At 41.9% G+C, this 71,527-nt stretch overlaps 2 protein-coding genes, 2 non-coding genes and 1 pseudogene across 6 annotated transcripts; 2 read left to right on the top strand and 3 right to left on the bottom strand.

The window, feature by feature from the left end:
- The first annotated feature begins 21,471 nt into the window (after positions 1–21,471).
- On the top strand, positions 21,472–42,672 carry LOC133919083 (rRNA biogenesis protein RRP5). Of its 2 annotated transcripts, none has more exons than XM_062363330.1 (40): positions 21,472–21,860; positions 21,953–22,164; positions 25,354–25,494; positions 25,587–25,763; positions 26,690–26,786; positions 27,444–27,556; positions 27,658–27,780; positions 27,888–27,959; positions 28,514–28,606; positions 28,747–28,857; positions 28,964–29,086; positions 29,486–29,674; positions 29,775–29,849; positions 30,054–30,190; positions 30,480–30,614; positions 32,024–32,163; positions 32,289–32,354; positions 32,906–33,015; positions 33,092–33,172; positions 33,246–33,320; positions 33,414–33,515; positions 34,614–34,767; positions 34,850–34,977; positions 35,330–35,413; positions 35,506–35,606; positions 37,161–37,314; positions 37,412–37,486; positions 37,564–37,714; positions 37,927–38,542; positions 38,897–38,957; positions 39,449–39,594; positions 39,671–39,854; positions 39,934–40,032; positions 40,105–40,433; positions 40,517–40,693; positions 40,986–41,082; positions 41,165–41,320; positions 41,385–41,621; positions 41,720–41,803; positions 42,256–42,672. In XM_062363330.1, exons 1-40 carry the CDS (start codon positions 21,662–21,664, stop codon positions 42,361–42,363), a joined length of 5,712 nt encoding a protein of 1,903 aa, XP_062219314.1. In that variant the 5' UTR covers positions 21,472–21,661; the 3' UTR covers positions 42,364–42,672. The 2 variants fall into 2 exon arrangements, with proteins under 2 accessions (XP_062219314.1, XP_062219315.1); XM_062363331.1 differs by having other exon boundaries at positions 32,909–33,015.
- An 831-nt stretch (positions 42,673–43,503) lies between these two features.
- Positions 43,504–48,347, bottom strand: LOC133919084 (putative UDP-glucuronate:xylan alpha-glucuronosyltransferase 3). 2 transcript variants are annotated; one of them, XM_062363334.1, is made up of 4 exons: positions 47,642–48,347; positions 46,064–46,264; positions 45,315–45,973; positions 43,504–45,215 (listed from the first exon to the last, which is right to left on the bottom strand). In XM_062363334.1, the coding sequence occupies exons 1-4, from the start codon at positions 47,695–47,697 to the stop codon at positions 44,197–44,199; spliced, it is 1,935 nt and encodes a 644-aa protein (XP_062219318.1). In that variant the 5' UTR covers positions 47,698–48,347; the 3' UTR covers positions 43,504–44,196. The 2 variants fall into 2 exon arrangements, with proteins under 2 accessions (XP_062219318.1, XP_062219317.1); XM_062363333.1 differs by having other exon boundaries at positions 46,064–46,267.
- A 3,562-nt stretch (positions 48,348–51,909) lies between these two features.
- On the top strand, positions 51,910–52,010 carry LOC133920259 (small nucleolar RNA Z221/R21b). The gene has a single exon (XR_009910073.1). It is a non-coding gene; the product is annotated as a small nucleolar RNA Z221/R21b (small nucleolar RNA).
- A 922-nt stretch (positions 52,011–52,932) lies between these two features.
- Positions 52,933–56,776, bottom strand: LOC133919085 (uncharacterized; annotated as a pseudogene).
- A 277-nt stretch (positions 56,777–57,053) lies between these two features.
- Positions 57,054–57,126, bottom strand: TRNAA-UGC (transfer RNA alanine (anticodon UGC)). Its single transcript has one exon. It is a non-coding gene; the product is annotated as a tRNA-Ala (tRNA).
- Between the last annotated feature and the right edge of the window lie 14,401 nt (positions 57,127–71,527).

A 71,527-nucleotide genomic window follows, 5' to 3' on the forward strand; every position in this document is an offset into this window, starting at 1 on the left:
TAATTTTCTTGCTATGCAATTAATGTTACTAACATAGAAACATCTCCAAGCAGTTTTTTCCCTACTCAATGTGCCTTTTGTGCCACTTCTTATTTGTTTCTAATTTCTATACAGTTCATAGCTTACTAAAAGAGGCATAAATGGTGAGTAAGAGATGAAGATGCAAGAATTGTACCTTTGCATCATATGACTTTGTTGTAATGGATCAAGCAAATGATTCAGTCTTGCAGAGCAGATAATAAAAAGCACAATTCCTAATTTAAATAGTTCAAGCAGATGTGTAATGGATCAAAGAAAGCACATTCTTCCACTGGGTAATTCCGTCGAGCACCTAGCATGTATCTACAAAGATGTACCTGACAACATGCAGTTTGCCGCCGCCGGCAGTAACATGCCCACCACCCGCCTACAAGGTCCGGTCGTTCAGGCGTCAATGGGCTCAATACTGCGGCAGCGACATGGCAGCGATCAACCATGTCGCAATCTGTCCTAGCAGCAATGAAGATAGTTGGATTACGGACCAAAAACTAAAATTAAACTCCATTGTTGCATATGATGCATGTCCAAAACCAAGCAAGCAATGGGCTAATAATGATCGGATCTGATAGTGTGCCGAGAATGCCAAGACCAAGCAGGCTTATGGCCAGCGTACAGCTTATGATATGGCATTGTAATATGCGGCCTAAATTTGACATCTTTCATCACTAAAACCCAAAATTAACTAACAACGAAAACAAATCACCGAACACACATTTACTCACGAAGTCGCATTGAAGCACATAAAAAGATTGAACCGAGCCATTCAGGCACACGAAGGTGATTGGGGAAAAGAGAACAAGAAGAAACAATCAAAATCAATTGAAGAGGTAGAAGGGACGAATACAAGGGTATCATCTAGGAGTGGTTGAGGATGGTGGACGGCTCGTGGCGCGCGGAAGGCGCGGCGTTGAGGACGGCGTGGTATTCGAGCAGTATCCAGGGGGGCGGTGGGGAGCCAGCGGACGACAGTCTAGAGCCCCAAGTCGCGCGTTATTGACCGGACAATTAACTATTTGTCAACTATTTGTGATGTTCTTAAATACCATCATATTGAAAAACTTTGATAAATTATCATCTTGGCCTATTGGATTATTGATACTTCACCATTTTTAGCTGATGTAGAGGACTCTTTGAGGAATATTCCTCCTTGTGACGTGATGATGATAGTAAAATGTCTTTTATGCCCTTTCTTCATCTTCATGTGTTGGCTCCAAGTTTCGGCTCGATCGGTCCTGGACCCAGACCGAGTTGGGTCAAGCTAGCAAAGGAACAGCACCACCGGCGGTGATCTTCACGGCAACAACACGGCAAACCAGCAATGAGCATGCATCAACTCCATTCCCGCTCACCAAGCAAGCCATAACTCCCTCTCCCTGCACTTCCCCTCACTCAGATATGCCGCCCATCCTCCGTCCCAGGTTGTGGAGGTTGCTCCCGAGGCTCTTCTTCCCTAACTCCGACTGTGGGGTGAGATCAACCGCCACCGTCGAATCTATCGCCACCGGTGAGTGTCACTTCGATTCCCTGCGTGCTCCTCCTTCCTCCGCATCAGAGTCCAAGCTGCCACAACACCACACACACCGATAGGCTCCCTCTAGTGGCGAGCGCGTCCTCACGCGCCTCCCGCCGGCCAGCTTCTTTCGACGGTCGCGTCCCCGACTTTCCTCGACGTCTGCGCTGGCGTCCCCTCCCACGACCCGTGGTTCCTCATGCTCTTCGAGTCTGACCGGCCCCGCTTGGTCATCGCCTTCGACGTCACCGAACGTAGCTGGAACCACGGTCGCGCCACACCAGGTCCCATGCCCGTGGCTGCGTCTCCGGCAACCACGGCGTTGAGCAGCGGAATCAGCAGCGAACATCAAAAAGCATCGGCCCTCAGGAACATCATCTGCCCAGGCACCTGCAACAAGTTGGCAGGGAACGACAATAGAGCACGTGCCCTGGCGGCCAATGGAGAAGGGCAACTAGAGAGCTAGCGCAGTGGACGACAATGGCAGGCGGCCTCTCCATTGATGGCGGTAGTGACGATTCGTGACGAGGGCGACAAATCTTTGGCGTGACGGAGCTTCAATGCGACAGATCTTCAGCCAGATCCCCGCTTCCTCATCTTCCCGGTGAATGGCAGCGACTGGAACTTGGCGGTGGCAGGGGCTCACATAGCAGCTCGACCCAGCATCAACGCCACCGCACTCTGTGTTGCACCGGTCAGAAGAAGGGGAAGGGAGAAGAAGAAGAAGGGCATTTCAGTCAATTTGCCCTCGTGACTAGAGGAATATTCTTCTAAGATGCCACCACGTTAGCGAAAGTGGCAAAGTATCAATAGTCCAGTGTGTCCAGATGGCAATTTGTCGAAGTTTTTTGATAGGATGGTATTTGAGAACATGTCACTAGTAACGATGGCAAATAGTTAAATGCCCCACTATTGACATCAAGGACGCCAGGTGGCAGCAGTGGGAGCGGGGAGCGCGGTGCCATTGGCTCCCCGAGGCTGGTGGATGGGGCGGGACTTGCTCTCATGGCCGGCTGCGCTGCAATGAGGTTGTGGTGCTAGGCGGCGCTAGGATGGGGCGACTGCTTCGGTTGTGGTGCTAGGAAGCTGAGATACATAGAGGCCGGCTATGAGGTCCTTCAGATCTGCGGGACGTGATCCACTGGAACAAAAGGAAGGGGTGTGCTGGTGCGATGTGGTCATCGACGGCGGCCCGGCTAGTCATTCCTCCTCCCGCCCATCCTCCTGGTCATCATCGGCACCGAACAAGGAGAGGTATCACCGACGGTGGCTCCCCGGAGGAGGCGCATGAATCCCCCAGTGGCGACGGGCACACACTCCTCCACTTGAAGCATTCAGCCGCTGGTGCAGTAGAACGAAGAAGTCGGCCGCTGGTGATCCGTTTCCGCTTGTTGGTCGGGCGTCGGGTAGCACTTGAAGCCGCCATGGCAGGGGACCAAAACAACCGGCCGTGGGTGAGTGGTAGGTGGGAGTGGGCCATGAGAGTGAGCGGGAGGTGCGAGAGGGAGAAGGCGCAGAGGAGGGTGAGGAAAGGGGGCTAAAGGCGGCGGCGGAAGGGAAAAGGGCACACGAGTGGGAGAGGAGGGAGGCAGCTAGCGGGAGGAGAAATTGCGCCCACAACGCAAATCCTGCCCGAATATCTCACCCCCCGCGTGCTCCTCGATTTTTTTTGCTGGTGTGCATGTGGACAGGGGAGCGGAACTCAGGATGGAGCGGAACTAGAGTGGATGAAGTGTGCGTCAAAGCGGGCGATGGATGGCCCACCAATCGGCGTTAGCTCATAGAGCGGGACGCCAAGGAAGCAGGGGCGAACTAAGGTCCTATTTGTTTTAGTTCGAGATTATAATATGCAAATTATAAATAGTGGATTATAATAAGTTGGATTGTGATAAGCTCGATTGTGATAAGCTGTGAGCTGTTTGGCAACCTGGATTATTGGAATCTGGATTGTTGGAATCTGGATTGTTGTTTTTAGATGGCAAAAGTCTGTAATTAGGGGACTCGGGATTCAGGTGTGCGGGAGTAGCCTTGGCGGGTAATTTCCCCCAAATTCGATAGGTAGTATAGTAAAAGGCTGAAATGAACTGAAATAAGCTCCTTTCCACAGCTTATGAGATTGTTATAATCTGAGCTTCAGCATATAATAATCTGGACAAATAAGCTAGTTGTTTGTTTTAGCTCAGGACGAATAAGCTAGCATATTATAATCCTGAGTTGAAACAAACACTGCCTAAGGGCAAAACAAAGCTAACAATACATGGATTACGTCTTCTTTAAGTAGGAAAGATGTTTTCTTTCTCTTTTGCCCATTTTAGTCACATTTTTGCCCTTCCCGATTTTGCACAGAACCCTGAGGGAGTCTAAGCTGCCGCTGCTTTACTTTTAAAATTTTGTATGGAATATTTTTTTTTAGCAAACTCAATTTGCCCTCGGTTATATCGTTTCTAGAAATATGTATTAGGTTCTATATAGTACTCCCTCCGGTCATAAATACTTGTTGCTTTGATCGAGATTCGGTCAAACTTTTAAAACTTTAACCGTCAATAGCATCCACAATATAGTTTGGAAAGATAAAAATCACACGTGTAGATTTGTCTGAAAAAATATTTTTATAATATTATATTTTTATTAGATATTACAACTATATTCTAATAGAAAATAATGGTCAAAGTTGCAAGTCGAAGACAGTAGAAAGTCAAAAGTGTAATGTATTTTTAACCGTAGAGAGTATGATTCAAGCCTTACGGCGTTTTGGATATTCTTATTCATGCATTTCTGTTGATTGGAACTGTTTTTCCAACTTGGCTCATGCTTTTTTCCGCTGACTTTTGTCATTTAGCTAGCATTAAAAAAGAATTGGATTATAACTAGTTAAATGCCTGTGTGTTGTAACATGAGTAAAAAAAACACAATATAATATAGTTGACAAGGCAAAACTAATGCAAAATAACACCACACGACCAATCAACAAGAAGTTCAACTCCATCACGAATGGTGTATGCTTCAGTAAAAAACAATGCATTATGCAATTTTTATAGCTCAACATAATCTCATTATATAATAACCGTGAAGTCGAAGCAAACACAAACTACATGTCAAACACACTCCTCACTAAGCTGGAACATGCATCAGCTTATAGGAAAAGTTAACAAAAGCGCTGACTTCAGTTAAAATTCTGGTATAAAACACGAGGAGCCTAACACCAGAAACACATGCATATCAAGTCTTTGTAACATTGTACCAAAAACACATGCATATCAAGTTTCCGTTCATTTTTGTCCGTCTTAGGGTCGATTTCTGATCGGCTTCGAGAGAACTCTGGTTGTATCTCTGTCTTGGGTTTCTACCTTAGCTATGAGGGATTATGGTGATAAGGGGAGGCATTGGGTCCTCTACACACTTGAAATATCTTGTTTTCAAGCGAAATGCAGAGCATATCAAACATGAGAGTTGGTTTCGGTGAGAGCAATGACACATGAAGCATCAACAAAAGATCCATGAGGGTTGACGGTGAGGATGCAGGACCCGGCAGCGAAGGTGGCGGTGCTTGATGGTAACTAACTTGTACCAGCACTAGGGGTAATGGTTGGTGGCGGTTCAACGACGTTAGACATGGACTACCAACCTAACATGGTAATAGGGAGATCTATTGGAGGTGACATGGTGGCGGCTACCGGTGGTATCTAATCCATGCCAGCAGTGGGGGAAAGGGAGAAGGATGGCTTGGTAGTGGAAATTGATGGCGATTTTCATGCCGGGGCTTGTAGTGTGAAACGAATGGTTGGTGTTGGATCAGCCTCCTCAGGATGTCGTTTGCTCCTAGAAGGCCAGTGCAGGTCTGATGTGGCAATGGAACAGGAGGAGGAAGATGATGAATGTCTAGCTGAGGAAGGTGATGTAGAAGATGAGGAGGAGGACATCATGGAGTTCGACCTCGATGCGACAGAGAAGCAATCTTCCAAACAATGGCTAGCCCTAGCCTGGTATTATTCTATCCAGAGATTTAACATTAACGACCTATTTGCTGCATGACAACCTGTTCTTGCTAGAATTTCATGGTGAAGGAGATTATAAATGTGTCATGAATGGGTTGGAAGCATAAAGGAGATGCACTTATCATAGTGCCATATGATGACTAGACCAGACCATTGGAAATCGCGCTTAACTCCATCCCGATATGGGCACAAATTTATGGATTATCAGGTCTCATGATGACTAAAGAGGTCTATCAGATTCTTGGTGACAAGATAGTAAGAACATTGAAGGTGCACAAGGAGAACAAGAAAATTTGCCACTAGACAAGTTATTGCATGTTAAATTGGATCTTCTAGCGAATAAACCAATTATGCCCTAGGTGAAGTTTCAGCTTAATGGGAAGCCAGAAAAGTTTAATGTTAAGTATGAACAGGTGCCACGCTTCTGTTTCCTGTGTAGCTGCATGGGGAATGCAGAATGTGAATGCCAAAATGAGAGGCATCACTTCAAGGGTTTTCGCTATAATGGGGGACTACGTGCCTCACCTTATTAAAAGGTGAAACATAGACGCATAACCATGGAGGCAATGGATAATCCTTCTGTTATGCGTGGCCTTAAGTTGATAACCCCCTACAATATGGAAGACACTTAGGAACGCCAAGAATGAACAAAGAAAAGGAGAGGAAGACAAGCTCTCAAGGTCAGGAAAGCAAGGGATCCCAAGATGGTGATGATGACAAGGTCATTTTAGTAGATCCAAAAATTAGCAATGTCCTAGCTACGAATATGGGCAACATGCAGGTGGATTCTCCTTGTCAACGATTTGTGAACCTCAGTTCTAACGAATTTGTTGAAGAATTGGGGGATGCTTTAAGTAGATGAATCATAAGGGAAACACACATGGGCTCTTAGACAGGTTCGGGCCTCCCTGAGAATAATAACCTTATGTAATGTTTGTTTTGTATTGATATGAGCCTATTATAAGGGGATGTAGCTAACCAAGATGGATCTAAACTTAGTCGGCGACTTACTCCTTGGCTTCTAATGACTTTATGTTGCTTGTCTTGACTTGTTTCGGCTTTGTTCTCTGTATGGCACCTTGGCTCCGTATATATATGAGGGTCTCGTATGTCCTATACACTCCTCTTTCCTAATCTTGGAGATAAACCTTCCCAGTTATGGGACACATTGGGTATCTAAGAGTAGTTTTCTTTCTTATAAAAATCCCCTTCCCGAAGATAAAGATATACCTTAAGAATTATAGGAAACCCTGGAATGCCCGGATATGGTAACTATTTATTATTCACCATCAAGCCCCCATCAGTACGTGAAATAAGGCTTTGACGGATCATATGGTCAGTAAAGCTTTTTGTTCGACCAGGTAGGGATGGCAGCTAGACACGTGGGTTCGAGTCCCCACGGGTTTTGCACCGGTGGGTGCGGGTTCGGGTGCGAAATCCCACCCACAGGTCTGGCGGGTCGGGTACCCGACACTGTAACGGGGTAGGTTCAGGTTTCTTCCTGACCTCGTGGGTGACCCGTGGGCACCCGGCCCATCTCCCTCTCTTCTTTCTCTCACCTGGCCTCCCTCACCTCCTTTCTTTCTCTCTCACCCGGCCTCCCTCACTCTCTCGCCTCTCTTCTCTCCTCTCTGAGCGCTCTCTCTCTACCAAAGGCGACGACGGGCGGCTCGGTCTGCCTCCCCGTTGTTGCCCCTCCCTGGCCTCCCCACCCGGCCTCGCCTTCACGGCCTCTTAGCTCGGCCGTCGCCCCTCCCTGGCCTCCCGCCGCCCCACCTCTTCGCCACGGATGCCAACACCCCTCCTCGGCCTCCCTGCCACTGCCTCGTCTCCCCACCGTCGCCCCCCCTCCCTAGCCTCCCTGCCTAGCCCGCCTCCTCGGCCTCCCCGTCGTTGCCTCTCCTCCCCGTTGTCGCCCCTCCTCCCGGCCACCGGCCCTCCTCACCCACGCCCGGTGTCGTCCCTTTGCGTCAGGTCTCCGACCCCTCCGCGCTCGCACCCGACCCTTCAGGGCCTGGGCCCAACCTTCACCCCTCGGTGTCGCCCCTCCGCGTGCTCTATGTTGATAAGACCCGATGGGTCCCCGTCGGGTTCGAGTGCGGGGGCACGTTTCAACCCGATTAGCACTTCGGGTGCTGGACCCGTTGCCATCCCTACGACCAGGTCATCGAGTAGGACTCAGGTCCTCGATTTGGGTAAAGCATCTAACTGAATTTTTTGATTTTATACTCGGGATTCTGAACGACTTTGAGTCCCCAAGGGAGTCATCGAGAAGGTGTTTCATCTTGGTAGATTTATTATTAGCTTTGCCCTTTGGAAGGAAAAAAGTTTGTTGCTGGTGAACTTTGGAAATTGAAACGTCGCAGCAGAGATTTCGGGTAGTGGTGAGAATCTTTTCCTGCCATGGTACCATGATTATGGTAGCAACAGGGGGAGCCGAACTCCTAGGGGTACGACGCCAAGTGCCCCATGTGCGTCGGACATTAAATGCAACATGACGATAAAGAGGGAGATCATGACCTCGAGTCATGTCACGTCGTTAGCCAAACCGCCGTTTCCGGGAGCCCCCACTCTATATAAAGGCAAAAGGAGACTTGCTTCAACGTCCATTCTTACGTCATCGACTACTTTCCGTCACACTTATCATTCTCCTTGCCCCATACTCCAGAAACCCCCAAAAAACCCTCTTCCCACAATCTCTCCGCCGCCATAGGCAAGAAGAAGATCGAGAAAGAGAGCTCATCTGCCAACGAGATGGCGAGCGCGATCCCAGAGTTGTAGGAATCCGAGATCACGGAGGAGGCTTTGGAGAAGGCTGAGAGTGAGGTGATTCCTCCCTAGGTTTTGATCCCTTGCACGCCAGCGGCTGGGCAGACAATCCCGAGCCCAGACACCCACAACTTGGTGGCCTTCCTTGACTTCTTCCACTGCGACTTCAGCTTCTCTCCTTCTAGCTTCTTCCTCGAGGTACTGGCTTTCTATGGCCTGGAGTTCATCCACCTTAATTCCAACTCCATTATCATGCTAAACATCTTTGTGCATCTGTGTGAGGCATTTCTTAGCTTCTGCCCATCTCTCGACCTCTTCCGGTACTTCTATGTCCTGAAGAGGTTACAAAACAAGGTTACCGACGGCGTCAGATTTTAGCTGTGAAAAGGCAAGTCAGCGGAGTATATTGACTTCACCGCCAAATCCTCCTGGTCGGGTTGGAACAAGAAGTGGTTCTACTACCAACCTGGCCTGAAGGGGCTACCTTACTGGGGCTTGCCAGTGTTGTTAAGGCCCGCCTAGACATATGAGCTGGTGATGGCCACCCTTCTCCGGAACCTTGTCGAGGAGATCCTACACCTAAAGGAGAGGAACATGTCTGCTTATGGCATTTCCAGGGACTTCATAAAGTGTCACCTTAGTACTCTGAAGTCAAGGATTACCAGGGCTTGCCAGTTCCCAGCTGGATTGGATCCGACCCAAAATGGTGAGATAGGTACTTCCCAATCCTGGGTAGACATATTTAAGGGATCTGTAAGATCTATTATCATTATCTATTGCTTCTTCTTGTAGTGTATTCACTCGAGGCTGTCGACAAGAGGGTCAGGCTTCTTTTTTTAATCCATCCCATCTTCTAGCCGCAAGAATGTCCCAACTCCTATTGTAGAGATGGACTCCGAAGCTTGGGCAAGAATCATGTTGGTAAGTGCCACAAACCTTCTTGATTAATGTTTTCTTTTCGAGTATTCGTACTTGTAGTGAATGCTATCGCTGACTTGGACAACTTCCCAGGCGTGGAGGACCCGATCCAGAGGCCGAGAACATGGGAGCCCTGGCTGCAGACCCGGACGATGTTCTTATCATGGGGAGCATGGGTCCGAGTGAAAGTTGAAGCGTCACGTTGCAAATCACATCCTTCGACAGCGGCATGGTGTTGGAGGGTGATGACTTCGGGGGTGTAGATTCGACGGCGGGTGGCATTAGGCTACCAACGCCAACTTCTGCTGCTCCTTCTGCTTCCGCCAACCTAATGCCGACTTCGACAACGGCCTCGACCTTGGTAAGTTAAGCATTTACCCATATCTTTTGAAGTCGTTCCTGTTCTTTAGTTTATCGAGTATGCTTTAGCCTTCGGCCAGGAACACGGGAAGGCAATAATCCTAGTGAGCATCGGAGAGCAAGAGACTAACGCCCCTCCTAGTCCCAGTGAAGCCTTCGCTGACCAGGAAACGACTTATGTATGCTGAGAATCATTTTCAATGCTTGATGAAATGCATGGTTTGAATTCGTCTTTCCCGTAGACTAACAGGAATACCGCCAATAGTACCCGAGGCCTGATTGTCACGTCCTAATTCCATAATCATGTCATTATGCAAAATCATGCATCATGAGCATCATGCCTGTTAAGCATGTGATGAGTGTTTGTTATTCTAAATGATGGTTTAACTTTTGTTTAGAGTTATGAAAATACCCGATGTTAGAGCTTTCATCTAGTTTAAGTCGTGCATAGGCATGGCAAGTGAATCCATTTAAAATGGGTTCATCTTGTTTGTAATCGCTGCACATGTTTTCTTAAAACATTTCGCAGCTGAAAATGGTTGTCTCTATAACGTGTGGGAACCACTTGGCTGGCCCCACACCTCACCCCTCTCCTTTTCTTTCAGCCACAGCAGCACCCCACCCCATCTCCCTCTCTCTCACATGCTCACTCTCTCCCTCTCACTGAAAGTACATCTAACCCTTATGTGTGGTTTTAGTAAACAATGATAATACCTATGGACTATTAATGTTGTTGAGTTTGTTAGTAAGTTGTTCTATATGTGATGCATGGAAGAGACATATGCATCAAGATGAATGAGCTCTTAGTAACGCTCATAAGAACAAAGAAAAGCTTATATAAGATTGGCGATCAGCGTGAATGCTAAGTTACTTGCGCAGATCAAGTAACTAAAGGTATGCCATTGTCAATAGAGTTTTATGGATTAACCATGTGCTTTGTACTTGAGAGTGAGTTAGGGTTATGATCCATAAGAAGGCATAAGCTAAACTGAAATCATATATGCCAAGAGTGAAGAACAAGATTAGACTCCATATATGATAAAGTGAATTTATTGAAGATGTCGGATACAAAATAGTTTTCTATAGCAAGATGGTGAAGGGCAAGCAAGACTCGGCTGCGATAGACTATCAGGTGGTGAAGGATAAGCAAATGACTTGGCGTCGAAGGACCAAAGCGATGGTGAAGAGCGAGTGAAGGCTTTGCGCCAGTGGACCGTGTGAGGCCATAGGATGCTATGGGTGATTCGCATCAATCATATGAAGAATCAAGAAAAGATGAAGTGAAGATTATATGGAAGTTGGCAACCCTCAAGGTTTGAAAGAAAGAAGCAGTACTTGAAAGTATTCAAAGGCTCAAATTAGTTTAAACGAGTTTTATATTTGAATTTAAGTATAAATATGTCGTACTATTAAGAGGGATGCAACGAAGAGCTAATTATCGTGTCTCAGTACTCAAGAGTTTTTTAACCAATCCAAATGAGAGTTAGCTTAATGTGCCTGGTGCGGAAAATGTGAAAGTGGCTGAATTGGGTTTCAGAGTATTCCTAGTTTTATCTTATGTGTTTGAGGTCATGAATTGAGTTGAGATGTGTAGCCCACTGAATAAACTTTTCGTAGAGTCTAAATCGTCAAAATCGGAGTTTAGGATCAAAAGTTATCACCGTTAGAGGGTCTGTTGTGCTGAACTCAGATACTACGGGCTGACCCAGATACTACGGGTTGCCAGAGAGTTCAGATTTATCTCCGAGCCAAGTGGTCTGTTAGGGCCTAAGTGTTTTACCCGGATACTCCGAGTTCTGGTGTTCTATCCAAAGTTTCCGGGATGAGCTTCCGCTCTTGGTTATGTGTTCTAGTGCCAACCTAGAGACTCCCGGTTGACCCAGATACTCTGGGTCAGTACAAAAAGCTGTGTAACGGTTAGTTTTTTGGAAGGGTATAAATACCCCCTCACTCCCATCCTTTGTTTGATGCTGCTTGGGCAGGAAAGAAAAATATTCTAGAGCCAAAAGAACTCCTCCCCACTCTAATCTAGTGTGTGATTTGAGAAGAAAAGTGAGTAGGGTTGAGAGATTGCAAGTTTGAGTGCAAGTGAGCATATCTCCCATCTCGAGCACTCGAGTTCATCGGCAAGAAGTTCATCGTCGCGTTTGTTAGTCTTGGAGCTTTGAGTTCCTAGGCGGCTAGACGTCACCGGTGAGCACCCAAGGTTGTGGTGTGCCGCAGGAAGTTTGTAAAGGCCTCGATTTCGCCTCCAGAAGGGAAAAAAATCAAGAGTGTAAACTCAAGCTCAAGTGTGACCAAGCTTGGTGAGGAAAAGGGTTGAGAGAGATCCAGCTCAAGTGTGACTGAGCCCCTCAACAGAAACATAGAATCTCTAGAGGAAGTGTCCAAACTTCGGGAAACAAATCGTGTGTCTCCTCTCTTGTTTTCATATTCTTGTGTTCTTGCTTAATATTTGTGCATTTCGCTCGATCTACTTGTTCATGTGCATTTGATTGTAGGTTCTCCATGGATCTACTTGGAATCATCACTTGGAACACACGATTTTACTTGGTTTGAGCTATAACCCTTTAGGCGCTGTTTAATTTCAATTTCAAGTTCATTCTCTTTTGAATCTGGAGGTTCCGGATTTAACCTGGAAACTCCAGATATTGTACAATCAGCTTTGAACCCGGAGTACCCGGAGTCTCCGGAGAACAGTGTTTTCAGGATTTTTTAATTAATATTTTCTTCCATATTTTTTGCTAGATTTGAGTAATTTTTGTCAACCTAGGATTGTAACCTCCACACTTATTTAGGGTGATTATGCACTAGTTGAGTCTGGCATATTTAGGATTTTTACTTGTGAAAATTCTGTTAGTTTATTTTTCGCTAAAAGTTTAGGTTTATGGTAAAAGATGATGAATTTTTGTAAAAACATATATTCACCCCCTATAGGCTACATCATTGTCCTTTCACTCACCCCCAGGCTGAGCAGCACAAGTGAGCTGATGCTCTTCTCCTCGCTCAAGCACTCCCTCCACTCTCCACCCAAAATCCCACCTCAAGTGGCAAAAGCAAGGTATGTATGTGTTACCCTTGCATTCCCCACCTCTCTAGCTCTCCATCCATTCAAGATTTTTGTGCATGCATGAAGATTTAGAGGTTTTGCAAATCATTTTTGTCACCTCTCTCTTTTATGAAATTTTAGCACTTTGGTGTCTCTTCTCCAAGCCATTTCCTCCGATTCTTCCCCAACCAATGGTTACCAACCTTGGTAAGAATGTGGGGGTAAGTCTCCTAGGATCTTATGGTAGCAATGCACGTTTTAAGTTTGGTTTTGGATGAGTTTGGGAGCTACGATCGAGAAATGGGAGCACCGGTGTTCTTGAGGTTATGGAGCTAGTATGAGATGTTTGGATGAGCAAGGGCTAGTGTTCGTGCTTGTGGAACGAGTAAAATAGGTGTAGAAGCTTTGCTTTAGTGCCTTTACATGCTTTGTGGGTTAGATTTCAACATGCAAGATGAATCGATCGACGAATCGACGCAAACACATGTTCTGCAGGAACTAGGAAGTTCCGAGTTACAATCTGGAAGTTCCAGGTAATCCTAGTTAGAACTACCTAGGAACCCCCACCTGGAAATTCTAGGTATAGCCTGGAAGTTCCGAGTTAAACTGAGCAAAGCCAAATCGAGAGCCCTTACTCAGAGCCACACCTGGAGGTTCTGACCATCCAGAAGTTCCGGCCTTAACTCGAAAGTTCTGGATTAACCCGAGTTACCTTTAACCGAGAGAGCCCCTACCTGGAAGACAGACCGGATGTTCCGGCCTAACCCAAAAGTTCCGACCTTAACCCAAAACTTCCGAGTTTATCAAAAGTTGCAATCCGAGGACCCCTGTCCGGAGGTTAACCCGAAAGTTCCGAAACCCGAATGTTCCAAGTTTAACCCAGAACTTTCGACTTCCAGTCAGAAGTTCTGATGTTGTTTAGACCGTAGACTTCGTCGTTCGTTCGCATATCTTTGTACTTTTAGCTTGTAGTTATGCTACATACTAAATTGTCATGCATCATGTAGCATTCATCTTTGCACCTCATTCATGCTCAACACATTGCATGCACTCTTCCTTAAAGATCGAAGGACCGAAGCGTGATGTGGGCGTGAGCGAGGGTGATCCGGACTTTGTGGGTGTTAATTGTGAAGCTGAGCAACAAGGCAGACATCTAAGCATACTCTACATATTACTTTGGATCATATGATGCCTAATTTGATAATTTATGCTTTATGTATGTTATGCACGTTAGCTAGTCGATGTCGGGTTTTTATGGGTAGATCCTAATTGTTGCATCGCCTTACCTTGGGTTTGGTTATCTCTTGATCCTTTGTAACTCGAGTTGCCTTTATGTAATTGCCAAACGTAAAATGAACACAACGTGCTTAGCAATCTATGTCATCGGTAGAAGTGAAGCGGTGGTTCAACCATCGTTTGCGAGCTTATGGCTTATTTTTGTTCACAAGGATAATGATGATGTTGGGATTTATGAGTTGTGAGAATGAGGCGAGATGTGGGTGGTGCTAGGGTAGGTCGGGAGAGGAACTTGAATGCTATAAACCGCTTGTATCGTTTAAGCATTGTCCGTTGTTGCAGTTTGCTCTAGCATTTTTCGTACTTACCACAAATCGATAGAATGTTAATATAATATGAATACCTTTTGTAGTTGTGACCTTTTGACTTGTTGGACTATGGTGTCGTTGGCATAATAGGCTTGTTGAGGTAATGTCTAAAGGTGTTGTGAGTATAATAGGCTTATAGAGGTATCTAGTTTGCTCGAGAAGTAGTTCTAGCTACCTCCGCATCATTATGTGTATCTAGGGTACTCCGGGAGTAACCTTAGTGGACCTCCGCATCTATAGGTGCATGTTCAAACAGTCGGGGCTTAATTGGAAAAGGTTGCATGAGTACCCCCATGTGTGTACTTTAACAGGTAGCACAAGCTGAATGCTTCTCGTGTTATGTGGATAAAGATGTACCCCTATAGGGGTGTAAGAACAATTCAAATTACCGCGCTCTCGGTTATAAGTATGCTTTTATCCATTTGCATTAATCGTAGAGTTTCCGATATGGGATGATGTCATGGTATGTTGGGAATGGATGGTAATGTTGATGACAAGTTAAGATGGTTCCAGTGATAAATGTGTTATGTGAATGATCTCAGGATAGAATGTTGTTTATTGGTTAGGTGTAGATGCTCACACCATGAGTCAAAGTCTGCTTTGCATATGAAATTCATTTAACCTTTATGGTCGATTTCTTTATACGCATCCTTAAATGTATTCTCCTTGGAGTAGGATTATTATAAGTACCCATTATGGATTAAGTCTTGCGAGTACCTTCGTACTCACGATGCTTTGTTTCTTAGATGAGGAAGATTTAATGTTCGACTACTTCACGTCCGTCGATGTTGGCGACAGGCAAGAGTAGTGTTACCTACTCAGGAGATGTTTTTTGGGGTGGTGCTCATGGGCACATAGCACTACCTATCTTTTGTCGTTTATGTGTTATTTCCACTGCGTAGTGACTCTATCTCACTAGCAGATGAAACTGTCTTTTATCCTCCTAGTGTTCGTTTATGTAAATTATTGTGAAACTGTAATCACTTAAATACTTATAATATAATTTTATTACTCGCTCTTTATTTTGTCTTGATATGATAAATCATGTTGTAAAGGTATGTGTTCTGATCTTGGGCATAAAACACATACCGGGACTACTAGGATTGGATTCTGGTTAATCATTATGGTCATGATCGTGTAAATGATCGACCTAATGATTAATTAGAATACAATTTGGACGGTTCCTCACACCGACTTCCCCAACCTTCAACCCCTCCCTCCTTTGAAGAAGATGGCAGCAAGCCTGGTGAGCCCCCAACATCAGTGGCTGCTAGTCAAGACTGGAGGTAGCCAACGCTAAAGTCGTCGCTGCCCTTCCACCGAAGGGGTACGAGATTCCACTAGATGCATCCTGGGGGGAAATGCTTGAAGGGAGGGTAGGCCATCTACAGGACTCGATGTTCAACACCTTCTTAATCTTAGCGGTAAGATTCTACCTGAAGGTTAGAAATCTAATTAGCGAAATGACTGGTACTAACCTTATCATTCTTTGAAGTTTGCCTTGCATCGCTTGAATAAGACCCATTGCGATGCCGATAAGGCCACCGTTCGAGTAGTTGAGCTTGAGAAGGAGGCTACCGAGCTATGTCAGCAGCTCTCTCAAGTGATGGCCGAGAAGGAGAAGAAGGATGCTGTGCTAGAGGACCAGATGAAGGGTGATCTTCTAGTATCCCGACAAGCTTCTCATTCATTTTTGTCTTCCTAATATGTAGCCTTGCATAACTCTCCACGGCCCGAGAAGCTATCGCCCAGGAAGGGGCCCAAATGTCAGCCTCCCGCTAACAACTTGTTGCAACGCTCAATGTCTTCCAGGAAGTGCTTGCTGGGGTTTGGATCTAAACAGAGGCTACCGGTAGAGAGGATGCTCCAGGGCTTGCTGTTCGGACCACCAAGCTTGTCGAGGCGTTTGGTGGGTTTCAAGAGACGGTCACTGAACATCTTTTGAGCCAGTCCCGACAGAGTGCAGAGCTCACACTTGCCTATGTGCTGCCTGTCCTGAAGACCCAACAAACGGAGTTCAATGCAAACGTCCTCCTGGAAGGTTTCGGGAATGAGTCGGAAGAATCGTCGGCCAATAAGATTGAGGAGGCAACCGAAATAGCCAAGGCCTTCGTGGACGCGATGGACTTCTTGCCCTCGTCGTAGTTCTTTTACTTTTACCTGCGGTTTGTAAAAACACTTAGTAGATTTTATTAGTTTTAGCTAGGAACTTAAATTTTATCCATGCTTGATGGGAGTAATTTGTGCTGGACTCTTTTGACATCATATCATGATCTTCTTATTGCCTTTTCCCTTAAATTAGTTTAGAACATGTTGATCACTAGTCGGAGCATTTATTATAACTGGCCTTAGGTCCGCTTGGGTGGGAGGTATCGTAGTCCCTAGTCACCCGTGGAACGCGACAAACAACCTTTTTGCAACCCCGGGTTCATAATGCAATGGTTCTTCTCTTCTCATTGGAATCTGCTTTCAGAGATCACACACTGTAATGTTTTCAGTTCCCAGCGTCTAGTACTTATTAAGCCCCCTACTGTCTACTCTGAAATGGAAATTCCAGGTAGGCAGTCCAGATAGTAAAAACATCTTTAAAGTAAAGGAAAATCATATTGCCCTTGGGTTGAGACAAACTTTTCACCGCTTCGGATGCGTGTTTGGGATGAAGGGTCCGAGAAGCGACTTACCCCGTAGTCAATATGATCTTTATTATTACGAGATTGTACTTTTAGAACTTACGCTTAGAACTTACAGAAAACTCCTAACGACCCATGAGCTATGTAGACTTATTATCTTAAACCTAAACGACACAAACTAAATTAAGCCGATAAGTAGCGACTCTTATTATTTCGAGGGTAGTGTAAGCGCTGTTTCATGGGCTCCGGACTAGTCATGAAGCCGATCCCTCGAGTTTCTGGGTTTGCGTCTCGAGGTGTTATGATCACGGTCACGATTGAGGCTTCTTATCCACCTTTATCCTTGAGCTCTTGGGTCCTCGCTTGGTTGGTGTTGAACTGCCATGTCGAAACTTTAATTGTCGCAACAGAGACCTACTTTGGGACAGCTCCAGACGATGATGACGCCTTCAGAGCTGGGGATCTTTTTCACGCTAATAAACGTAATGCGTGGTGGACATGAATAATCGATAGTAGGTCTTCCTGAGATGACATTGTATGTTGTCTAGAAATCGATAACGTCGAATAGAATTTACTTTTTCTGGAAGTTGTCATGCTTCTTGAAGGTAACGGGTAGCGATATCTGGCCAATGTGAGTGACCGAAATCCAGGTATTATACCGTGAAAGGCTTGAGTGACCAGCTTGATAGCAGACTGAGAGATCTGTATTCCTTCGAGTGCGTTAGCGAAGAGGATGTTCATGGAACTTCCTCCATCAATAAAGACTCGAGTAACTTTGCAATTGTTTATCGTCACTCCTCTTCCACTTGCGGTTATTGGTGGTGCGTGTGAACGGGTCTCGCTTGGCGACTCCTTTCAGTCCAGCGAGACCTCTTCAAAGGTGAAGTCGATGGCAAAAAGCCTATAAGAGATGGTGGGAAGTAGTACATATGATCTTCTAAAAGTGAAGAAGCAGGGTTTAAAAACGGCTTAGCAATTTATAGGAAACAGTCGGTTTTCTCTTCTGAACAAACTCAGGGACTTTGATAAGAATTGGAAGCATGTCAAACAATGCCTAGAAGATGAAGGCTTATCATCAATTAAGGATTCATGTCAACATCTGGTTGGGAGGATAGGATGGGTGGTTTGAATTATAAATTTTAACATATTTTTCTTTAAAATCATGAGTTCTATTTTGAATCTATTTGAATAATTATGTTGTTTAGAATTAGCGCAACAAAATAAGATCCAATATGAATATATTTCCTTTATTTTTGAAAGATTCAACATTTTGGATGTACGCATTCAATATTTTGAATACACTATTTCAACATTTCTAATACATTGTTTCAATAATTCATACACAAAAAGTCGAATTATGTTTTATAATTTGTTGAATCAGTTTTTAATGTTGAGTGCATAAAAAAGGTGTTTTAACAAATTATATATAAAATGTAGAACATGTCATACCAAATTATTAAATTAACTTCGAGAAAATATTGAATAAGGATTTAAAATTGCTGGGTTCATATAAAAAAGACACAAAATCGTAAATTCTAGACAATAGTGAGTTAACGATAAGTATTAGCTGAAGGTGGAAATAGATTTCGTTGATCCATGAATAATTGGATATTGTTAGCACTGGACTTTAGTGGATTGGACATGATTGGATTTGGATTTATAGTTGGACTAAGTCCAATAGATGAAATGGATTTTTGATAGATTTGGTTTGAATTTTGGACGGTCCAATGGACAAGTACACTGTTATATCGGATGGCTTAGATGGACCTCGAGATTGGTGCAGTGTCTATATATGTGTATGTATTTGTGCACGTATTGTACCTCCTTATTCTGTCTCCCTCTCCTCATGCGAGCGAGCATCTGGTGCATCTCTCTCTCTATCTCTCGTAGCTAGCAGGAAACAAAAATACGGTGCCCCGTGGTAGTAGGACACCCCTCCTTTCTCTCTCCTAATGCCATGCACATCGGCGGGATCACACGGCCGGCGGCAACGTACAAATCCGACTACGTCCGCACCAGTGTTCGTTGCCATTAGAGCCATGCATCGGCGCAGGTCGTCAGAGCCACGCGCGGACGTAGGTTGTCAGAGCCATGGTAGAGTTCACCGCCGTCTGAGCCATGCGTGAAGGCTTTGCATTATAGCCGCGGCGAATTTTGTTGTCGTTGGAGCCACACATGAGTGCTAGCCGTCGGAGCCGTGCTATGATTGGATTATTACAGATAGATTTGAACTCTGAGGGGTTTGGATTGGATTCTAAGCACTTTGTAATATGTTTGGAGTGGACAGTGGGCTTTAGTTGGATTTTAATTCGATTTGGATGTTGATCCAATCCCACCACTATAGCAAAAGACGAAAAGAAAAAGGAAAGAAAAGAAAAAAGAAAGATGAAACCTGTGCTCCGTAGGTTGAGCCCATCCCGCAGGCTGGGCTGTAGTGGGCCTTTGTCAGGCCGTGCGATTTGTGGGCAAAAGTCTCGTGACCGAAGTAGAGTTTTTTTTATATTTTTTCATTAAAAATTTAAATAAATAGATTTCTTGTTGCAATAATTGCAAAAGTAGGCGCATGCAGCCCCCTGAGAGGGTTGCAACCCTTTTAAAGGGTGGTTAGGAATCCTTACCGTCCCCTGAGAGGGCGGATGGCTTAACCACGACGGTGGGAAACATTAAATGAGATTATACGTACGGTGGGAAACATTAAATGAGAGTGTAACCACGACGACACGACGAGAATAAAAAGTGGCATGTACGGTTCGCACAAAGACATACTTAATAGTGCGCCGCTCCTAATCTAATGTTATGTCGGGTTACATTAGATACTCTCTACTGAGTGCACCTAGGATATTTGCCCTTTCGCAGGGCATCGGGATCTGCCGCCTTAGCGCGACGGACCCTCTCCCGCTTCCTTGCCCTCTTAGCTTCCTGAGCCTAAGCCGCGGTATGGTCCTGCGTTGCCTTCCTCATGCGCTCTTCTTCCTATCGCTTCAGACGTAGTTCCTCTTGCTGTTGCTCGTACTCCCGGCGTGCGTAAGCTTCCCTCCTCTACCGCATGATCATATCGACCCACCGCTTCTGGTCTTCATTTTACTCAATGTTGAGCCATTGAATAAAGTCACAGATCGGTGAAGGGGACTGGACAAATAGATCAAGATGAGAGATTAGTAAAACAGGGTGTGAAATCGGGATAGATGTATCGGTGGATACTCATACGGTCTATATTGAGGCTCGTCGTATTGGTAGTTGGTACACATGAAAAAGCGCAGCCCATAGGTGTATGAGATGTCCTGGGACTCACGAAGCCTACAACGGTCACCACAGAAGCACATCGGTGGTTCGATCCCCTGAGGGATGAAAATCCCCCAATATTTCTTGGGTGGGCTTGGTGGAGCTGAGGAAGATATTGCAGTTGAGAGAACTGAGAAATGTGTGGTGTATCCATGTATGAAGGTTGGATTATTTATGGTGGGGGAAGGCAGTAGCATTGGAATCCTTCTTAAAGAAATGAGTGGGTGGAAGGGCTTAGAGGGAGGCATGAATATTGGATTTCCTCTTGAAGAATGAGAAAGTTGTGGCATTGATGCTGGAGAGAGGTTTCATATGTCAAGGTACATGTGTTGTCATTTAATTTTTGGTAAAAGCTGTCCTGTGTTGTCATTTCTTGTCTATAGCCTGTGCAAGAACAAATGTATTGTCATTTCATGGTTAAAGTTGAGTGATGCGGTCAATTCGTGTCTGCAGATTACGCCAGGAAAGAGATAATGTCGTTTAATGGTTAAAGTTCAGTTGTGTGGTCACTTCGTGACTAAAGTTAGATTGCCGACAGAGTTTTTGAGCGGTCACTTCGTGTATAAGTAGCTTTGTAAGAAATACTTTTCTAGTCTGTCATGAACGGTTCATACATGCCCGAGGACGATAGAAATTAGCATGTGATCACGTTGTATTAAGAAATGCAACTAGCGTGCGATCACATTAGAATAAAAAATGCAGTTATGATATGGTAAATGGACCATAAAGATTACACACGTCCGAATACGTAAGAATTGATCGCGAATCTAAAACATATATCATACAATGCTACTTTATTTATTAGCAATAATTTAAGTATAAAAGAAATTATCGGAAAGTGCTCTTCAAATCCGCCGATCAAAAACAGCAGAGCTTCACCGCGCTCTCTTCCTCTCCTCTCCTCTCTTCTTCAGACTTTTCTCTTTTTTCGGATTAAAATAAAAATTTATCCTTATTTTTCACCTTTTTATAGAGAAGGAAAGAGGGGGCTGCCTCCTTACCGCTCCTAACAGGGCGGTTAGGTCTCTTGCCGCTTTCTCATGGGGCGGTTAAGCCATCCGCCCTCTCAGGAGACGGTTAGAATTTTTTAGCTCCCTCTGAGAGGGTTGCAACTCTCTTAGGGGTGGTAGATGCTTAATTTTATAATTTTTATCACGAGAAATCTATTTATTTAAATTTTTAATAAAAATATAAAAATAAAAAAAATTCGCCGAAGTACCGGGGCTCCCTGAGAAGCCCGGCCCGTTGATTCAGTAGCCGGCTCAGCCCAAACAAGTGCCCAGCTGCCATGTAAAAGGAGGACGCAACGCAACGTTCCCGAACCCAAGGTTTAGGGTTTAGGGACCCTCTGCCGCCATCCATTCGCCGGTCGCCGACCTCACAGGGTCCTGCAGCCGCCGCCTCGTATCAGGAGACGCCGTCGCCCACCTCCGGAAGCTGCCGCCGGCGCCGCGGGACCAGCGGAGGGCACGGACGCCGCGCAGGAGGCTTGAGCGCCCGCCGCCATGGCGCCGCCGCGAGGCGACAGGAAGAAAGGGAAGCCCCCCGGCAAGCCCGACTTGCGCCCTGACCGCAAGCAGTTCAAAAAGCACCGCGAGGAGGTGAAGGCCGAGCAGGCGGAGGACGGAGAGCAGCCGCAGCAGCAGCAGCCCGGTTCCGCCGCTCTCCTTGCCGCCGCCGCCGACGAAGCTGACTTCCCGAGAGGTAATCAGCGGGCTGCGGGCTCCCCTCCCTTTTGGTACGGTTTTGCCTGCCAATTTTGCACTGATGTGGGGTTGTGTGCTTGAGTTGTGCAGGGGGACGCAGTCTCCTTAGCAGGGATGAGGTGGCGGAGGCCCGTGCGGAGGCCGAGGCGGACTTCGAGAAAGAGGGGAGGAAGGGTAGGGGGAAGACGAAGAGGAAGGGTGGCGAGTCGTCTGGTTTTGACGCGGATGATGACTTAGGGACACTCTTCGGCGGGGCCACAACCGGGAAGCTCCCACGATTTGCTAATCGCATCACCCTGAAGGTTTAATTCCCTCTCTGAAACTCTGTTGATACCCCGTATATGAACTACTGAACAGGAGTAAAGTGCACCATAGGTTCCTAAATTTGATAGCTGCGCATTTTGGTACTTGAGCTTGTGTAGGTTGGTTCCTAATGGGCAATTAGAGATGAGAAAACACCATATGAACCTTAGTGATATATCGGTGCTAGTTTACGGACCTATTGTGCACTTCACTGTCGAGATTAGTCAACCTGTTAAAGCAAGTGGTTGGCAGGTTGTAGCAAAACCTTACATGATCGTATGGAATCCTGTACAATTTAATGATGTGATGTGCAGTGGTGGACCCAAGACAAAAATATAGGTAGGGTGGACTACAACAGTAGTATTATCTTATAGGTTTATTTTGTTAATCACACACAATTAAACCATATTACAACACACATATTAGGTAATCTAGCTTCTATTTTGTTTCTTTTGTTGTTTTACTCTTATTTTATTCAAATCCTGTATTTGATACGATCCATTTTACCTGATGCATATAGTCTGTTAGAATACCAGTAATTTGAAATTTAGTAATCCAGTCACATGATTTCTTTACAAGGATTAGCTAATCCTTTCTCTTAGAACAACTAAGTGCATCTAGTTAACTAAGCTATCAACGAAATGAAAACACGTTTATCCTTGAGCTTCGGTAGTACTACACAATAAGCAATTTCTTGGTGCTGGACGCGCCCGTGTGCATCGGTGGAGTACTCAAATCGACCGATTCAATACACAGCAGGCTCTTGGGCTCTAGGCTGGGCCTTCTCTCCTTCATAGCCATGCTGGGCCAGCCAAATCCCTTGACAGCAGGCCCATCCTTCCAGATCCTTTGGCTTTCTTCCTCAAACAGCATGCCGACACCTGACACAATCATCTACCTGTTCATCTCCATGCTCCACACCTCCAATGCCAGCAGGACAGGGCTGCAGGGGGTTGAAGCTCTCGGAGGAGGGGGTCTCTCTGCCGACAGTAGGTAGGATGGCTGCCCAACCTCGCCCTATTGCTGGGTCCGCCTCTGGTGATGTGTAATAGTTCAGTTGTCACACTATTGGATTTTTGCTCCAACTTTGACCTCCACAATTCTCATATGTGTAACAGCTCTGAGCCCTTGATACACATGCCACAATGCTTCCAAAGTGTGTTATGTAAACAGTAAACCACAGTTTCTAGACTCTAATGTTAGTTTTAACTTCTATTTTATTATGAGTGAATTTCACAAAACTACAAGTATTGTGCCATTTGTAACACCAAACTACAAGTATTGTGTCTAGTAACACAAACTACAAGTATTGTGCATTAATTTCACACAAAACCCAATTTTAATTGAATTCACTCAAAAAGTGGTCTTATATTTCTCCAAAAATCCTCGAACTTTTTGTATTTGATCCATAATTCATGTGCAACCTATTTTAATTGGATTCACCCAAAAAGACTGTGTAGAATTTAAACTAAAATTCTTCAAAAAGGGAGGAACTCACTTTTTCACCATATAACCTAGGGCTGGAAATAATTTTAGAAATTAGTCCATCATATAAGAAGAATATTAATGATTTTTCCAGATTTTTTGGGATTTTATTTGAGGCCCTAACAATTGTTAGGCGTTATAAAAGTAGCCTTTTTTGGAGAATTTTAGTTTAAATTCTACACAGGCTTTTTGGGTGAATCCAATTAAAATAGGTTGAACATGGATTATGGAACCCGTACAAAAAGTTCTTAGATTTTTGGAGAAACATAAGACTATTTTTTTGGGTGAATCTAATTAAAATCGGGTTTTGTGTGAAATTAGTGCACAATACTTGTAGTTTTGTGTTACTAGGCACAATACTTGTAGTTTTGTGCAATTCACTCTTTTTTATTAAACCTCAAAAGCAGCACTAAAATTATGAACTGCAATAAGTTGATCTCTTACTTGGTATATTAGCTTTAAATAGTGGCATGCAATGGGGGATGGTCCATGAGACGCATTGTCATGTTGATTACTACATTTTAAGCTTTTTGAGGGATACTACATGTTAAGCTTTAAGTGCGAGAGGAACAACAAGAATCTGATTCACGCAATTCCATTCTGTCCCACTCCACATTTGCCCAAATTACATGATTTGCAAAATTGATCTTCTATACATCTTATCTAAGGCTTATAGTATATCAATCCTTATGTAGTCACTAGCTGGAAAAACGTACAAATGTGTCAAGCTTTGTTTATTTTCATTATAGTGGCTGTTCAACATAATATATCTTTTTCTAAAAACAAAACACTGCACTGAATACTGTTACCACCAAACACATTATGGCATTTCAAATACTGTAAAAATCTGTGGTATTATGTTCCTTTTACATGAAAAGCTGTTTAAAAAAAATTGTATGAAAATGCTGTGACATACAAACAAGCCCTAATTACTATTTGTGCCCGTTCTTGTTCTTGTTCTTGTTCCTAATAAATGCTGTTCCGCTTTTAAGTTTTTTTGGTAGCCGTATTTTGGGTCTGTCTTTGTCAAATTGGACTGGCAATATGTCACTATTTGGGGTCTGGCATGTTTGGCCTAACAAATAACTGGTGAGAGCTTTCATATTTCTCAATGTTATTTCATTAAATGTGGCAGATTGGAGGGATGACCGTTGGGAGCCCTGCAACTACGCACATACTGACACACATCCCATTCAATCTTTGTCATACCTTTGAACAAAAGATTCTCCCTGAAAAATTCTTGGAGTAGCCTGCTATGGAGAGTTCCAGTTTCAGTTGCTGGGATATTGTATGATGTAGTGCACATAACATGTGCTTGTTCCCATCGCATGAGGACAGGCAGGCTGGGATGTCATTTGTCCCTTCGAATCAGTGGTTTAGGTTACATGTGGCTAGCTTTATATTGGATGATATCACTTGGATTATACTGATTTTGTTACCTTCAAATGTATGGAACATGTGAAAAAAGTGCTCAGGTTACTCTGGCTTTAGCAAATGGCCTTATTTAACTGTCAGCTATGTTGTCTCTCAGTCTATGTGATATTCTTGATCTGCTCATAGAAAGTCATGTGAACGTGAGTACATTATATATTAGATGTGCTGGTCAATTATGGGGTCTGTTACTCTGCATATGGTGAAATCCTTGCATATACTACTGCTGTTTTGGTGAAATGACCATGCTGACGTTTTTTTCCTTTTGTCAGAATATTTCACCAAATATGAAGGTCTGGGGTGTTGTAATTGAGGTTAACCCAAAAGATGTTGTAGTAAGTCTTCCTGGTGGAATGAGAGGGTTTGTTTGCTCAGAGGATGTGTGCGACATTGCTTCGCATGCAAATCTTAAGGTAGGTGAAATTTCTTTTTGAAGTATTTCACAATTTTTTTTTATCAGCGAGTTGCCGTCTGGTCAATTCAACTGACATTGTTGTTTTTGCAGGATAGTGAGCACAGTATATGTGCTGAAGTTGTACATGTTGGTCAGCTTGTTCCTTGTATTGTCCTACGAGTTGATGATGATAAGAAAGAAGGTAAAGTAAACAGACGGGTCTGGTTATCATTGCGACTAAGCCTACTGTACAAGGGCCTTTCTCTGGATGCTCTGCAGGAAGGAATGGTAATTTTTATTAGCCCTAGTTCTGCATATGCTTCAGATCACCTGAGCTCTTGGATGAATTTTATGACCATTTCAGTATTTGGTTCTGGATCAATGATTGATTATTCTAGCAAAATGATTAATGGAGCAGAATTTCATGTTTTCTGCAAATACTCTGTATTATTTTTGGGAATAAAAGTTCACATGCAAAAATCACGACCACTGTTAGAGCAAGCACCCAAGCATGAAAATGTGTAATAGCATATACCAAAGTGCCTACACCCAGGAAAAAACCAGTTTTCTAGCGAAAAAATCTAATACCATTACATAGAAACTACCGCCCTTTCTTGTTTCCCTTTTTTAGGGACATTCATCATTTTTGTTTGGAAAAAAGGAAACTCATTGCCTCCCTCCCCCTCCCATGACACATGCACGAATGTGCCTCCCTCTCCCTCCATATAAGGAGAACAACAAAGCCTTTTTGTCCCAAGCAAGTTGGGGTATGCTAATCTCTCTTGTTTATTTGAATAATTTTTGTATAAATAAATAGGTTGTTTGTTTGATATCTTAACCGGCCTCTTCATCAGTGTAGAAGTTTGGCCAAAAAAAAGCTGAGTTCTTAGTGGAGCCACAGGGCTTAGAAAACTAGAAGCACCTGACTGGCAATGAACCAAACAACATGTGCAAGATTGTACTTGCTTAACTTGGGGTTATTAAGTGTGACAGCGAACTAAACAGTCTTGCAAGAAAACAATGAGAAGCTTGACAGAACATGTAGGGCGATATTAAGGTTTTTTTGCTCACCCAATTGCTTCTAATGATCAACAGTCTGCTAAATGAACTTTTCCTTATTTACGTAGCCCTGTTTTATAGTTCTCATATTAGATGGGTTGAATTCTGAGCTGACTCTTTTATGTGTAATGGATGTGCATGCATATGTTTCTTAGGTACTTACTGCCCAAGTGAAAAGTGTTGAGGACCATGGTTACATTCTTCATTTCGGAGTATCCTCCTTTAGTGGATTTATGCAAAAGACTGACAAAGGTAGACAAAAGCAATAGCTTCATTATATCATGATACAATTGTGTTTGTTCTTATGCTAGACATATTTAAATAACTATGCATTTTGCTAGTTAGTGTTCTAATAGCTGCTGCTCAGATCGGTTATATTCCCCTATAATCAATGGCCTAGTGACAAATCCAGCAGTTCTGTTCTTTTTTTTAAGGAAAGCACTCCACTGTTGTTGTAAGCTGCTTATTAGCTTATGAGCTTGTGGTTATGTAGTTATATGCAGCGTCAATACTTCTATCTCTAAACATTTACATTTTGTGGGAAACACCCAATGAATTGCTCCTTTTTCTCATTTAGTTATTTGGCATACTTGTTCGAAAAATCAATTTTAGTTCTCAGAGTTTCTTTTTGTTGTTTTCATGTATGTAGTGCCTACACTTTTACAAGGCATAGTGTGAAGTACATAAAATGTAGTTATGTTACTTATGTAACCGTAAGCTTTGCTCTCTGTGGATTTACCATAATTGCCTTGCAAGTATAAATCTTAGGGCATTTTGTCACACAACTGAATACAGCCCACATACTTGAAGTAACTCTCTTTGCTCTTTTTCACTGCTGCCAATGCTGATCATCATATTCCTTCTTGGGAGGTAGTAAGGAGTTGATTAACTGGTATTTTCTTTTTACAGAAAATGTGAAGATTGAAAGCAGACAACTGATACAATGTATGGTGAAGGCCATCGATAAAACTCGGGCTATTGTTCACTTGAGTTCTGATAAAGACTTGCTTTCTAAATCTATTGTATGGTGAAAACACTATAAATGCTCTTCAACATTCTCCTATTTTTTTTATTGTGGTATCATTTATCTCTAATGTTTAATTATATTATTGTTTTTACCTAGATTAAAGATCTGAAAGGCCTTTCTATTGATCATTTGATTCCTGGCATGATGATTAATGCACGTGTTCATTCAGTGCTTGAAAATGGAGTCATGTTATCATTTCTTACTTATTTCAGTGGAACAGTAAGTGCTTCCTTGTCAGTTTAGTATTTTTGCTTTGAACTTTGCCATGCTTTTGTTTTTGCGGGAGTGTTGTTTGGCATTTCACATTGTCTTCCTTTTCTTGTCAGGTTGATATTTTTAACTTGTCGAACTCCTTCCCCTCTGGTAATTGGAAAGATGATTACAGTAAGAATAAGAAGGTATTTCGTAATTTCTTCTCTGTAATGCTGATAATTGTCGTGACTATGGTGTCTACATTTTTGCAATGTTGCTGAAATTCTCCTTTTCCTTTGTTGGAGTGTGAAGGAGCGCAATATCTGCACCTATCTTGTGGTTATTAGCTTAGTGATGACCTTTGTACTTTGTTGACCACTTATTTAGTTTTTGGTTTAAAGTTTAGTTTTTTGTGATAAGTTTTTCTTTTCTTTTTGTTGAGAGTCCGTTGGTTGCCTAGTGGTTGGTATGCTCATCTGTTTCCATGGTTCTTCTTATAGTCAAGAAACATACGTTCCATTGGAAATTACTAACTGAAAGTTTGCCATATTTGTGTGAAAATAAGGGCACATCTCAGTAAATGTCACAAAATTGATGTAAGTTGAAAAAAACATAATTGCTTTCCTAGTTTTTGATGAATGGTCCTGTGACTGAAACATATTAAATCATCAAATTGTGAATATTTTATTGATTATAATCTTTTGACGCTTCTGTATGTTTTTGGTAAATATTTGAGTCCTGTTTGCGCTATAATTTACAGGTAAATGCCCGTATCCTATTTGTTGATCCGTTAACAAGAGCAGTTGGGCTTACATTGAACGAACATTTACTTCGTCTGAAAGTGCCTCCTATTGTAAGTTTTTGGTTTGGTGTAACAATTCATTTGATACATTCTTGGATGTTGCCCTTTATGCCTGCAAAGTTAGCTAATAGTAAAAATTATGTTATTTTGTTTAGTTTTTTTTTTCATTGGTGATTTTTCCTCATTTGTAGAATGTGAAGGCTGGAGATATCTATGAGAAATCAAAGGTGCTGAGGATAGATAAAAGGGCTGGTCTTTTTCTTGAAATACCTTCTCCAACTCGATCACCTGGATTTGTTAGTGTATGTGAAACTTTGATGAATGTTTTGGTGTCCTTCATCTCAATGATCTAATTTAGTTATCACAAGGGTTCATCTTAATATTTTGATATTGCAACCTGATCTACAGATACATGATGTATCAGACAAGGATGTGAAGAACTTGGAGAAGAAGTTTAAAGAAGGCAGCATCTTACGTGTCCGTGTACTTGGAGTGAGGCATCTTGAAGGAGTTGCATTAGGCACCGTAAAAGTAATTACATCTTGTCACTTTTCATAGTAATGGTATTATGGAAAGGCAAACTGGAGGCATGCTAACATTTATAGCTGGTTCTATTTTATTTTTGTATGTCCTGATTTACTTCTCTTGATTTTTGAAATATTTCAACTTCTTATACTCTAGTATACCTTCATAATATTTTTATTTTTTTTCTTCATAGCTCATGTCACACATTTGTCTGTGGCATCGATTGCTGCATTAGACCTTTTGAACTTATAATCTTATGTAAGCTGTTATGGGAGTTCATATGGTTATAAAAGACCTATACACTTTAAAATTGGACATGTTATCCATGGTATTACATCGTAATATAACTTGAATTTGTTGAGAGTCAATTTACTTACCTGAGGATATCTTTCTATGTGTTTGCAGGAGAGTGCTTTTGAAGGGTCTGTATTCACTCATGCTGATGTTAAACCTGGAATGTTAGTGAGAGCTAAGGTTGTTACTGTTGAGCCATTTGGTGCTATTGCGCAGTTTCCCAGTGGTGTGAAAGCACTTTGCCCGCTTCCACACATGTCAGAGTTGGGACATGTTGTAAAACCACCAAAGAAATTTAAGGTGCTGTTGCAATTTCTTGTTGCCTCAGTTTACTACCTATTGTACATGAAATTTCTATATAATCAAGATGTTGAATAAGTTTTGTCCTAAATCAATGTAGGTTGGAACTGAACTACTTTTCCGTGTATTGGGCTGCAAATCCAAGAGAATAACAGTGACATTCAAGAAGTCTCTGGTACCTTTACTGTGCTCTTACCTATGGAATTTCTATGAATTCTTGTATGTAGTATATTGCATGACAGAAAATCACTCTTTACATCATTTGTAATTCTTCTCTAGATAAGAGGACTCAAAGATAGAACTCAATAATCTGTTTTGTACCTATGCTTTTCTTTTTTCTGAGCCACAGTCCTGTAATAAAATTATGGGTCTTTTTCAGGTCAAATCAAAACTTGATGTGTTAGCCTCATATGCTGATGCTAAAATCGGTTTAGTAACTCATGGATGGATTACTAAAATCGAAAAGCATGGTTGCTTTGTGAAATTCTACAACGGAGTTCAGGGTTTTGTTAGCAGGTTAGTATATATATTTCCTACTTCTGAAGTGGATCAACTTGACGTTGTAAATTCAAAACAGATTTATCGACATACTTCCTTACATCTTAGGTAAATTAATATTGAATAGATGTACTTGCCTTTTTGAAGTGTCTGTCTTTAAGTTTGATAAATTTAAATTTCGTTTCACTGTTACGGTGAGGGTGATTTGTCTTGTACTGTTCTTGACACCATTGTTTTATTAAGTAGATTTTATTGAATAATATGATTCTGAAACATCTACTTTCTCAATTCCTGGTGAATATACTAGACCTGAGCTTGGATTAGAGGCAGGCACTGAAGCAGAAAGTGTTTATCATGTCGGGCAAGTGGTCAAATGTAGAATTGTCAGTGTGGACCCTGCTTCAAGGAAAATAAATGTTAGTTTTCTCATCTCCCCTAATAGGTGAGTGCCCTGTCATGTTCGTTTGTTTCTATTTTTCTGTTCTACAACCTGCCATGTTCGTTTGTTTCTATTTTTCTGTTGTAGAAATATCTGCCCATTTTTACATGATGACCAGTAACTGGCCTTGATTTTTACTTGTATATTCAAAGTTTCTTTGAAGGTTATTCTTTTATTGAGTGTTTCCTGTTTTACTTGTTTTTTTAACTCTTGAAATCTATCTATTCTCGATGGTGGAGGCCCAGCTTGTTAGTGTTTCTCATATTTATGTACAGTACGATGTTATGGTGGGGTGCAAGTTTTACGACTTGTGAGTTTTGAAAATAGTAGTCCTTGATGAGGATGTTAAATAATGCGATTTTTTTTTGTTTCCTCTGCATTAGTTAAAATTAGGAGTTTAGGACACCTTGGAATGTAGGAAAAAACAAATACTTCTGTAGTATTTGAAATATGACTGATCATCTGTTTTGGGAGGGCATGATTGAGTCACTTGAAATTTTCTATAGGCTTAAAGTCTTCAGCATTTTGGCAGTCGGCATCATATCACATCCTTTCCGAAGTCTTATGACCCTCTGTGTCGTCCAGTGCACAGAAGCAATCAATCTAGCATCCTTTCCCAAAACCCGAAACTTGCCATAAATTTACACAATTCTCTATGATCCAATTCAATTTGTTTTAAATCTCTAGAGATTGAAGGAAACAAACAACTCAACCTGTTTTTGACCAAGACAATTATTAGCACATTGCTGCATACTATACTACACTGCAAGCAGTTCTAGTGTACTAGTATGAGCGTATCCTATTAGATACTCTCTCCATTTCTTTTTATAGGGCGTATTAGGATTTGAGAAAGTCTTTTAAAGTATACTTTGACCATTAATTTCTCTTACAATATATTGTCAATTGCTACGGAACTAATATCTTATTAAAAGATATGTGAAATATGAATCTATTGATGTATCTTTTGTACAATAAACATGCACATAATTTGACTGTTGGTCAAAATTTCTGAAGTTTGACTTTTTTGAATCCTAATACGCCCTATATTTTGAAACGGAGGGAGTATTATAGCATCAGCGGTACTCTATATGATACCAGTGAGATTTTCTTTTAGTGGAGTACTCTATTATGAACCTTTCCATATGCACATGCTTTGTTAACGATGTATTGCAAGCGTGTTCATAAATGCTCTAACTGAGCACCTGCCACATGAAGCACAAATTGTTTCTTTATCTTTTTGGGTACAACTCCCACATAGTCACATAGGGACCATAATCTTTCAATTTTTAACAAGGAAAAACTCCTGCTAGTTCCCTGCTATGTTTTTGAACTTGCACTGAATTTCCCACATGGACAATTTTTCTATTGTTTAGCTTTACAATTAATCTGTGTGTTTATTTTTCCCAATGTAGGGTTATTCAAGCTGACACTGCAAAGTTGGGTAGTATTGTCTCTGGTGTTGTGGAGCGGCTTACTCCTGCAGCTGTTGTTGTCAGTGTAAATGGCTTCTCCAAGGGAACAATACTAAATGAACATTTGGCAGATCATCATGGTATTCTATGTATTATGTGATTTACAAGTATTTAGTTGTATCAAGAAATCTCCCTCCCTCCCTCTCGTGGGCACACACTCATATTCACTGTTCTGCTGACCTTGATCTGCATTTTTCTTGATTAGGTCAAGCTGCTCAGTTGAAGAATTTGCTGAAACCTGGACACGAGTTCAACCAACTCTTAGTTCTTGGTGAAGTCAACAAACTTTTAGCTCGTTTCCTACTCAATACACATTAAATAACTAAGAAACTCTCTTGCTGTTCCTTGCTATTCAGTTTTTTTGGCATATAATGTACCCCGTCCATCCCTAAATATGATGTTTTGGACATTGACATGGTTTCTAGTATCCAATTTTGACCATAACTTCTCATATTAAAATGATTATATCATGAAAACATTTTCGTTACAAATCAAATGATACCATTTCCACGTGACCAATCGGAATAGTTATTTTTAATTTAATGGTCAAAATTAGAGAGATTTGACTGCACGCTTTCTAAATCATGTTATATGTACAGATGGAGTACCATATATAGTTTTATTAAAACAGATGAGCAAAATTTTATAGTGGCACAGCACTGTTATGCGCGCACACCTGGAGCTTGTCTTGATCTGTACATGTGCTCATCACACAATCTGTTGTTTACAGTTGCTTTCTGATGCACTTTTGGTTGTTTTTATCAGATGGATATTAATTCACATGACTAATTTTTCCGTTTACTTTTCTAATACCATGCTCAGCAGATATTGAAGGCCATAATTTAGTTCTTTCAGCAAAGCACTCACTTATCAATAACGCAAATGACATTCCTTCCGACATGTTGCAGATGCATGCTGGAGCTGTAGTTCATGTACATTTCTATTTTTCTCAAGTTACTTTGGCTTAGCCTTTATCGAGCAACTCAGTTGACATTTCTTTTCTCTTAGGGTTATATTTGTAACATCATTGAAGCTGGTTGTTTTGTTCGCTTTCTTGGACATCTGACTGGTTTCTCTCCCAAGGACAAAGTAAGAATTTTTCAGCTCTGCTATTCTTTTTATTGGTTTAAAAAGAATGTCTAATATTTCTTGTATCACAAAGGCAGTTGAGAGGCCGATAGAAAAGCTTTCCAATGCGTTCTATGTGGGCCAGTCAGTTCGGAGTCATATCCTCAATGTATGTTTAACATTTCATATTTTTGGTATATTTTTGCTGTTATCCTCTCTCAGTTGCATTCTTCTGAATCTTTGTTTTTCCCCATCCTAATAGGTAAATGCAGAATCTGCTAGAGTAAAACTATCACTTCAACAGTCTATGTGCTCCTCGTCAGATTCTTCATTTGTTCAAGGATACTTTCTTTTGGATCAAAAGGTCGTAATCCAAAACAACTACATCTTACTCCATGTTGAAGAAAAGTCTTCATTGAATACCTTCTGGTAGCTAGTAGCAATAGTGACTTTGATTTGTACAGCAACAACAACGCCTTTGTCCGAAGCAAGTTGGGGTAGGCTAGAGATGAAACTCACAAGATCCAACTAAAAAGATGATAAGAAAATAATAATGATAATAAAGGTACTAGTGATAATAAAAAATAAAAATAATACGGTACAAGGAGATTGTTACATAAGTTATGGTTCTGTCATGTGGATTGTTAACTTCCACGTGTTTCTATCTGTAGATAGTTCTTTGGGGATATTCTAATCCTTCAAGTCTCTCTTTATAGATTCCTCCCATGTTAGGTTTGGTCGACCCCTGCCTCTTTTCACATTATCAGTGCGCTTCAATATCCCGCTATGCATTGATGATTTTGGAGGCCTCCGTTGGATATGTCCAAACCATCTCGTAGGCCACAACAAAGTTCAAGACATCCTCTCCCTTTTGGTTCCTACTGCCAAACCCAAAGCTCCTGTGCCCCCATGGCTTTGATTTGTGCATGTGAGATTTTTAAGGAACATGCAAATTAATCACTGCTTCGTCGTGGAAACCTGTTTAGCTAAAGCCAAAGAGCTAATGACTATCTCCTTGTGGGAACTGTTACTTCCTGTTTTCTTTGGTTCTGTATGTCGCTGTACTTGCCCAAATGCTTGTAGCATCTTTTTCTTACGCGTGTACACATGGGTCACGGTGCTTATGCGTTGTGCATATGTATTATATGTAGCATGTAGGTCTTCAGGTCATACAAGATAATTTAGGACATATGGGTGAGTATGCTGTGGGTCGTCATGTCACCAATGATGATTTGGACATATGCAGCCCTGTTAATTGCAACAGAGAATCTTGTTCTCTAAATCTAGGCTTAGATTAAAATACCACCACTAGTAACTCTAAAGATATATTTCATTGTTTAAGAGTTTTGGACTTTTAACTAATGTACCTGTTGTATCTCAGTTTTATAATTCAATACATTAACCTTGTTTGTGATGATGTTTCAACGTACACTTATCATTGGTGGCTACCTCGTTGATATAGATTTCGGCATTGAAGTACTCAAGCCATGATTGGGCGAACACTTTTGGCATTGGTAGCTTGGTTAAGGGGGAGGTGGGAGCAATAGAAGAATATGGTATTATCCTTAATTTCAAAGACCATCCGGATGTTGTTGGTTTAATTGAACATCATCAACGTAAGTAACTCATTTTCTCCTTTTATGTTATTAACCGTCAAAGCCTGTGATCATGCCAAAATTTCTCTTTCCCTTTTTGCAGTCAGTGACAGTATTGTAGAAGTGGGATCTTCTGTGAAGGGTCTTGTTTTGGATTTATCTGATGGAGTTGTTAATTTATCCCTTAAACCAGAACTCGTTAGCAGTGTCAGGAGTGGTGGAACAAAGAAGGTAATGACAGCTTTGCCTTTTGGTGCGAAGTTCTCAGTAATATACCTGGTTAGGCATGGCCTGTACCAGAACTAGTTTAGGCACTTGCAAAATTCCTGTGCCTAATTCGTTACAGCTTATTATATATTGCTTGCTATTATGCCCATCCTATGTGCAGTGCTTGTTAGAAACTTGTGCACATTGACTTTGAGCAGTATAGCTTAACTTTGGAACATACCATGACCACTTGTTTCCATATCTCAATCTGCATATTTTTCTTTATTCCTTTAGTTAGCACAATAAGGCATCTACTGTCAAATTGCTGTATGCTAATGGTATCAGTTTTAGTTAAATTTCTTGCTTTGCACTTCAGAAACGTCACAGGGCTGCAGTTGCAGACTTGGTGCTTCATGAGGAAGTGAGTGCAATTGTGGAAACAGTCAAAGAGAGCTATGTGGTATGCAAATTACTCTCATCATTTGACCAATTTTTTTAGTTGAATAAAAGGCTTATTGCAATTTATTTTCTTCATTGTTTTGTTCAATCCAGATTCTTTCCATCCCTGAGTATAACTATGCAATTGGTTTTGCACCATTGATGGATTACAACTCACAACTGCTTCCCCACCACCACTATGATAATGGACAACGGTAATTTTGTGAATTATTCTTATGTTGATTCAATTTCTGGCATTGCTAGATAGCTACTACAGTACTGCTATCCAAGTCCCCTACTGGACACCAAGCTTTGGCATAACACAGAACATGTTATAATTAGTCACTTGCTATAATTTCATTTAGAGTTACACGTATTATTGTGTTGAACATACTATGTTAGTACTTTGTCGGTGGGACGTGTGGGGCATCCAGTGGTGAGTCCAGCTAAAATCCGCTCAAACTTGCAACTGTCATAGTTTAGCTTGGCTTGTTCAAGCTCAAATAAGCTTAAGTGCAGGAACAGGTGGTGAACCATACAACAAAGAAGAATGATTATTTGAGCTCGAGAGAGGCTTGGACCTTGCTTGATTTAAACTCGATGGGACTCTACATAGTAACATAGTATGGAAATATGTATACATTCAAGCATAATTGTGACAAGCTCATCTGGGCTTAACTTGCTCGATAAGGGTTTCGATATTAGGTATATGGGCTTGGCCTTGGCTCAAGCAGCTTCTTGATCCCAATCTTCTTTTTGCTTCCCTAGACATGTGATTGGTACAAATGATGGCACAACCTGCCATGCCCATCTTCTCCTGGATGTGTGAATTGCGATGTTATGGATATTGTATTTTACGTTGTTGTTGTCATTATTCACCTTTGTATATGTTGACCTTTTCTGAAGAAGAAAAAGTCCATTGAAGGATAAATAGTCATATAGATGTTTGCACGGTTTGGAATCCAATAGGTTTTGACAGCGTAGCACACCGCAATTTCTAATATTTATGATGCCGTGTATTAAGTCAATTTGTGGTAAACATACATCTAGAATAAGGTTTTTCTGCAATATCATATAATGTATGAGCATCTGCAGTGTTCACAGCTGAATGTGGCAGTATTGATCTTTGTATATGTTGAATCGTTAATCCTTTAAAAAGAAAAATCTGTTGAAGGATAGATTATCCTATAGGTCCTTGTGCACTCTGGAATTCTCAATATGGTTTGAGTGTGTTGCACACTGTGAATCTCCATGTCTTGTGTTTGTTAAGGGTATAAGATTCTAGGGTATTAGAGTCATTTTCCTGTTCCTAGTACTGCTCATAGCAAATGACCCCTATATATTGCCCCTTGGTCTGCTCAATACAATCAGACTCAGTTCATAACAGTGTTGTCCTGTGTTAAGTTCATTCTTGGTAAACAACTAAACATACATCTAGAATATAAACTGTTTCTGAAATATCATACAGGGAATATGCTGTGTTTGTAGCTGAACATGGCACGCTGTACATTAGCATGGCATGTTTACAGTTAAATGCAAAGCAATATTGTATAGGACACCATGCACAGGTAGGATACTAGGAGATGAATTCGTGACTTTAGAGACTGCCAAGTCTACATCAGTTGCTTGAGTGATATTGATCGACAATTTTTCTGTTGTAGTTCCTTTTTGGTGTAAGAGTTTGATAATTTTTCCATTTTGTTTGTGGTACAGAACAACTGACTATTATTTTAATTCCCTTTTCTTGTTTTTCTTTGTATTTGTTGCAGCATTACTGTTGTTGTTGGTAGTATACCAAGTTCTGACCCTTCTGGAAGACTTATCCTACTCCCAAAGGCATCAGTCCAGGATTCTGGTCTCTTTGGTTCTAAAAGGGCTAAGAAGAAATCTGACTGCAAAGTTGGGTCACTTGTTGAAGCAGAGGTGCAACTATTTTTTTTTTATCAGAGGTCCTAATGATTGGTAATTATTTGCTCTATGTTTTGCAAACTTTGCTTACAAAAATCCTGTTGAATATCAGATTATTGATATCAAGCCGCTTGAACTTCTACTGAAATTTGGTGTCAATCTTCATGGAAGAATTCATATTACCGAGGTAAACGTTGGACTTTACTTGAAATGCCTTTCTATGTAACATTGGCCAATCACTGATTAGTTATACATATCTCATAGGTCCTTGAAGAGGATTCTGATGAGCATCCCTTTAGTAAACTCAAAATCGGGCAAATGATTAGTGCCAGGATTGTTGCAGAAGCTGAACCTTCTGGAAAGAGTGGCAAAAATTTCAAGTGGGAACTGTCTATTAGACCGTCTAAGCTTAAGAGTATGCTTTGTTTGCAGTCTTTCCAATTTGTCTATTCCATAATAAGCAATCATCTCATATAGACTGTACAGCTTTACATCAGCTCATCCATAGCTTAAATTATGTATCTGTGGACCGTTGTACACTGTTTATATCTTTTTGGTGTTTCTTATCCTTTGACATTGGCTTAATTTCCTGATTGTTGGACATTTTTTTCGGGAACAATTGAACAGGAGAGTTTGAAGATTTAACTGCTCGTAAAGCAGAATTAAATCACTCCGTTAATGGCATTGTGCGTGCTTATGTTGTCAAGGTTGACAGTGAATGGGTCTGGTTAACTGTGTCAAGAACTGTTATGGCCCATTTATTTATTCTTGACAGTTCTTCCGAGCCCAGCGAACTGAAAGAGTTCCAAAAGCGCTATAGTATCGGCCAAGCAATGAAAGGGCGCATTATCGGTGTGAACAGAGAGAAAAGGTTGCTTAGGCTGAAAGCACTTGATAACCAAGGCGTGCCAGAGAATATATATGAAACACAACAATCAGTATCCCCTACAGCTGAACATACAAAGCAAGGAGATATCATTGGTGGACGCATTCAAAAGATTCTACCTAGTGTTGGTGGGCTTGTCATCCAGATTGGACCTCATCTTCATGGAAGGGTTCATTATACTGAAATTGTTGACTCATGGGTGCCAGAACCCCTGTCTAGATTCCATGAAGGCCAGTTTGTGAAGTGCAAAGTCCTGGCTGTAAGCCGCTCATCCGAAGGATCTCTTCGAGTTGACCTTTCGCTCCGCCCATCAAACCTATGCACAGATTCTGGCCGCTCAAGACTATTTGATGATTCGTAAGTGCTATAGCTCGTGAATAGTTTTTTTTAATCAATAAGATATTAAGGAACAATGTTCTTTCATTTGGGTTAGATATTTTTCTTTTTGTAAAAAATTCAAATGACAACATGTACTCCAAAACAGAGTAACAGACCTTTATGAAGTATTAGCTCTGGCTGGTGATAACTGTCTTTTTGGGTTATGGGGGATTGGGCCGTATTTGCCTTATTGGAGATTATATTCTGAGCCCGTCCTCCACATCCAAACAGTCCTGAATGTTATAGTTGATTTTTTAGGGCAAATCTTGTAGTCACAGTTGTCCAAAAGAAAAATATGTATCATTGTTTTTTATGCATCATTATTTTTTGTAGGGCAACTTATACCCCTCGGATTGAGAATATCGATGACCTGTGCTCTGGAACAGAGATTGAGGTATTTTCTTTCTATTTTTCAGTAATGTACTTGTATTGGCAGAGCTGTAACATAAACTTCAATGTAGCACGTGAATTATGACACTGTATCATTCAGCCACTATCTGAAAGATTATGGGTTTTTCGTTTCTAAAAAACCCAATCCTGTTATTTTATCCACAAAGCTGTAAATAGTGTTGGTATCAACTACACAGCATTTTGTAGGAAGAACTTTGGGTAAGTTCTCTATAAGCTGTGGTACCAGAACAAAACTGTCTTTTCTACGTCTTTCCAAAGGTTACCAGGCACCTGGCACCCATTGTAAATAGTCATCCGATTATAAGATATTTAATTTTGGTCTTAGACTTTAAAATAGTGTAATATGCCGTATAAATGAAGTTAATTTTTGACTGACCTGCTATTTGATATTTAAGGTTTTAGTTTTTTACCTATTAATATAAATTGTATCTTTTCTATTGGGAAGTGGTGTGATTCGTGCTGCTATTATTGTAGGGCTATGTGAAGAATGTTAATTCCAAAGGATGTTTTATTATGCTTTCTCGAATGGTTGATGCTAGGATCATTTTGTCAAATTTATCAGATCAATATGTTGAAAATCCCCAGAAAGATTTCCCGGTTGGAATGCTTGTACATGGAAGGTGAGACATTGCCATTTACAAATGTTTATGTAAAATACAAATACATTCTCCCGTGAATCTGACGAAAAATCTGCAGGGTCTTGTCTACGGACCCATCATCTGGGAAGGTTGAGGTATCACTTAGGAAGAGCACTGGTAGCAAATCAGAAACGTTGTACGATATTAGCTATAGTGATTTGCATGTAGGGGACATTGTTGATGGTCAAGTTAAGCGGGTTGAATCCTATGGATTATTTGTGACCATTCAGAGCAGTGAATTGGTATTTGTTGTCATCTTTAGACTCCATAACTTTTAAAATTAATTAGTATGCATTTTTATGTAAATTCTCTTTTATGCAGGTGGGTTTGTGTCATGTATCAGAACTTTCTGATGAACCAGTTGTTGATATTAACTCTTGCTACAAAGCTGGTGATATGGTTAAAGCCAAAATTTTGAAGGTAAGGTTATCTTATGTTGGACCTGCCTTTTGCCATTGTGCATTTTAAAATTCACTCCTTTGTTGCATTCAGATTGATGAGAAACGTCACCGAGTATCCCTTGGAATTAAGAAATCTTACTTTGATTCTGATATGACTGATGGTACAAATGATGATGATGAAAATGAAACTATTCCTATGGACATCAGTCATGCCCCTCAGATGGCTGGATATCACAACAGGGCTTTAGTTATTCCCAAAGCAGAACCCAGGGCTTCTGTGCTGCCTCTTCAGGTTTCCTTGGATGAATCTGAAGATTCTGACCAAGAGGATGATAATAAATGTCAAGAAATTGCTAATGGAATTGAAGCAAATGCTAAAAAGAGTGAGAAGCGATTAAAGGAGAAGGCGAGGAAACAAAGGTTTTCAGACGTTTTATCTTCTATGACCTTGTACCTTTGATATATGCATCAGACATTTACATCCTTATATGGTTTTCGAACAGGGAATTAGAAATCAGTGCCTTGGAGGAAAGGGCTTTACAGCAAGATATACCACAAACTCCAGATGAATTCGAGAAGTTGGTCAGGAGCTCTCCAAATAGTAGTTTTGTATGGATAAAGTATATGGCAAGTTTGTTAGATCTTGCAGATGTTGAGAAAGCACGAGCAGTAGCTGAAAGGTCCGTCTGCATTCCAATAAACATTATTTTCCATATTGTTCCAGATAATATGTGGTGATAGGAAGTGGTCCCAGTGATTATGAATTTATGATTAGTGATTATCTTGGCAGTGTTGCTTTGATTAGTGTTAATTTCATTTTCAAGGGATGTAGTTTTTCCTTGCTGAAACACGTTTTGGAATTTTCCTTTCTATGCTAATTTCGTTTCATTGGATATACTATTGTTTTACTCGAACTTTTTGCCCCGGATTGCATCAATATGCATCTTATGCAATTGCCCCTCATTTTATTAGGGCTTTGAAAACAATACACATCAGAGAAGAGGAGGAGAAACTTAATGTTTGGGTAGCATACTTTAATCTGGAAAATGAATACGGGAGTCCTCGGGAGGTAAATTGAAGAATAGTACTATTTTGGAATTCTTTCTGCTGTCCTATTTGACTATACTGATCCACCTGTTGGTATGGACTAGGATGCTGTCAAGAAGATATTCCAAAGAGCCTTGCAATACTGTGATCCCAAGAAGGTGCACTTGGCTCTTCTTGCAATGTACGAGAGGACTGAACAGTACCAACTGGCAGATGAACTTCTTGATAGAATGACCAAAAGATTCAAAACTTCCTGCAAGGTTAGTTTGTCTGTTTTCTATTTGTATCTGGAGCATATATATGACCAGTATAATGTAACTGCAGATCTGGTTATGTCGTATTCAATTTTCCCTCAAACAAGGCAAGGACATTGAGCACATCAAATACATCGTAAACCGTGCGCTTCTAAGTCTGCCACAGAGGAAGCGAATAAAGTTCCTCACGCAGACAGCTATTCTAGAATTCAAGTGTGGGGTGCCTGAAGAAGGACGATCCCGATTTGAACTTATCTTACGGGAATACCCGAAAAGAACAGACCTTTGGAGTGTTTACCTAGACCAAGTAATCAAACATTATAATTCGTCATTTATAAGCTGTCATCTATACTTGTTATTCTTTCGAATCATGCAATTTCGTTGACATATGTTGACCTTTTGTAGGAAACCCGCCTTGGTGACACAGAAGTTATACGGGCATTATTTGATAGGGCAACTTGTCTTACCCTACCTCCAAAAAAGATCAGGGTATGAACCTTTCCCAATGGATGGTATTGCTATTACTTAGTGTAACAACAAATACATGCACAAACTTCAATAAGAACTGTTCTCGTCATGCAGCTTCACTTGCTGGGTGTACTTGATTTTATATTAGCCAACTACAAAGATTACTTTTTTTTTCTGTTTATTTCTTGTTTGCTAAAAGTCATTGTTGAAATAATGGTTGTTGGCTTATTGCTTAGTTGGTTCAGTCAACAATAGCATACCTTACTCTGTTCCTTTTACCGTAGGATGGATGGGGTCTCCTGAATTAGTAATGAGAATTGGTTCTTACTTGTTTCACTGAGGACTGTTGCATGATATTTGTCCACTATTGTTTTGTGGTTCTCGATATTCTTCTGGTCTAAATTTATTACAAATGCTTCACTAGCATTCCTTCGGATAATCTTAATGCTCGATGCTGTGATTTACTTTTGCAGTTCTTGTTCAAAAAGTACCTGGAATTCGAGCAGTCACACGGTGACGTGGAAAGAGTGGAGCATGTGAAGCAGAAGGCAAGGGAATATGTTCAGACTTCACTAGCCTAACGTCGTGGATCCCTGTGAACTTCAGTGGCTAGTGTGGCTGTGAATCTTTGCTTCCGGGGAGCGAATGCTGATGCGCTGCCAGAATCGAGATTGCTGCAGATACGTGAAGACTGGTTATCCCACGGATGGTCCAGGTACACATTTTTGGTCATGATGCCGGTAGTACATACGATGAGATCTATCTGACGTGCTGCAGCTTGTGTGCAGTCGGCAATTGACATACCTCTTGAACATTATTGTGAAAACTTCGATGGGAAATGCGGACTATACAAAATTTTGTTGGAAAACCGTTGTAAACTTTTTGAAGCATCGGATCTCTTCCCTCGTGTTTCACCCAAATGTATATTCTGCGTACTCTTGGGACCGGGGCGTTTGTATTTTGTTCCAGGAATCGCTGTTGCTTGCACCGTCGGCCGTGGTCTTCCAAGAGGAGATAGTTGGCATTGCTGTTCCATAGCAGGACGAAACCTACTGCTATGGAGGACCCTACCGAAAGGCTGAATCACCCTGCTTCTTACGGTTCGCAATTGTAGTTTTTAGGCAATAGCATTCTAGTACCTGCTTGTAGGTAATAGCGGCGCTGTAGACTATTTGGTCCAGTCAGGGGTGCTTTGAGATGGCAGGTACACGTCTGGCGGCGCCGACGAAGGTGCGTGCACTGACTGGCCGGAATGACGGCGGGGTGCAACTGCAAACGATTCGAACGAGAAACAGGTTAGAGGTACGTGCTCGATATCAAGCCAGAGATTAGATCACGGATTAGCTGCTTCCATGCCACGTTAGCTTCACACAGATCGTAGCAGGATAATTAGGCCTGATTGTTTGGTAATCAAGGAACCTTAATTAAGATGATTATTGTTGTGCTAATCCTTACTGTCACGAAACGTTGACATGAAAAGTTCTCATTTGGTCTTTTGTCGTGAAATACGCTTCTAGCTTGGGCACCTTGCTTATCGAGCGATCAACTTGGCAAAAATCGCTTGAAGAACCTGCTGTACATGGTCTGTGTGTGAGTGATGAAGTAGAAAGCGGCTATTTTCTCGCTAATTAAAGACTCGTATTTCCTCCAAGGGGAATGTCCAAACCGTTTCTGATAAATGTCAATTGCAAGGCTCTCATACATCCGTGGCAACTAAAGTATCATCACAAGGAACTCTAGGAATTTCGCAATTCTTAGCAAGACAACACTGAATGTGATAAAGATTGTAACCTTATGTCCCCTGAAAATCGAGTGGAAGCAAAGGTTCTTTTCTGTTGCATGAGAAAGGGAAGCAAAGAGGACGGTAATAATTCTTTCGGGAAGTCTCGGCTTCAGTCGACCGAACTCCCCAGCGATCTCAGCCGCCGGAGGCGGGAGGATGAGTGAGAGAGAAGAGGCTGGTCTAGAGGTAGAAGAAAGGTACTGACAGTTGGATGCGCACCCGACGGCCAGGAGCAATCGTCTTAATTTTCAGTCGCCGGATGGCGAGTTGCCCCCTAATTATTTTCTTGCCATTGTTGCATTGCAGATTCCAATAAGTAGCGTCCAGATCCAATAAGTAGCGCCCCTGGACGCCGGGAAGGTCCTTGTGATTGAGAGGACAACGAGCCGGCGGATGGTTGCGTTTTTCTTGTTTGCTAGGCAAAATCAGACAGCAACTATCCACGTGGCATCCATGTCACGAGCCGGCAGATTATTTTCCGGGGGATGGTGAGCATATTAAACACGTGACAGCAGAGGGCATCTCAGCCGTCAGCTCGTCGTGGATGTCGTCAAAATTCGAAGGCCTCTCTCGACACGCGGCGCTTGCACCGTTGGATCAACCGGCAACGGCCGGGCTGATGTTATTGCCGTCAGAAATTGTCGATGAGCTTGGCGTACGACGTGGTGATCCGGTTCCCTTCCACCCGCCTGCCGGCGATCTCCCTCTCGCGGCACGCCTCGCCGGCGCCGGCGCCGGCGCAAATCCTCCGGCGTGGGTCGGCGATCCTGACGCTCCAGTGCCCGTCGGAGAAGTTGGCCTCCCTCGCCCGCGCGACGTCCCACCGCAGCAGCGCCTTCTGCCGCTCGTCCAGCAGGCAGAACCCCTGCAGCCGCGGCGGCATGGTGTCGTGCACCTTCCACCACCGCGCGTGCGCCTCGTCGCTGGCGAACTGGCGCAGCGCGGCCACGTTCCAGTTACAGTCGTAGTCGCGGAAGCAGAACCACGGCTTCAAGCCCACGAAGTGCACGGCGAGCGCCACGGGCGGGTCGGCGGCGAGGACGCGGCGCTTGGTCGCGGCGAGCTCCTCGGTGTCCCCCTCCCAGAAGTGCTTCATGTAGTTTGCGTGCGAGGGCAGGCGGTGCCACCACGAGAACACCTCGTTGAGGTACCCCTGGTCGCCGCCGTTGTACGACTCGATGTCGCCGACGTGCTCCGCCAGCAGCCGGAACGTGCAGTTGCAGGGCTCCACCACCATCACGCCGGAGTTGAAGTACGTGCCGTTGTTCCCCGTCGCGCTCACCTCCGGCATCGCGAACAGCGGCTCCATCGGCCGCTGCACCAGCAGGTCGGCGTCCAGGAAGATCACCCGGTCGTACTCCGTCAGCGTCCACAGCCAGAACTTGCTGTAGTTCCACTCGTTGTACGCGCCCGGCGACGCCCGCGGGTTGCGGATGCGCCTGATCGTCCGCACCTTCCACCCGGCCGCCTCCAGCGCGCCCCGGTGCCGCGCGCTGATCGTCTCGTCGACCAGGGCCACCATGTCACGGTCCGACCCCGCCAGCCGGATGCTCTGCGCCGCGGTGATGGCACCACACGAGTACAGCTGCTCCGAATGTAGGATCGTCGCGTACGCCTCACGCTGTGGCGCCGCCGAGACGTACGGTTCCCCTGTTCACAAAACATGCATTGAGTGAGCTGAGCGAGCTATGGACCGAGTGATTTTAACCAGCTCAAGCTCAACTCCTGTGATCCGTGGAGCTCACGTACCCAGAGCTTTGAATGGCATGGCGAGCTTGCAGGATCCCACGGGGAGCTCGAGCTTCCGCCTCATATCGTCAACGTCTGGCCTGTACAGCCACACGTCGCCGTCGCGCGCGACCTCGTCCTTGCACTTGAACAGGTTCGGCATCGGGAAGCACCGGCTCACCACGAGCACGTGTACCGCCCGGTGGCCGTGGCGCGTGGCGAGGCGCGCCGCGGCCAGCTGCAGGTGCAGCCGCGCCACGTCCTTGGACCAGCTGGCCGCGCGGCCGCACGGCAGCTTCACCGCGACGATGTCGTACTGGGGTGCTAGCCCCTCCGCCTCCGGCGCCACCGCGGGCTCCGGCAGGTCAGGGCACGCTGGCCTGCCGTACAGCTCCTCCTCATCGATCCACTCCGGGTACAGGTGCTCCCAGGTGACGTCGCTCCCGACGCGGTCCAGGTGCACTGGGTCGGCCGCCGTGTGCGGCAGCCGCGCCCTCCACTCGCCGACCTCGTCGTCGCCAAAGTTGAGCAGCGCCACCCGCGCGCCACTGCCATCCTCTGCTCGAGCGACTTCTTTCACCGCCGCTTCGACATGCGACCAATCGATCTTCAGGCTCGACGCGTACCCCGAATTCGGCGCGTCGGGGTGCGACATCCAGCTCGCTTTCGACGCCTCTGGTCTGAGTTTTTGGGACAAGTGAAAAACTACCAGTAAGTTCTTAGACAACTCGTCAAAAAAAAAAAAATGTTGTCTGAAGATTGTTGCTCACTGTGTGTGGTGGTGTTCATCGGCAAGGTGGATCGATGGCGAGTGGAGAAGGCCCATGAAGGAGCCGCACATGAGGAGCACGAGGACGAGCTTCACGTAGAGCAGCTTGCCGCTCGAGCCTTCATGCAGGAGCGCGCTGAATGGCTTGTACTTTGCATCCTTCGCGTAGTAGCTTCCGATGTAACCCTTGTTGCTCGGCTTGCTGCTGAAATCAACACAGTAAATCGAAACTGGTAATTACGATGTGAATGTTTTAGACAAAGTTCACAAGGAAACTTATTTGGACAATCTAATAAACTAGGACCAACGTCGGGGATAATTTCATCAGTGACCGGCTTTTACTGAGCTGTTAACATTAGTTACCAAATCCTTAACTAATCATTAGTTACCAAATCCTTACTGAGTTGTTAACATTAGTTATAACTCTTATTGTTAATCTTCAAACTCCGTATCTTCGTGTGATTAGAGACTGTCCTTAATTCCTACTTTTCTCTCAGTGACCAAATCCTAATCCGCGTTGCTGAGAAAGTCGTTAGTCATGCGCGATTTGTTTCTTCACCTACCCTAGCAAGTCATCAAGAACAGGTAGCTCCATCCACGGTCCAGGATCACATATATCAACCGTCATCAATCCATGGTCGCGTCGATTTCTCATCGTTATCCTTGACTGCTGTAATCTCTTCCAGCCTCCATGGTCCTGCTTTTGTTATCATACGCGTTCTCATGTCTCACGTGGCTGGCTGGCTGTTCCTTTCACTTTCACTTGCCGTGAGCAAATAGATGCAGAGACTTGCTCAGAACTAACTGAAACAGTGTTGTGAGCTGTGACTCTTTCTTCACGGAACTGATTAACCCTCAGATTAATTGCTTGGTCAGAGCTGGTGTTTGGTGAGAGGGATTAAAATTTAGCGAATTTCAGGAATTTCAAAGGGAATAAAATATTTAATTTTGGAATTTTCTTTTACTGACATCTAGGATCCACAAAGCGTAGGACAAAAAAATGACAGAAATTTTGGTGAAATTTCGTGAATTTCGGTTGTTCCGTCGGTGAACGAAAAAATTATAAAATGAAATTGAAATCCTTGATGACTATACAATGAGGTAACATGGTACGTGATTATAAAAATAATAATAATCTAGGTTAGTTCACCTGAAAAACTTTTAAAAATTGGTTATCATAAGCAACTTTGAAAAACTAGGTTCCCTTAACTGTATACGAAATTTCGACGGTGCACCCACTACCTCTGAAAGTTACTTGTGCTCTCAAAGTCACCAGAATGAGATGCAGTGAAATTGATTTGCTTCGTCTTTAAGCAACTACCTTTGTTAAAAAAAAGTTTCAAATGGTGACTTGAAAGATTGCACTGCAAAACAGGATCTGATAAATTTTCAATATATGTGCACATAAGTTCATTGTCACGCGAACAACATTACACGCGGCAGTCAGCACATCCACGAAGATAGAAACAGAATTTACAAGGAGAAGATGAAGTTGTACAGAAGGTTAGGAAGCAGGATTCTCGAAAAAAGAACAACGGAGGAAAGGGTGAGAGAAAGGGGAAGGTAAAAAAGAACTCACAAAGTTCTGTCCAAGCGATGCCGTTTCTCTGCATGAGCGCAAGCAAAGCCTCTCATCTCGATGCACCGCCGCAGCAGCTCAGATCAAATCCTTGTGTGAAACTCTTCTCGAATCAGCACAGGGCAGCTGGCTCGACGACGAAACTTTGTCGATAGAACTCCGCTTCTGTATGGACCCTGAGATTGATCCTGCACCCCAGTAGCTCTAGCTGAAACCTGAGCTGCTTAACAGATGGAGCAACTTAACAGCATGAAGCAAAACAAGTCACATATATGTATGTATCTATGTGTGCATATGTGCATGCATGTGTGAGCAAAGTTGAGCTGTGGTCTAAGATATATGAGTCTCTCAACTGGCAAGGCTTGAGAGCAAAGCCCAAGGCATGGAAGCAACTTATAGCATTGGCAGGTGAGGTGAGACCAAAGGAAGGACACTTTGGACACTTGGTTGACAAGTTCAAGCATGCAGGAAGACCAGGTCCCTTTCACAAGTGTTTGGAACACATCATATTAGTTAAGACATGCATAGAGATAACCTCATCCCTGGCCTGCAGCCCTGCACTGCAAAAGGTACATACATAAAACGGTGCAGTGCCTGCCCTTCCAAACCTGAAAAGAAAAAGAAAAAGAAAAAAGAAAGGGACAATCCCCTTCTTTGGTTGTTCAGTTGTTCCACTGCCTCCTCTGGTTAACATGTATGTTTTCATTCTCAAGTCTCTCATCATGCATCCTCTTTGCTTCAGTTGTGACCTTACTTATGTTATGTGCCAAGAAAGAGTTGGTGCAACTCATCACAAAAAGCTCTCTCTGACAGAGATCGATGTGCACAGGTGCATTGAAGCAGCAAAACTATAACAGTCACCAGTCTCTTTTGGACTAGCTAGGGTTTATTTGTTTCTATGGGGATATAATGAAGCAGGAGAGAGCATTTGTTGGTACAGGTGAAAGACCTGAAGCGATCGAAAGGAGATGTCTTTTTGCTGTGGTTGGAACGTAGATTGGCTACCACATACAACACAGCAGCAGCAGCAGGTTTGACGTTCACCAAACCCAACCGATGGACTGCCGTCCCCCTGGTTGTGTGTGTGTGTGTGTTTGGTTGGACCTGAAGCAAATCCTGCTCTGCAGTTGCCTTTGTGCCCAAGGGATTCAGGTAAAAGTTAACCATTCTATTCTTTTGAAATAAAAAAGGTTAACCAAATGTTGCAAACAGTGAAAATTAAGATATTTGGGCGGAAAGAAAGGGCAGCATGACACCAAAAACAATAAGAATGATAATAATCTGAGCAAGGAAAAAAGAGGATGGATGGTTCCTGATTTGACAATGATTCAACCATTAGGTCTGAGATTGAAGGTTACCTGCCACCAAAGTAATATTCTCTTGTTCATTAGGTGAAATGTGTAGACGATTGATGCAGCTACGACCCGTGGAATGTTGAAGCTGAGCAGCAACATTGGACATCAATTGCTCCACCGGTCTCAAACGTAGCCGTAGGGAAGAGACTATTACTTAGACTAATGTGTACGTGATTGCAGGAAAGACTATTATTTTTGGGCCGAGAGAGAGAGAGAGAGAGAGAGAGAGAGAGAGAGAGAGAGAGAGAGAGAGAGAGAGAGAGAGAGAGAGAGAGAGATCATTGGGTCTTGTTTGCTGTTAATAACGGATCGGAGCAGGTCTTGCTTTGATTCCAGATGGAGAAACCGAAGCTGACTCCTTCGCTCACCTCAGATGTGCAGGCGACGTCTGTTCCATGCGTCTCTAAGAGCAGCTCAGCGTATATTCGCTCCAAGATTTGGCAAGAGGATATATCACCCATATAGACTCAGTCTCGGACCGCTCCGGCGTATAAAGTATAAACTCCACTGAGCTGTGCTAAGCTGGGTCTCGCTCGATAAAAAACTATTTGAGCCTAACTTTCCCTACCACGGCTAGTTGCAACATCTCATTTCCGACGGCCAATTAATAAATGATAGGCATGTAAATTGTTATTTTATTTCTAGCACCAGGTGCAAAACCAAGCACCTCAACTAAACTGTGGCTTCTCAGCAGTCATGCTCCATGTGAAGCACTCTAAATCTTTCTCTCTCCTCTTCTAGCATAAAAAAAAAATAGTGTGAAGCACTCTCAAATCTTTCTCTCTCCCCTCCTAACATTCCAAAAAAATAATGAACCTTGGATTATATGCTAAAAAAGTGAGTTCATTTGTAATACTTCATTTATATGTATTTGTATCATCCTATATAGCCCATTCAGAATCAATCAATTCAGCAAACCAAACATAATTTTATACTAAATCATCTTATTTTATACAACCAACCAAACATGTTGTTATACAATCTCATACACCTAACGAAACAAACTATTTATACCACCTCATTCGAAATCATCCCATCGAGTCCTATCCCATCAAAAATAATCATACACATTAACTTTATTCAACCAATCAAACACTGTCGCACAGCGCTAGAGAAACCCATCTCCACTCTCTACTGTTGATATCCCGAGAAGCTCCACCCTGCTCGGGAGACGGAGGAGCAGAGTCAAAGTATTTTGTGTGTGTTTGCTGCTTTGTTAATCGGTGATGATTTACAGCACCGCGAATAGCTTGTCAAGCATAATAGTAATCAGTGACCGGGCAGTGCATGTTAGCATGTTACTGTGCTTCTAAAATTGTGACGTTAGCCCGTTACCAGCTGTGGCTCTGGCAGCATGAATGAGGTCTCGTTAGCTTTGGGAGCTGATTCTGCGCTGAAATCGCTCCCAGCGCTGTCAAACGGGTTGATCGGGGAGTGATTCTATGCGGGAATCACTTCCCGTTTTGTATAGTGAGATGGGAGCTGAAAAAACTAGTTTTCACCTGATTCACAATTGATTCTTCTCAATTTCAACACAATATTCTCTCAGGAATCACTTCCACCACTAGCATACCAAACAATTTTACAAATAGAATCACTTTCACCACAGAATCACTCTCACCACAGAATCAGAGCTCTACCAAACGGCCCCTGAATTTGGGTCTAAAAACTACTCCTAGTAGGCGAAATTTGGAAGGTTTACGTTCAGATGGGCAGGCGAGAATTTGAAACACGTGATTGGCAGGCTGTCACGAACCGGTGGGACGAAAGGAAACCGAAGCAAATGAATAAATGAAAAAAAAAACCCCAAAAGTTAATAAATGAGCTGCATATTTTTCTTTTTTTTCCAAACTTCTTCTTTATGAAATATGATGCAAAGGATATTATTTTTTAAAACAAATTTCACAGAAGGTCTTAGAATTGTCTCTAATTTTTTTAGATTTTTTAATGATTTTTTTGAATTTTTGAGAGATTTTTTTATAACAAAACAACTTTTTAGGGGAAAGTCAAAATCCAAGTGACTTTTAAGTGGGTTTTGCATTTTTCCCTTTTTTCTTTCCCTTTTCGAACGTTCAAAGGAAGTCCGGCATAAAGAAAAGACTAGCTAAATGTAACAACAATATAAGTATTAGACACGGTAACATTAAATAAAAATTCAAGTATAGAGATATAGATGGGTTATGAAAGCACTGTCGTAGTTTGATTTAAGATGAAATTAAAAAAGAAAAATATTATTCATTAATTTTTCTCTTAATTTTTTATATTAATTAGGAAAATATATCCTATATATGTAACGGTTAACTAGTCTAGAGATTGAAGGACAAGAGTGGATGATAAAATTAGATAAATTGTATAATTTTTATAATTTTTTATTAGATAAAAAAGAGTAGTAATAAAAGAAGACGAGAACCAAGATTCGAATAGTGTGGTTGGGGGCACCTTTGACCCATGGGCCATTAAATTTCGTCAAGAAAAAATAGGTTGGGCCAGAAGCCCAAGAGGACGGGCCCAAGTTTCCGGCCTTGATTGCCCCGGCCCGCAGGGAAGAAAGAATCGAAACCCTAGCTAGCAGAGGCCAACGCATTGTTGGCGGTCCATAAATAGGGACCCTCTTAACCACGTCCCCTCCACCGCCTCGCCGCCGCAGCAGCCCCCAAGTGTCCGATCTGATCGTCCTCTCTCCCCGACTCCTCCGCGTGGCCGTGCTGGTCTCCGTTTGGTCCCGACGCAACCGTCCCGTCTTGATGTGGCTCTTCTTCTGTTCTGGATTGTGGAGTTGTTCTTTTAGTGTGTGGTGTGCTTTCATTCTTTGTTGGTTTCAGTTCTTCTTTTTTCAGTAACAACAATAACTGTTCTTCGTTCGTTCCATGGTTTATTTTCTTCTCTGATGTTTGTGAAATGAATGAGAGAATGGGGCAATGATGAGAGAAAGTATTTAGTCATGCACCACTCTGAACAAGAGGTTTTCCTCTGTGCTGACAAACAACCAAACTACCCATTGTTCGTCTGAGCCTCGTCGTCTCATGCTCATTCTTCTGCTCTCTTTTTTCCTGCAACATTTGGCTCCTTCAGATGTGAAAGAGATTCCTTTTGTTTTTTGGTTTCTTTCTCCTGTGTTGGAGAGGCCACTCTTGGTCACGTCTGCCATCGAAGACGGAATCTTGAGATTTTTCAGGGTGTCGCAGTGAAAAAACATGTAGAACCAGATGATGTGGGTTTGCCTTACGGCGATCCAACCATGATGCGGACTGAATTTATTTGAGGTCAAATCTATTTGCCGCTGATGGTTCTGCAGTTCACAATCCTCCGGATGTTTATAGAAGCTTTGGGTTTCAATGTTCATTCTTTCAAAAAATGTTCCATTCTTCTGGTTTTCAAATGAAAAGATCTGTTCAAATTCTTAGATTTATGATTCGCCGTTTTGGTGCCCTTGATGTGTTCACCTATTCGATCTTGGGTAAAAATGGCACAACCGTGAAGGCGACACTTACCCTTGCGAAAATGAGAAATCTGAACATTAGGATGCACCCATCCCGAGCCTGCATTGACGTTGCAATGGATACTGGGTTGCTGTTGACTTGATGATGACTGAAGGATCCCAGTATCATGCTCGTGCCGTGGCAGAGGTTGGTCGATCTATGAACGCAACAGAACCAGATTATGAACGCAACCTGGTGGCATGCCCAAATTATGAGAAATTCTTCGCTATGTTTCGAATGAGTGAATGACAATACCACAAGTGGCAGCCGTTCTGACGCGCAGATCAATCAAAGCATCAACAATTCCTCTGATGCATCGGCCTGTCGCAGGAAGTAATCAGCAATCTCCATCTCAGTTTGATGATTCCACAAACAAAACATTCAATTCTCACATGCCAAAAACGTTTTACAAACGGGGCTTCAGCCTCGCAAAATTCAGTGAACAAAACATGCCATTTGGATTTTTACCATTCAGTGGGCAGGATTCAGTGAACAAAGCATATACAGTGCAGGCAAATGTTACAGTTACAGCTCCTCATCTAGCAGATAAATAGATTTTTACCAGACTCATATCGAACGCTGGAACATCTACTAGCTCCTACTAGCCTAAAAGTTCGGCACAGGGGCTCTAACTGAAAGTATACTGAACAACAAAATTTGCCTCTTCCATGTAATTCCAGACGAGTTAGCATCATCATCATCATTACACATACTTGGTGTCCCTGTCAGGCTTGGGCTTCCCATCCGCCGCCAACTCCGCAGGGCTAAACACGGCGGAGTGGAGGTTGCCCTCCATCCATTTATGGTGGTTCTCCCTGGACTCCAGGTGCCGCTCCTCGGCCATCTTCCCAGCCTCCTCCGTGTAAGGGCCGACCTTCACCATGGTCAGCAGAACCCTGCTGTATCGGAGGCTGAGGATCTGCTCGCAGGAAGCGATCAACCTGAAGCAGGGGTGCTCGGGGAACTGCAGGCTCATGGAGCAGTCTTCGCCGCGCAAGACTGGGTAGAAAAGATGAGCCTGCCACCCATGACAGCATCCTCGCGGCGAGGTGGAGGAGGTCATGGATGCACTCTGCAAGGCTGGATGGTGCAGTTGATGGGATGTGGTTGTCCCGTTTCTCGTCCGGAACTGTGTAAGGACCTTTGACGCCTTTCAGGAGCTTGCGACCACCAGATTTCCGGCCACCACCCCGGACTCCATATGGTGGGTCACAAATAATTGCATCGAATATCTGATTCATAACAAGCAGCAACATTTAAATAAGGCAATGGAGGAGCAAATTCAGAAATGACTTACGGATGCAGAAGCAACAATTCCCTGATAACAGCTGAATAAAGATAAAGGCTCACAAATATGCAGACTCCAATCAAATTTCATGTAGAGATGCAGTTACTCAAGTTGTTTTAATAGGAAATAGTTTCACCTTACATCAGAGCATTAAGCATGAACAGCCATTTTCTTAAAAAGACTACAGACACAACATTTTACATTGAATTGTGCCAGGCCACTTTTTTTTTTTTTTGAAAGATCACGGCGAGCTAGCGCTCTAGCTAAGCATATAAATAAAGTAGAAGAGAATTGATCTAGTTTATAAAAGAAACCGGACCCGAAAATCTTAACAAATGCGCAGTTTTGAAAAGTAAAACCAGCAGTTAACCCCAAGACGACAATTAATCCTCAACTCGAACATAACGACACCCATACCAAATGGCGCAATTAGACAATGTACAATTCTAACCTAACTTAACTTGCGCATTAACTAACCAAACAACTGTCTCCCTCACAACTCGGTCGGCGAAGCCTTACTCTCACGCTGCATCTCTGTGACAACATTGTCAGCAGAGCCTTGCTTCCACATCGCATCTCTTTGTCACATAAGTCAGCAGCGTGTCGCTTTAGAGGAATACGTATTGGACCAAAACACTGTCGCGAAGCGCAAATCCAGAATGAAGAGCCACCGTGAATCGAGGATGTAGGGGTAAACCTACAGAAGAAGCTAGTGGTTTAAAAAGAAGATATTAAGGGCTTCTCAAAGCAACACCATTAGGAAGGTAATGACATCAATACTGTCGTCGCCTATCCAGACACCCGGACTGAGTTTTCACCCAAAGAAGCATCTAGGGTGAAGACATGATAATTTCACCTCTAAAGAGGAAATGGCGTCCGAGGGCGTCAACGACATTGGCACCAACAAGCCGAGCAGAGCTTTCGTTCGTGGCTCCCCACCCGGGAATCCTGCACAAAAAGGTGGCACAGGCCAAGCGACCCCTGCCCAGTAGCACCAGCACCGATAACAGCAGCGCGCCGGGCACGGACCTCCGCGTGCACACAGCAACGCAAGGCACCACAGGAGGCAGACTCTGCGGCCGAGCACGTCGTGCCAAGCCGCTTCTAGCCTTGTAGGCTATAACATAAAGAGATCTAGTTATTGGGTTGCTTTATTAGCCAAAAAATTATCTGCAGCACTAGACCGTAGAAAGCAAACATCAATCATCATCAACCGCTTTCTTAAGTACAATGTATAAATGCATTTCCTACTGGATTTGGTTCAAAGACTCAAAAGCCATGTGAGCATGCAAACATTGAGTGGGAGATCTGAAGCAAAGCTAAAAAGAATTCCGCAACATGCATTTTCTGGAAAAGGGAGCAAGTTGCTCGTACTTATTTTTTATTCAGTCACTAATAAACGCTTAATCAAAATATCAACATACATGAAATGTAAAATTGCATAAATAGCACAAAATGGAAGATGGTTACCTCTTTCAATCCTGACGCCAAGGTGGGAGGTTGTTATCCGCTCTTAGCAAACACAGTGGCTCTGGCAACTTATACTGAAGATCAAGACAATTTAGTGCTTAACACAAAATACAGCTATCCATCTAACAGGTCAATGACTAGAAATTACTATTTTGCAAAGTAACTAAAGAACCAGACAAATATTCTGATGATGTCAAGAAGCTAATAATTCCAAATGAACAGTAGACGACTCATACGGGACACTAAAATTGCAGCTAACTAAAGCCATTAAATTACCTGCTCAAAGTTGCTCCAAATATTGCAATCTGGGCCACAACCATCCCGCACGATTCTTATATCAATATTTGCACCCTGAAAACTCTTTTATCAGCAAGACGTAGCAACTAACAAGGATGAGGTACATTTATTCAGGCAACAAGCACAAACCATTGTCATGGCTCCGAAATGTGCAGCTGCAACCAAAATGCTACCAGTCCCGACAAAAGGGTCATACACAAGCTTTCCAGGCCGTGCCAGACCCTGATTGGCCATGAGAAAAGCTAGTTCAGCATCCATCGCGGTCGGGCCGATATACTTCCTGCTCTTGAGCTGATACGTCGGCAGGAGATGCCTGTCGGTCGTTCCGACCTCCCGACCAAAGAATATAGTCCTCTTCACCACCGGCGGGAGGCCGTTGTTCGACCTATAGTCATCAATCTCCAAGACAAAGAATTTGTGATCGGGTTTCTTCAAATTAACACGGCCCTGAAAAGAACAGAAAAGCAACGCCTTGTTACATTACAAATCACATTTAACATTTCATAAGGTTAACATCACCAGAAACGGAACACAATCAGCAACCTTGAATGGTATGTAGGTGAGCCCCTTCATGATCTCGTTCTGCTCTTGGGAGCTGACCACCTTGCCGAAGCTGTCGACGACGATCTTGAAGGTGCTGTCCGGCGTCAGGTACGGCAGCTTCCTCTCGTCGGGTACTCCCTCACCGACACATATCCAGCTCTTTGTAGGTGGTGCCCTGCCCCCAGAGCTCGTAGATCCCCTTCACGAGCAAGCCTACCCATACGACGCCCAAGAAATTACGCGAGGGATCAAGAAAAGGCGACGGGAGGAGGAAGAGAGGTGTGGGAGCCGGGAAGGAGCTGAGCTCGCGCTTACTGCGGTTGGCGACCTGGGCGGCGAGGCGCTCATCGCCGGGGAGGCGGGCGAGATAGAAGGGGGAGTCAACGTTGTGGTTCTCCGGCACGCGCCACTCGATGACGTCCACGGCGCCGGGGCCCGCGAAGAGCTCGGCGAGGGACTCCGCCTCAGGCCGCCGGTAGTCCAAGAGCCTGTGATAGAACACGCAAAGATACCACATCTGGCCTGTGCTGTTTCTCTCCGCCCCTTACTACTCCGGCGAGGGGAGAAACGCGGGAGCCGTGGCGTGGCGTGGCGTGGCTGTTTCCGGCAAAGCCCAACTTGTGGCGTTTCTTCAGGACTAGCACAAGTTCTGCTCAAGTTCGTGAGAAGAATTCCCTAAAAAAGAGGAGTTCGTGAGAAGAAGAATATGATGCCAGTGTTCAGTTTCGCGCAACTACACTTGTTACAAATTTGTTTTTAGGTGAAATTAAAATGTGTTTTGGTACTTACAGGAAAAAAAATCATGATCTTAAAAATCTGTGTCATTGCCCACTGGAGGCATTATGTCAGCTAAAGCAATTTCCAGACAGATTCTTCAGGAAAAAAAATGCATTACTGGGTAAATGCTGACCTGCCTATAATTTTGCGGGAGGAGCATTAGCAAGGCCGAAAAGCTCGTAACCCAAAAATACCATCGAAACTGGAGATGCGGGGGATCGAACCCCGTGCCTCTCGCATGCAAAGCGAGCGCTCTACCATTTGAGCTACATCCCCTTTGATATTTTTTTACATGTTCATAATTCATGTATAGTGATAATGAATCGTCTCCATCCATCCATGCCAATGTAACTTGCGTATTGAGTGAGTGAAGCAGCAGCGGAGTAACAATCGGTGGCGCCACAAACCCACTGCGTTCAGAGGCAACTGCCTGGCTTGTGCGTATGGAGAACTATGGTGGTTTCATGCCCCCCTTAGCCACCACAATCAGTTGAGCATTGTGGTGGCTAAGGTGAGCTGTGGTCTCTCATCCCTGGTCTAATAAAATTTCTGTATTTTATTGTGTATTTTAGGTCTAATCTCTCATATCTTATTGATTCGGTCTCTCTTGTGGTCTAATTGGGGCCCATTTGGTTTCATGCCCCCCTTAGAATTTTGGCCCAAACTCTGCCACTGGGAGCGACTACAGTACCTCGGAGGAACATGAGGCAGAGCGAGGACAATACAAAGGAAGGAGACAGGTTCGCGGGCCGTGAGCGCGAGGCAAGAAGGCCCCAGCCCAACACTCATTATCCCGTTTCGAAGTGGGCTCTGTAGAGGTGTGGCTGGCTCCAGCCTGTTAGAAATAGTGGAGAGGAGGGAAAGGAGAGGCAAGCTGTAAGACAATAGACATCAACTCTAAGGGCTTGTTTGGGTGCCCCAAACCCCGCTGGGATCCCGACCCAAACCCTAGAGGCAATTCAGCCTATGGTTTTGGTCCCCCGCCAAACCTCGGTGGCCATTTGTATAGCTCACGTGTTGAAAAATTCCCGACCCATTCCACCACTATACCCATCAATCCACGAGAGAAGAAAAAAACTCCTCCGCACTCATGAATTTCTCTCCACGTCTCTCTCTCTCTCTCTCTCTCTCTCTCTCTCTCTCTCTCTCTCTCTCTCTCTCTCCATCTCACGAGTTGCGACCCATCCTCCTCCCGTGACTCCTCTTTCTCTCATCGCCTCATGGAGCTTGAACCCTACAAAGAGAAGTTCAATCCCACGTCAGAAAAGCTAAGATCTTGGTAGTAGCACACCGATTCGAGTGGCGAGGAGCTCGATCCCAGCAGCAAGCCATCGATTCAGGCAACAAGGAGCTAGATCCTGGTGTTAGGGCGTCGATTTCGACGATGAGGAGCTAGATCACGATGGCAGGGCATCGATTTGGGTGGAGTGGAACTGGATCCCAGCGACAGAGCTTTGATTTTGGTGACGAGTAGCACAATCCTGGTAGGAAACGTCGATTGGGATCCAAGCTCATCGTCAGTTGTAGCAGGTACTCCCCAAACTCCGCCGATGCTCTGTGACTTCCATTGATAGATCTTCGAGCTCTGCTATCATCGAAAGCTCCGCAAGCTGCCGTTGGAGATCCATGAGCACCGTCTTCATTGGGAGCTCCACAAGCTTTGACAACACCACGAACCAACAGTCCATATGTATGACTAGGATCTCAGCGTGAGCTGCCTTTGTCTGCAATTGATTATTGACTTTTGGTAAATCATGCTCGTCATTCCATATTGTATCTTGTCTCTCAACTTTTAGTTTCCCTTGGGCGCTCCTCCGACCTAGTGAAAGTGCATCTAACCCTTATGTGTGGTTTTAATAATTAATGACAATAACTATGAAATAACAATATTGTTGAGTTTGTTAGTAAGTTATTTCATAGGTGATACATGGAGGAGACATATGCATTAAGATGAATGGGCTCTTAGTGATTATCATAAGTAGAAAGAAAAAGTCATATAAGATTATCGATAAGCGTGAATACTAAATTACTTGTGGAGATAAATAACTAAAGGTATACCATTGTCAATAGAGTTTTATGGACAAACTCATGTACTTTATGCTTAAGAATGAGTTGGGGTTAGGATACATAAGACGTCATAAGTTGAATTGAAATCATATATGACAAGAGTGAAGAACAAGAGTGGAATCCATATATAATAAATTGAATTTCTTGAACATGCCAAATACAAAGTAGTTTTTCTATGGAAAGACGATGAAGGCCAAGCAAGACTCAGCTACGATAGACCATCTGGTGGTGAAGGGCAAACAAATGGCTTAGCGCCGAAGGACCAAGACGATGTTGAAGAGCGAGTGAAGGCTTTGCGTCAATGGACCGTGTGAGGCCATGTGAAGCTATGAGTGACTCGCATCAATCATATGAAGAATCAAGAAGATATGGAGTGAAGATTATATAGAAGTTGGCAACCCTCAAGGTTTGAAAGAAAGAAGCGGTACTTGAAAGTATTCAAAGGCTCAAATTGGTTCAAATGAGTTTTACATTTGAATTTGAGTATAGGTATGCCGCACTATTAAGAGGGATGCAACATAGAGCTAATTATCATGTCTTAGTGCTAAAGAGTTTTCTAACCAACCCAAAGTGAGGGTTAGCTTAAGCAGCCCAGTGCGGAAAGTGTGAAAGTGTCTGAATTGGATTTCAGAGTGTTCCTAATTTTATCCAATATGTTTAGGGTCATGATTTCAGTTGGGATGTGTAGCCCTATGAATAAGATTTCTATAGAGTTCAAAATCATCGAAATCTGACTTCGAGATCAAAAGTTATCGTCGTTTTCAAGAGTCAGCTATGCTGAACTTGGACACTCTGAGCTGACCCGGATACTCTGGGTTGGCCGGAGTCTTCGGATTTTGCTCCGAGCCAGGTGGTCTGTTAGAGCCTAAGTGTTTCACCTGGATACTCCGGGTTGACCCGGATAATCCAGGTTCTAGTTTTCTATTCGAAATTTCCAAGATAAGCTCTGGGTAGGGTTCTCGGTTAAGCGTTCTAGTGCCAACCCGGAGTCTCCGAGTTGACCCAGATACTCTGGGTCAGTTCAAAATGTTGTGTAATGGCTAGTTTTGGGGGTTAGGTATATATACCCTCTCACCTCCATCTTTTATTGTTGCTTGGGCATGAAAGAAAAACCTTCTAGAGCCAAAAGAACTCCCTTCCACTCCAATCTAGTGTGTGATTTGAGAACAAAAGTGAGTTGGATTGAGAGAGTGCAAGTTTGAGTGCAAGTGAGCGTATCTCTCACCTTAAGCACTTGAGTTCATCAACAAGAAGTTCGTGAAGCGTTTGTTAGTCTTAGAGCTTTGAGCACCTAGGCGGCTAGGCATCGCCGACGAGCATCCAAGGTTGTGGTGTGCCGTGGGGAATTTTTGAAGGCTTCAATTTGGCCTCTGGAAGGAAAGAAATCAAGAGTGAAAATCCAAGCTCAAGTGTGATCGGGCTTAGAGAGGAAAAGGGTTGAGAGAGACCCGACTCAAGTATGACCGAGCTGCTCAACGAAGACATAGGAACCTCTAGAGGAGGTGTCCAAACTTTGAGAAATAAATCTTGTGTCTCCTCTATTGTATCCTTGTTCTTGAGACATTTATATATATTGTTTGATCTACTTGCTCATATGAAATTGATTGTAAATTCTCTATGGATCTACTTGAAATCATCACTTTGAACACACAACTTTGTTTGGTTTGAGCTAGAAGTCTTTAGGCGTACTTTAATTTCAGTTTTGAGTTCATTCTCTGCTGAACCCGAAGGTTCTGGATTTAACCCGAAAACTCCAGATACTGTACAATCAGATCTGAACCCAGAGTATTCAGATCAACTCGGAGTATCTGGTGAACAGTATTTTCAGAATTTTCAACTAGAGTTTTTCTTGCATATCTTTTGCTAGTTTTGCATAATCTTCGTCACCTAGGATTGTAACTTTATACTTATTTAGGGTGATTGTGCATTAGTTGAGCCTAGCATATTTAAGATTTTCACTTGTGAAAAATTTGTTAGTTTATTTTACACTGCAAGTTTAAGCCAACGGAATAAAAGGGGATAATTTTTTTGTAAAAATACCTATTTACCCCCTCTCTAGGTGACATCATTGTCCTTTCAATTGGTATCAGAGCCAAGTCACTCTTTTCAGGTTTTACTGCCTAGAGAGTAAAGATGTCGACTAGTAGGTTAGTGCACATAGAACCACTCCTATTAGATGGCTCTAATTATTTTGAGTGGAGTACTCGTATTCTATTAATTTTTAGGACCATGAGTCCTCAAATAGAGCAAGTTGTAGATGTGAGCATTTCTCCTAGTGATAAACTCTTATCAATTGAAGAGGAAGAGAAATGTATATATCTCAATGCTCAAGCCACTAATGCTTTTATTTAACACTTTGAGTATAGATGTGGTTGAATCCATTTTGCCACTTGAAGATGCTCAACTTAGAAGTTTAATTTCATCGGACTTAGAAGTTGTTGTTGCTTTCTCCTTTTTGGGTGGAAATATTTTTTCCGCTACTTGCTGATTTCCAGATTCATTCTCAAGCTCTTTTCTCTTATTTTCAGCTATCTCTTGTTTACATTTCACAATTTCAGTAGGGGTTAAAGGTAGAAAAGTTATTTCCTTTCCTTTATGCATAAGAATGTACTTATTACTTCTACCATGATGTGTTGCATCAGTATCAAACTCCCATGATCGTCCTAACAAAAGAGAGCATGCTTGCATGGGAACTACATCAAAATCAGAACAATCAAAGTATGAACCAATAGAAAAACGCACCCTAACTGTTTGCATTACCTTCACCTTACTGCTATTGTTGAACCACTGAATGTGGTATGGATGAGGATGTGTTCTTGTCGGCAAGGAAAGTTTTTTGATCAAATCTGAACTTACCAAATTGTTGTAACTTCCTCCATCAATAATGACTCGAACACGAAAGTCCTTGACTATGAGGAACATCTAAAATAGATTATGGCGTTGTAACTGTTCCACTTTCTCCATTTGAGTACTTAACACTCGCTGCACAATGAGTATCCTATAATTCTCTGTAGCAGCTGCACTCAATTTTTCCTCATGGTTGATATCCGTCTCGAGTTCGTCCTCTTTACCTACAAGGTTAGCTGCAAGAGCATATTCATCCTCAACATCACTAGCACTTACATATCCACCGTCCTCTGTTGCAATGTATGCTCGTTGACTTGGGAAATCCTTCATGACGTGGCACATTCTCTTGCATCGGTGGCATACAATCCCGGTCGATCGACCTGTAGAGGCAACCGAAGAAGAGCTCTTGGCTGGACCCTGCATACTTACATATTTACTTACCTCAGGAGCGTGTGACGGTGTTGAGGGTACTACCGAACGCACCCTACTCGAGAATGGGGGCAGCAAACCGTGAAGCTGGACGTGGGGCTGTTTTGTCTTGACCCGGCGTTGATTTTGAAGAAGTCGACCTTCCAAAATTGTTCCTTGGCCTCTGTTGTCGTCCCTGCAATTCTTTTTCTGCCAAACACGCAAGTTGGAACAATCTAGGAACACTATCGTATTCTTTATCATCAACTATGTCCTGAATTTCACGCATTAACCCTCCATAAAAGAGTGACATTGCAGCCTCTTCATCCTCAATAATATCACAACGTAACATACTAATTTGTAGCTCCTGATAATATTCTTCTACGGATCTACTTGGTTTAAGCGCTGCAATTTCTTACGCAAATCACATTTAAAAGAGGGTGGAACAAATCTGTTACGCATAGCAACCTTTAAAGCATTCCATGTCATAGGTGCTAATCTATCGATGTAAACTCTATTCTACCAGATGATTGCAAAATCTTTTAATTCACTATGCCTTGCCTAACTCTATGCACTTCAGGAACCAAATGAGCATTAAACTTCTGTTCGACCGTCACCTCCCAATCTAAATACTTTTCAGCATCATAAGCATCCGTAAAAGATGGTATAGTAAACTTAACCTTAGCAAATGGATCATCATTAACCCGTGGGTTATGTTGCTGAAAATCATTACCTCTCATACCTTGATGGTTGAAGTTCAATCGATTCCGTTGTTGTGCATCAAAGGCGTCATGTTCTTGCCTCAAAATTTCTTCATCCGCGACAAACTCCTCTTGTTCATGAGCTGCAACATGAGGATCCAATCGACCATTGTTCGGTGGCAGATTAACCAATCGATCAAAGCGTGTATTGAGTATTGCAATGCTTTCATTGAGTCGTTGCAATGCGGTATTGGTTCCCGCAAGCTTCTTGTTAATGTCGTCACTAATAGTTTACCGATGATCATCCAACAACATTATAAGTTCTTCTCTCAAAACACACTCTTTCGCATCTGATGTTTCACCTGCCATGGTTAATAGTAGACAGAAGATAACAAAATATATTATCCCTATCGACTACTAGATGGTAGAGGTGGAGTCACACACTCTCAAGCGTCTTACCACGCTCTTGCAAGTGTTCTTACCATACGCAACAGTTGGCGCAACAGTTGGCACAACCGGTGGCTGGTTCGTGATACCTTATCGGGTGCGAGTGAGGAAATTGCAAGATGAAAAACCGTTCTGATCGAGAGAAGGTGTAGCTTGGACAGGCAATATTTAGTAGCAAAGAATAGCAATAATTGAAATCAGATTAGCAAAGCTAAATAAAGTCCATAGTACTCGTTACAGTTGCTGGCCCGAACACGTTCCTAAAACTAGCTCAAGCAAGCCGAAAACTATAACAGACACTAGCACAATAGAACAAAATTCACAATGCAAATTGATTCTTTTTTTTTTTAATTCTCTCTTCTTTTTTTGCACTCTTTGCTTCTTCTCTTCTTTTTTTTCTTTGCTTCTTGCTTTCTTTTCTTTTCTTTTCTTTCTTTTTTTTTGCGAATGTGACACAAACTCAAAACTCTTCTACTACTTTTTCTAAGACCAGTGAGGTATGTGGATCACAAACTTTTTTTTTCAGAGAGTAGTGGTATAAAGGTAATAAAAAGATAGTCTCTCTCTCTCTCTCTGAACTCTGGTTACCTCTGTTTCGGCTATGGTGGTCGGATCCGAGAAAGAGGGCGACTTCGACAAGTGGTCGGATCTGAGAAGGTGGGCGAAGTGACTAGTCGGACAATGAGTGGATGATCGGAGTGACTGGTCGGACCTCGAGTGGTTGGTCAGAGTGACTGGTCGGACCCTGAGTGGGTGGTCGGAGTGACTGGTCGGGACCCCGAGTGGGACACAAACTCGGCTATAGCAGACTAGGCAAGCCGATTAACTCGACGACTAAATTAGCAAACACTCGATGCTAGAAACTAGAACACGATGACTCGACCAGCAATAAGACACCGACGATGGACTCAAACTCAACAACGCGAAAACTGAAAACAAAATTGCGAAAGGCACAAAGTGGTTTGGATAGCAAAAAATTAAGATCTAAATTCTTTTTTTGTGGAGTAATTTTCTGGACTCTAGGTAAAGGAACTTGATGAAACAAAAGGGATAACTGAGATTACCTAACGAGCAACCGAGGCTCTGATACCACTTGATACGCGTTTGCCCGATCTTCTAAAGGTAATATGATAAGTTGATTAGTGGAGTTTCGACGTTAATGATCCAAAGGCTCCGATCAGAACAGATCAAGAACCCTCGCAACCACTACACCACTACTCCGTGGTTATCAATCATGCCAAGACATAGTTGATCTCGTCAAGAAGGCTTTTCCTGCAAGCGAATTGAGAACACAAGCAAGAACAGGTAGATGCAACCTGAATATTGCTAATTATCAATAAACCATTCGAGTTTGGGGTTTAACAAACCGATAAACGACGAAACTGTATAAAACATAATAATCTAAGCTGAACCCAAGCTTAAACTATCACAACTATTGCGTATATATAGGGGGCATGAGGAGGTTGACCTAGGGTTGTGCAACCGTGGAGAGAGACGTGCACAACCTGGACTCCGACTCCGACACGATTACAAAACCCGGTAGGGTTTAAAATTGTAATGCAATACCTTATTCCTTTGACTCTGACTAAACTATAAGGAATATTTTGTCAATCTCATATCCATTGGAAAGGGCTCGCCGTAAGCTTTCCAGAATGTCCAAGATTGCCTAAAATGAACTTCATATGAGAGAGTTATGCCCGTTTTACTGATGTGTTGTCCTGGAACTCGAGTTCAACCACGACCAAAACTTCGACCATAACCACGACTAGAGCTCAGCCTTGAGTCCGAGTAGACTTGGCCTTCGAGGAGTGACGTCCGAGTAAGGTTGTGGTGCTTCTTCCATGTTCCTATGTAATAAAACATCAATAATTTATCTAAGGAAATATGAACAACAAGTAACGAGTTCACCTGATGGTCTAATTGTCGTGTATGTGCTCTTGTAATTGGACCTTGTATGATTTAAGGATTATTGGTGGTATTGATCGTATCCGAAGGAGCCATGGGCTCATCACGTTATTTGTGGAATGCTCTATTTCATCATCACACCATGAAAAGCAACAAAAGACTTCCTGCTTTGTCCAAGAGGATATCACTTTATCATCCACCTCACCAATTGACATATCCGAGCAAGTTAATAATATGGTGAGTGTGATTAGTAAGTGTCCAATCCCTCCTTTGGAATTTAACAAGACTTGCAATGAAATTTCTATATCTCCTCGTGTTTTAACTCTTGCATATCATCTAGTGCAAAAATGGCTATTCATCATGATGATATGGTTACTTGTTCTCATAGCGATGCATTTATTTCCACTAGTACTTGTGAGACTAACTTTTTGAAGGAAATATAAATCTATGAGAGACAAAGCCTAGGTGGAGAAGCATCCACCTCTCCAAGATGTTTATCTCCTCATTCCGACACCCACATTGGCTAAAGGCAAAAGAAAACCAGTAAGTGAGGATGATAGTGATAGTGTTATTGACGGGCTTGAGTTTGATCATTTAAGAAAAACGAATATATCTAAAATGATCAAGATCATGGCCGTCATGGAAGACTTAGAGGATATCCTTGAGAGGCAAGAGGAATTCCTCATTGGGAAAATTGAGGAACTCGAAGCCTTAAATATAAAATATGAAAATCTTCAAGAATCCCATAGTTATTTATCTAATCTTTATGGGAATATTAAAGTTAAGCATATTTATTTGCTTGATAAATTAGGTGTTATGCCTATAGTGGATTTAGAAATACCATGTCCTAATTGTAATATTTTATCTAGGGACAAATCTACTATTTTTTCTATTGATGATGGTTGTTCTACTAACTCTAATTTTTGTATAGCGTCTTTGGAGAAAGAAAATATTGAGCTAAGGGCTCAACTTAAAAGACTTACTAGCAAGCATGTGAGCCTACAAGAAAATCATGATAAGATTTTGTGCACTCATGAAGATCTTGTAGATTCTCATGCCATATTACAAATAGCTAATGAAGTAATGGTCATCACGGTAAAATCCTATGAAGCTCATGTGAATATTAGCAATTTTTTTTTTGCCTAATGTATATGTGATATGTGCTAGTTCTAGCAATTCATTTTATATCAATTCTATATTCAATGATGAATTGCCTACTAATCCTTATTGCTCTAAAGCTAATATTTTCCCTAGTGTTACTTGTCATATTGATAGTAAAGGGAAAAGTAAGAAGCTCAAGGATCAAGTGCATTTAAGAAATAAAAGTGGACTTGAGTTAATTCCAATAAGAAGAACAAGTCCAACAATGTTAAGATCAAGGGGCAAAATCAAAAGAATATCAAAGCTCCCATCACTTGCTTCAAGTGCAAAAAAAAGGATCACCATGTAAAACATTGCCCTTTGAAGAAAGTAGAAAAGAAGATGAGTAAGAAAGAAGAAAATGAGAAGAATTTTTCTCACATCAAGTGCTTCAAGTGCACCAATGCGGGACACTTTGCCTCATCTTGTCCTAGCAAAGTTAATGATAAAGCAACACTTTCAAAAAGGAAATCAAGAATCAACAAAATGAAGTGTTATGATTGCAATAAGAAGGGGTATAAAATTAGATTATGTCCTTACAAGAAGGAAGAACTTTGCAAGTCATCGAGTGAGAGGCAAACCGGTAACAAGCAAAACAAGAAGCAAGACAAGAGGAAGAAAAGATCTTGTGGAAGCAAAAATCGACTTCACTACAATTGCTGGGCAAAGAAACATGTTGGTAAAAATTATTCCATTGGTAACATTCCTAAGCTTAACTCTTTCTGCCTTGGAAGGTTAAGAGTGATACTTGTGTTGCTAAGGTGATTAGTTCACCTCATGTTAATGTAAGAGTCATTTGGGTACCTAAGTCTTTCGTGACTAACATTAAAGAACATAACATGGTTTGAGTACCACAAAGTTATCAATTTGCTAAATAGGTACTTAGAGATGTATTGAAGATTTTGTCTCACTTGAGAAGAGTTTTATTGCAAATCTCATATCAAGTTTCTTTTCAAATCATATTTCTCATCATTTGTAGAAAGAACGCCAAGTATGAAGATTATTAATCCAACATCAGAAACCAATGGCATCTCGACAATGAATACTTAGTGGTGGTCATCAATAAAAGTATCAAGAAAAAATTAAGACTCATGAAAACCCCAAGCATCTTAGCTTTTTTTTTTTGGATAATCCGAATATTCCGGATTGAATCCAGAGGCTCCGGTCTTTGAAACCAGACATTCCGGGCTAAATTCGAAAGTTCCAAAATCTACAGAAAGTTGGAGGTATATTGAGGTGAAGAAAGGAGTTAAAATTGAACCTCCACTATAAGTGCCTCGTTCAATAGCTCATCAAGAATCCAAAAGATCATCCCATCAATGATGTTTAAAGAGACATTTAAAAGAAGGATGGTAATTGTTAAAACTTCTAGTTACAATTTCTTGTGAATTTTATTTTTTGTGTCTTTGTGAGCTATACAAGGTAAAAAAAAAAACTAGAGAATTTAGACTTGATGATGGCTATGGAAGATGAACTTAATCTACATGATATCATGTCTCTTTGTGAAATGAATATCCTCAAGGATGTTAATGAGAATTGGCATTGGAGACTTAGCTATTTATTTGAAGAGCTATCTAATTGTTTAAAGAGTCGAGTTATATAGAAATATATTTACTATGTATCCAATTTCATTCTATAAAGGTAACATTCTATCAAAATACCTTAAATTCATATTCTTGTTCATTATATTAGATTTTTGTTCTACATAATTTTTTGGAAAGTTCAAGAACTCGAAAGTTCCGGGTCATATCTGGAAATTCTAGATTTTGGAAGTTTTTAGCTCTTTGCATGTGTAGATTTTGTATATATGCTTGTTTTGTATTCATATATGTCTTGATTGCTTGCTAAATATGCTATAATTTATTTGTGGCACTTCTAGCTTCTCTTACCGACTAGTATGTGTATGTCATATAACTAGGATGTGTATGATGCATTACACACTCATTTGTTGATTGTGTGGTTTTAGAGTCTTATTTGATTTTATCTATCTTATTGAATTCTATTTTGGTTCTTTTAGAGAAATTAATGGAATATCACATTATGAGGGAGTATTATACTTTGTGTATCTTAAATACCCATAAAGTATGAATATTTAAGTAATACCACTTAGAATTGATATCATTGTTTATCTAGTATCTATGTGGTGTGTTAAGCTCATATAAAGCTCAATTTTGCAAGAATCCATTAATTAATCCATATTTGATCTTAAATTGAAACTTGAGATTCTTTGTACTTTTCTAGTGATATTTTAATCTCAAGATTTTAATTTGAATCTTTCTTGCATTCGGATCAAATCAACAATGGATTTTATGTGTTTACTTGTAATAGTTAATTTTGTGAAGAATATTTTTGAAGCATGATGTTTAATTTCTAAAATCCTTCTCCCCATACTTTTTGAAAGAAAGTTGATCTATGCCTTGTTGTAATTACCAACTTGTGAAATCTTCATATACTATTATTTTATTACAATTTGTAGTAATACAAGTGGTAACTCTTATTGATAATCTTTGTTTTAATTTTTCTTCCAAGTGATTTTTTTCTTTGTGAAAGATTTCATTTAACTCCTATGCTAGAAATATTGGTTTCTTCAAAGAAACTTTCATTTTAGAGTTTTTGAAAGCTTGCTATCTCAATGCTTGAATCATTACCCATATACTTGTTTAGAACTTCTTCATATCTCTATATACTCAATCTTTACTTAGTTCATTTTTTGAACTTTGTGAATGATCATTTGTTGATCTTTTGGTCTTAGATGTAATTTGGACATCATTATTGGTATTTTGTCTTTCATTTGGTATCGTCAAGTCTTATATGTTATTTTATCCAAATTATATCTTTTTGGATCTTGAAAATGATGAGCATGCTTGTTTGACTTAAATGTTAAAACCTATAGCATGTTTGCTTTCTTTAATTCAATATATGGAGTAAGCCTCTCTCAAGAGCTTTTATTGGATAAAAGTTGCACAGAGTTTTAATTGACTTTCAATTGAGATATATGCTTTCAATCCTTCAATTGGTATCTATTTTATATGCACTGTCCTTTGAAAAGTTTACTCTATATAGTGGGTTTTGCTAACCTCTTTGGACCCAATGAGTTTAGAGATCAAATTGTACTTAAATGAGTTTTAGGTACAGTGGATATGTATTGGAAGCTTGGGTTAATCATAATGAAGGTTCTTCGAAATAGAAGAACATTTTAATTGGATTTTCATGAAAAATGTCACTATTTCAATTGGAATTTATAAAGAAGATCGTCTTCTTCAACTTTAATTGGAATCAAAAGGATGAATCGTATCAATGTAATGCCAAGTAAAGATGAACAAGTTACCCAGATGAAGAAGTTACTGAGATGAACAAGTCACTAAGATCAAGTAACTTGTTCTAAATTTATGCAATCTACACGAGTACATAGATTGTATCATAGCATTAAAATAACTTACACAATTTTGTTTTTCATGCAAATATTTAAAAACCGCTCTATTGCAAATATGAGCAATTTGAAGTAGCGTATTTTTGTGGGAATTATATAATCATATTTATGATTCATCCGATCCCAAATATGCAAAAGGATTCATATCAAATGTTTGAGTTGCTCCTATATGCAATATTGATGAAAATTTATTTTTAGTCCACATTAATTGGCTCTTTTGGATATATATGCTTATGTGATGTTGACACTTTGTGATAAATGATAAAATCGTTATAATGTCAACTATTTTGCTATGTTCAATTTTGTGCCTAATCTCAGACTCATGCTTGTTTTGCCTTCAATTAAATTTGTTTCAATTGACATCTATTTCAATTGGAATTAGTATCTCTTTCAGAATGCTTTGGATTTTGAATTAGTATATCTTGTAGGTATTCAATTGATATCCTTGGAATTTTAATTGGTATTCTTTACGACTTCATTTGATATATTGGTATTCTTTTTTGAAATTAATTAGGCATCTCTTTAAACCCCTTGACCTATTGTATAGCTTGTTCTCCTCACAAAGTTCATAAATGGATAAGTGTATTTGGTTCAACTCAAATTATGAGAAATACACATATCATGTAGAGCACATACTATACATAGCCTTGCACTAGCTTTCGATGATTTCTTTTGTGGGATAGAGTTAATGTGCTTCGGAGAGAATTTTCTTTTGACAATCGAAAGATTTTTAGGAAATTTATCCTTTAGCAAATTCTTCATATTTTTTACTAATTTGATGTTAATTGGGGGAGAATTTATTTTGATGATTCTATTTTGACATTGATGTCAATTGGGGGAGAATTTAGACTAGATTTATATTTTGTAAGAGTGCTTTATTTATGGAGGAGAATTATTTCTCATGAGGAAAAATTTGTAATAGATATTTTGTTTATAAAGATAATGTCAATTGGAGGAGTTTTAAAAGCAAAATCATTCAACTCAGTTTTAAAAGCAAAATCATGCAACTCTTTTATTTTTTAAAAGTTTTACTTTGCATGAGCATATTCATATTCATACATACTTTATCATGCTTGCTTCATATGTATAAAGAAAATTCCATCTAAAATTTGAGATAGACAATGTATGCAATGATATTCAAGATTCATTCATACATGCAAACATTGTGGGGGAGTTTATTATATACATAGTGGTTTTTATTAACATCAAAACCTTTGTGGTATTTGATGCTAGTAAAGCTAGTTTTGGCAACCTCAAATGTCTTTGTGATGTTTGATGTTTCCAAAACTTGTTCTTTGTATACATTCATCTTCGGATTATATGTATACTTAGAACTCTAAATTTTCAAATATAAACATCTAGTGAGATTGTCATCAATTATCAAAATAGGAGAGATTGAAATTATATTTAGCCCTTATGTGTCGTTTTGGTAATTAATGACAGTACCTATTGACTAAGAATGTTATTGAGTTTGTTAGTAAGTTCTATACGTGATGCATGGATGAGACATATGCATCAAGATGAATGAGCTCTTAGTGATGCTCATAAGAAGAAAGAAAAGCTCATATAAGATTGACGATAAGCGTGAATGCTAAATTACTTGTGAAGATCAAGTAACTAAAGTTTATGCCATTGTCAATAGAGTTTTATAGACTAACACATGTGCTTTATGATTAAGAATGAGTTGGGGTTAGGATCCAAAAGAAGACATAAGTTGAATTGAAATCATATA

This window comes from Phragmites australis, chromosome 5 (genome assembly GCF_958298935.1).
Source record: "Phragmites australis chromosome 5, lpPhrAust1.1, whole genome shotgun sequence".
NCBI classification, from domain to species: domain Eukaryota; kingdom Viridiplantae; phylum Streptophyta; class Magnoliopsida; order Poales; family Poaceae; genus Phragmites; species Phragmites australis.

Bases quoted from the DNA above. Each gene is read 5' to 3' on its own strand.
- LOC133919084 (XM_062363333.1), bottom strand. From the start codon at position 47,697: ATGAGAGGCTTTGCTTGCGCTCATGCAGAGAAACGGCATCGCTTGGAC. The intron at 46,268-47,641 runs GTGAGTTCTTTT...TGTTGATTTCAG, and splicing joins CATCGCTTGGACAGAACTTT to CAGCAAGCCGAGCAACAAGG. The intron at 45,974-46,063 runs GTGAGCAACAAT...CCAAAAACTCAG, and splicing joins GATGAACACCACCACACACA to ACCAGAGGCGTCGAAAGCGA.
- LOC133919083 (XM_062363330.1), top strand. From the start codon at position 21,662: ATGGCGCCGCCGCGAGGCGACAGGAAGAAAGGGAAGCCCCCCGGCAAG. The intron at 28,858-28,963 runs GTATGTGAAACT...CCTGATCTACAG, and splicing joins GATCACCTGGATTTGTTAGT to ATACATGATGTATCAGACAA. The intron at 37,315-37,411 runs GTGCAACTATTT...GTTGAATATCAG, and splicing joins GGTCACTTGTTGAAGCAGAG to ATTATTGATATCAAGCCGCT.